This window comes from Ursus maritimus, unplaced genomic scaffold (genome assembly GCF_017311325.1).
Source record: "Ursus maritimus isolate PB19 unplaced genomic scaffold, ASM1731132v1 scaffold_26, whole genome shotgun sequence".
Classification (NCBI taxonomy): domain Eukaryota; kingdom Metazoa; phylum Chordata; class Mammalia; order Carnivora; family Ursidae; genus Ursus; species Ursus maritimus.
In genome coordinates this window covers 41,092,136-41,163,455 of record NW_024425119.1, presented here as the reverse complement: position 1 = coordinate 41,163,455, position 71,320 = coordinate 41,092,136, and the positions used below count along the sequence as shown (strand labels likewise).

At 41.2% G+C, this 71,320-nt stretch overlaps 3 protein-coding genes and 1 long non-coding RNA gene across 5 annotated transcripts in view; 1 reads left to right on the top strand and 3 right to left on the bottom strand.

The window, feature by feature from the left end:
- HIGD1C (HIG1 hypoxia inducible domain family member 1C) overlaps positions 1 to 13,504 on the bottom strand; it is a 15,724-nt gene extending 2,220 nt beyond the window's left edge. The window contains exons 1-3 of one of the 2 annotated variants that reach the window (XM_040642454.1): positions 13,456 to 13,504; positions 12,669 to 12,770; positions 8,075 to 8,209 (exon numbers count right to left, since the gene is read on the bottom strand). In XM_040642454.1, the coding sequence (XP_040498388.1) occupies positions 8,075 to 8,209; positions 12,669 to 12,762 (229 nt within the window). In that variant the 5' untranslated portion in view covers positions 12,763 to 12,770; positions 13,456 to 13,504. Of the gene's footprint in view, positions 1 to 8,074; positions 8,210 to 12,668; positions 12,913 to 13,455 lie in introns of those variants that run through there. The other variant, XM_040642453.1, reaches the window with a different exon arrangement.
- Positions 13,505 to 19,390: 5,886 nt separating this feature from the next.
- LOC103675482 lies at positions 19,391 to 26,669 on the top strand. The gene is made up of 3 exons (XR_571857.2): positions 19,391 to 21,029; positions 24,291 to 24,443; positions 25,648 to 26,669. It is a non-coding gene; the product is annotated as an uncharacterized LOC103675482 (long non-coding RNA).
- Positions 26,670 to 27,630: 961 nt separating this feature from the next.
- On the bottom strand, positions 27,631 to 35,332 carry METTL7A (methyltransferase like 7A). The gene is made up of 2 exons (XM_008704577.2): positions 34,354 to 35,332; positions 27,631 to 29,232 (listed from the first exon to the last, which is right to left on the bottom strand). Exons 1-2 carry the CDS (start codon positions 34,849 to 34,851, stop codon positions 28,996 to 28,998), a joined length of 735 nt encoding a protein of 244 aa, XP_008702799.2. The 5' UTR covers positions 34,852 to 35,332; the 3' UTR covers positions 27,631 to 28,995.
- A 9,899-nt stretch (positions 35,333 to 45,231) lies between these two features.
- TMPRSS12 (transmembrane serine protease 12) lies at positions 45,232 to 71,056 on the bottom strand. The gene is made up of 5 exons (XM_040641949.1): positions 70,858 to 71,056; positions 69,976 to 70,171; positions 62,771 to 63,039; positions 48,110 to 48,252; positions 45,232 to 45,720 (listed from the first exon to the last, which is right to left on the bottom strand). Exons 1-5 carry the CDS (start codon positions 71,054 to 71,056, stop codon positions 45,469 to 45,471), a joined length of 1,059 nt encoding a protein of 352 aa, XP_040497883.1. The 3' UTR covers positions 45,232 to 45,468.
- Positions 71,057 to 71,320: the final 264 nt, after the last annotated feature.

The window sequence follows — 71,320 nt, the reverse complement described above, 5'->3', positions numbered from 1 at the left end:
GCTGAGCGTCTGCCTCTGGCTCAGGTCATGAGTCCAGGGTCCTGGGATGGAGCCCTGCCTCAGGCTCCTTGCTCAGTGGGGAGCCTGCTTCCCTCTCTTACTCTGTCTGCCACTCCCCCTGCTTGTGTGTGTTCTTTCTTTCTCTCTGTCAAATAAATAAAATCTTAAAATTTTCCCAGATAGAGGAGTATCCCCCTTGGATTATACCGAATTTCTGTTAATGGGGTTACCCATGCTAGGCTCCTAGATAACTTCAGGATGTGGCTAGTCATGCCAGAAAGACCAACCGTATGATCAGAGGGTTCTTAGACCTCCAGGCTCTTTAGACCTCCAGGGAGGGGAGTAGGACTGGAGATTGAGCTCTGTCGTGGGGCCAGTGATTCAATCATGCCTACATAATGAAGCCACAGTAAAACCTCTGGAGGCTGAAGCTCAGTTGAGTTGCTTGGTTGGTAGACACACTGATGTGCTGGAGGGGTGGCATGCCCTGATTCCGTAGGGAAAGGGTATAGAGCTTTAGAGTTTGGGACCCTCCCAGACCTTACCCTATATGTCTCAAATTGCCCGGTCTTGACTTATATACTTTATAATAAAACTGTAGTCATACGTATAGATCTTTCCTAAGTTCATAAGTTCTAGTGAAATATCAAACCTGAGGGAGTCTTGGGAACCCCTGAATTTGTAGCCAGTTGGTCAGAAGTGCAGGTGGCCTGGGCGCCCCCTCGTGGCTGGTGTGTGCAGTAACCGCAGTCTCTGGGAACCATGTGCGTAAACCTGTGGCATCTAAGGTGAGCTGCAGACGGTTGGCATCGGTACTGAAGTGCACACCAGGTGGTGTGAAGGTGGTATTTATTAAGATTAAATCACTGTAGTGTATACCTGAAACTAACATCACACTATATGTTAACTATACTGGAATGAAAATAAAAACTTAATAATAAAGTTTACCTACCAAAAAAGATTAAATGAGATAGTGTGATATATAAAGCAGAATGGCTTGCACATCATAAACACATTAACTATTAGCTGTTACTGTTTTGTCCAATATGCACTTATCCTCGCACCAACCCTGTTCTTCTTCATTCTTTATATTAGTGAAGGCACACCTTTTATCTGGTTGCCCAAACCAGAAACCTAGGAATCATCCTTGATTCCTCCTTCCTTCCTTCTCCTAATCACTTAGTTGCTGAGTCCTGAACATTTCTAGAATCCACGTCCTCTCCATTTTCATTATTACTGCTTTAATTCAGACCTAGTTCATCATCTAATTGACTTCTCTGCCTTTGTTCTCACCCCTGCTCTATAAACCCCCACTAACCATTTTCTTTTTCCTCATAGTGAAATATAATATGCATGGGAAATGGTAGACACAACCTAAACGACCAGATTAACAGACAGGTGTAGAGTGAATTGCCTGGAATTGCAAGTCAAGAAATAGGATGGGGCAAGCATCCTGGAAGCCCCTAGGTTTCCCTCTCTGACCATATCTCCCACTCCTCTCCATAGATAACCACTGTTCTGACTTTTCCGGTTGTGACCCTCTGTTGAAACAGTTTCATATCGCCTGTGTGAAGAGGCATCTTTCTCAGCTGCCATCCTGACTACGTTAGTCCCCTGTTGAAGTCTTCCGCTGACTCGTGTCATCTTGTTGACACCTCAGCTTGCAGCTGTATACATCTACCGGGGATTGTTTTCTTTCTTTTTTTTTTTTTTAAAGATTTTATTTATTTATTTGACAGAGATAGAGACAGCCAGTGAGAGAGGGAACACAAGCAGGGGGAGTGGGAGAGGAAGAAACAGGCTCATAGCGGAGGAGCCTGATGTGGGGCTCGATCCCGTAACGCCGGGATCATGCCCTGAGCCGAAGGCAGACGCTTTAACCGCTGTGCCACCCAGGCGCCCCCCAGGGATTGTTTTCTATCAGTGTAGCTATGCTGTCACTGTTTTTTTGCAGAATTCCTGTCCCTGCGTATTTCTGGGTTAGCTTGGCTCATAAGAGACATTTTGCTTGAGATTTGAAGGTGGAAGTTGAAGCAGCAGCTGCTATGGTCTTTTTACACTTGGAAGGCTTGGTGCAAGGTGCCAGGCGCTGTTGCACTTGGGCATGTTGTTTACCTGCTGGCTCACCTCGCCATTGCTGGGCAGCAGTCAGAGCCACAGATCCCTCAGCTCCTTCTGGATCTCCCCCTTGAGCTTCTTCAGCTCCTAGGCCAGGGGATGAGCTTCATGATAGAGGGTCCAGCTTCTCCTACAGGTCACGCCATGATCAAAGTTGGAGTCAGTAAGTGACTCGAGTTTCTCACTCTTTGTGAGAAACAAAGATACAAAGTTTGGTATCCGAAGCTTCTAGAGGAACATAACCATGAAGGTAGGTTCTCTGAATTGGTTCTGGGTCATCTGGAATTGGTTCTCTGATCTGATTAGATTTAAAGATATTAATGGCTATTTTTTTTTCAGTAGTAAAGAGGATGCTAGCAGTCCATGGCATGCAGTAGTAAAACATTTCTTTAGATTGTCACCTATAGGTAACCTTAATTAGATGCCTACAGAAAACAGGCTTTGGGTGATCAGGTATTTACTGTCATAGAACATTTAGTGGAAATAAGGAGTATAATTAGGTTGGTTCCTTCCAAGTGTGCTGGAGAACTTGGGAAAACAAAATGATGGGCTCAGGGCTTTCAATTCCTTAATCCAGGTCCTGTGAGGGACCTGAAAGCCTTATGACTTTCCAGAAAGAAACTCAGCTCCCGTAGCTATGAGGCTGACATTTTTGAAAAACATACACAGGAACTAATCCTGTTAGTGGCTACCCACAACAATAATAAAATCCCCGACCTCACAAAGTCTCTTATGTCCAAGTTAGGGCATTGCTTTGGAAAGAGTGGGATCCTGAAAATTGGGATGGGGGACCTATGGGCAGGTTTCTGTGAAACAAGGTCCTTGAACCCCTGTATCTGACTGAGACTCCTTTCCACTCCTTCCTGCGAATGACTAAAACTTGGACCAAAAGGAAATCTCCACTAAATGAAGTTGAAATGCCAGAGCTTTCTTGGTGTACGTCCAGGGTACAGCAGGGATTCTGTACTGGCAGTCATTCTTTACGGGGGCAATTTTGTTCCCCAGGGAAATCTGGCAATGTCTGGAGGCATTTTTGGTTGTCACATTGGAGGTGGGTGGGTGCTATCTGCGTCTGCTGCGTAGCTGCTGGGGATGCTACTGAACGTCTGGTAAAGCACAGGACAGCCCTCCACAACAGGGAACATCCCGTCCAGAAGTCAGCAGCGCGGAGGTGGAGAGACCCTGCCGTTACGGAAGGCATCCAAAGGCTTAGGGAGATTGGAATGTTCAAGTGATTTATGCTGCTCACTCACCCCCTAAATATATCTATTTCCTTCACCAGGGCTGTGAGAAATACATTTGTGAAGGGAGTCCCTGGCATCCTCGAAGAGAGTTCCGTGGTGACTGTCTTCTGTAAGCCAGAAATGACAGTGGGAATTGCTAGGCTCCCTGAATTCAGTAGAGATGGTGGGATCCTGAGTGGCAGGGGTCAAGTGGCATCACTTAATTGACAAACATGAGGAAAGCATGATTACTGTAATGGGCAGCAAAGACTAAACAGTAATCAGGATAGTCTAAGCCACAAAGATCTTTGGCATTGGCTAATCGATTATGGTGTCCCTGGAGATAAAAGAGATGGGCAGCATACAAGCAGAAAAGCTCTAGGTTTGGTGAGTAGAAGTCTCAGCTGAATCATCACAGTAGACAGCCATGTCCTAACCAAGTCCCAGATTTGAGTCACTTCACAGACCCGAGTCCCTTGAATAAAGGAGAGGTCAGATCTCCTTAAGAAAAGACCCTGTTACACAGCCAAAAATATAAATACTGTAAATACTCCATCTAGCCTTTCCTAAAGGGATCTGTGACCGACCGTTCACCAAGGTGCCTGGGCACGAGGAAGGGCAAATAATCACATTTGTGGGAGATTATTAAATATTGGTTCTGAATTGATACCAATGCCTTGAAAATTAGGGTGGTCTACCAGTCAAGCTAGGAGTTTATGGAGGTCAGGTAGTCAGTTGGCCTGGTGGGTCCCTGAATTATTTCCCCAGTTCTGGAATGTGTAATTGGAATGGACAAACCCAGCAACTGTCAGAATCCTCACATCACTTCCCTGACCTGTGGTGTAAGGGCTGTTATGGTCGGGAAAGCCAACTGTAAGCCATTCTACTTGCTTCTATCTACCAATAGAGTAAACCAAAGCAATACTACCTTCCCAGATGGATTGTAGAGATTAGTGCCATCATCAAGGACTTTCAAGATGCTAGGGTGGTGATTCCCACCACATACGCATTCAGTTTGCCTCTTTGTCGGGAAGACATGGATTTTGGAGAATGATAGTGGATTTCTATAAACTGAATCAGGTGATCACTCTGACTGCAGCTGCCATTCAGCTGTGGTTCCATGGCTAGAGCATGTTGGTACAAACATATTTGCTATTTGGTTTGCAGCTATTAATCTGGTTGATTTGTTTGTTTGTTTGTTCCTGTATACCTTTTAATAAAGACTCTCAGAAGCAGTGTGTTTTCACCTGGTAGGGTCAAAAGTATACTTTCACTATTCAGTCTCAGGACTGCCTGAAGTCTCCAGCCTACACTGTAATCTAGTCTGCAGGGACCGTCATCATCTCTCCATTCCACAGGACATCACGTTAGTCCATTATATAGATCTGATCTATCAAGGGGAAATTAGGTCACTACTATACAAAGCTGTGTGTCTGGAATGTGTATCTTCTGGGGTATTTTTTAGTACTCCCATATCCTGTGATTAAAGACAATGGAAAACTATACCCAATACAAGCAGGATGGCTAATGACCCAGACCATTTAGGAATGAAGGTATGGGTCACCATGCCAATCAAATAACCTTTAATAGCCAAGGTGCTTACTGAAGGAAAGGGAGTATGAAATGGCTCGAACATGGTGATAACACCAACCATGACCATCTGACCAGTTGTAGAAACAGTCTGATAGCTAGGACTATTTCTTCCTTATTTTGATTTGAATACATTTGTGTATACATTAACCTTTTTTTTTCCTATTTGCCACTTCCATTTATCTACTGTCTCATGTAAGAAGTATTAATTATCCTTATATTTCAGGATTTAGCTTACAGGATATCAAAGGGAAATGTGACTCTGCTCAAAGACAAATCAACGCCACTCAAAGAAGGATAAGCGGATTTTGTATTCTCTTTTGGGAGAGAATTAACATGTTTTTGGTTATACATTTATGGTTGACTTTGCCATTGTCTTTATTTCAAAATTAAGTGTATTGAAAGAGGTGTAGATGGATGCCAGGTTGACAAGGGGTAGACAATGGTGAATTTGTATTGTGTCAGCTTAGCTAAATTATAACTACATTTTCCAGAATTCCTTTCCTTTTATTCCCTGAGTTATTGCAAAAGGGACATTTAAAAATTTTTTTTATTATATTATGTTAGTCACCATACTAACTTCCGATGTAAAGTTCGATGATTCATTAGTTGCGTATAACACCCAATGCACCATGCAATACGTGCCCTCCTTACTACCCATCACCGGTCTATCCCATTCCCCCACCCCCCCCTGAGGCCCCCAGTTTGTTTCTCAGAGTCCATAGTCTCTCATGCTTCATTCCCCCTTCTGATTACCCCCCCTTTCTTTATCCCTTTCTTCTACCAATCTTCCCAGTTCTTATGTTCCATAGATGAGAGAAATCGTATGATAATTGTCTTTCTCTGCTTATTTCACTTAGCATTATCTCCTCCAGTGCCGTCAAAAGGGACATTTTGCATAAGATTTAGAAGGCAGAAGTAAAGCAGCAGCCAAATTCATTTTATGCTTGGAAGGCACTGCTGAAACATATTTTTGCTTATCTGCTGGTCCCCTTTGTTGGCACAGGGCAACAACTAGGAGTACAACTGCTGTGGCTTCTGTCACATTTCCTCCTTCACCTTTTCTGACTCCTTGGCCAGGTCCATGTTTAGCTCCAATGAAGGGCATCATTTTTTCCCTCTGTCACTCCCATCATCGAATTTAGAGGCATATAGATGGTGAGAAATCCACAAGGGTTCCAAACGGTCCATCCTGTGTGTTCCCAGCTCATCCTTGCAGGTTCCAGATTTTTCTTGCTTCTCTCACTTTACATCTACTTTTTCATTCTAAGTGCTTGCCCGGCCCACTGCAGGCCCCAACTGCTGATACGTAGGTGAGAGCCTCACAGTTACGTAATTCCAAATGCCTATAGTAAGTCTCTTATATATTACTGCTGGTAGCTCTGCTTCTCTCATCGAACACTGACTGCTTCACTCACCACACCAAGCTACGTCGAGTTCCACAATGTGCCATGCTTCTGTGTCTTTGTTTTTTCCTCTGTCTCGAATCGCGATCTCCTTCTCTGCCTAGCTAATTCCTCCACATGCTTGGCTCACATAGTTTCCATCCTTAGAGAAGCCTCCCCTGGACTCTGGGCGCTAGTTAGAGGCCCCTCCTTTGTGCTTGTGCTCCCAGAGCAACTGTGCTATCTCTGGCATGGTATCTGCGATTTTATACTGTCTCCTTCTGTTCTTGGTCGTTCTCCCTAAGGAGACTAGCCTCTTTGAGGGTAGGGACTGAGTCTTATCTTTGTATCTCTAGACTGGCACAGGCCTTGCACATGGCAAGTGCTCAGGAGATGTTCGCTAAATGATGAAAATGAGCATTGTGATTCTGTAGTGAAGTTTCTTGTATTTTGTTCAACACCTGCATTTCACAGCTCATGGTAATAAGGTAATTACCATATAACTCCCTATACGCAAGCCCCACACCCATCATTCCGTAATCCTAGACCTCCTCTTAGGCTGACTCAACTCTGCACAGCATGAAGGAGAACTAAGAGCATTGTGACTTGTTCTCACTAATGTGCACAAAAAGAAAGTTTTAGATAACTAAGGTCCCGAAGTGGACTTCTTGTTAGAACTATCTGGTTTAGCTATTGATATAACTGAAATTAACCAGATAATTTGACACCTGTTCTTTGGATTCGACTGTGTTAAATATCGCTTAATTTATGGGCTAATTAAAAAAGGTTTGCCTATTGCTCAGACTGGGAATAAAAGGAGAACAGATGTTGAGACTTGTGGGCTCTAAGAATATATTCTTCCCAGTTAAAACTACATTAATAATTATATCTGCTGTTCACGTAGGCTGGGAGCTATGACTTAGGTGAGCGATAAAGGCTGGAATCTAGAACCACTGCTTTAGTTGGGCTCCATAGGGTACAAACCGTTCACTGCTCCTTTCACTATGCAAGATAACAGAACCCATAACCTAGTTCTCTACCTTTTTAAAATTTTTTAGGTATAATTGACCTACAACATTATATTTGTTTCAGATGTACAAAAGTGATTCATTATTTGCATATACCGTAGTGATCACCACAGTAAGTCAGTTAACGTCTGTAACCATGCATAGTTACAGAAGTTTTTTTCTTGTGATGAGAACTTTGAAGATCTACTCTCTTAGCAACTTTCAGATATACCAGACAGTATATTAAGTGTAGTCACCATGCTGTACATTATATTCACAGGACTTACTTTATTTTTCATTATTTATTTTTTTTAAAGATTCAATTTATCTGTTTGAGAGAGAGAAAGAGAGAGTGCATGCAAGAGCCGGGGTGGGAGAAGGGTGAGGGACAAGCAGACTCCCCACTGAGTGTGGAGCCCAATGCGGGGCTCGATCCCATGACCCTGAGATCATGACCTGAGCCAAAATCAAGAGTTGGACGCTCAATGGATTGAGCTACCCAGGTTCCCCAGGACTTACTTATTTTATCACTGGAAGTTTGTACCTTTCGTCTGCGGTTTTTTTCTTTCAGTGCTTAAAATACCAAGAAATTAAAGCCTCTTATGGGGAAGTAACTTCAACCAAGTGAAGTTCTCTGTCTTTCTTACCATTCCTCCTCCATTATATCACCTTGACCCAGTATTCATTTTCTAAAATAAATTAAAATATTCTTAAAGACAGCTGAACACAAGATAGGAATTAAGCAGGTTACCTAGAGTCACAGCTCCTACAACAAATCCTTGGGCAGCAACTCTCATGTGAATAAGATGGATGGACATTTTCTGATCTTTTCTGTACTTTAACTTGTAAAGACCATAGGACACCACAGTCATAAAACCTGCTATTCCTGTGAATTAAAAAAAACAGAGGTTATGTAAATAGTAGGCTAGAATCCCCAAGATTTAGAGAGCTTTACAGAAGACTGTCCAAAGGATCAGTACTTGGAAGATAAGCAGGCCAGACACCCAAGAATACTTTAAGAAGAACCCTGCTGGATTTGATTTGATTTGATTTGATTTTTTTAAGATTTTATTTATTTGACAGAGAGAGCGAGAGAGCACAAGCAGGGGGAGCAGCAGAGGGAGAAGCAGGCTCCCCACTGAGCAGGGAGCCCAATGCAGGGCTGGCTCAAACCCAGGACCCTGGGACCATGACCTGAGCCAAGTGCCCCTGATCCGCCAGATTTTAAAATAGACCCTTAACAAATGTGGATTCAATATACACGGTTTTGACTCTTCCCAGAAAAACCTGAATCATGTAGTATAGTAATTTCTAATGTTCCTGAGGCAAAATCTTCTATTGTGCATGCTGAAAGGCTTTTATTTGAGGCAAGTCACTAAGCCAGTGAGCAAACCAACCAAACATCCCAGCATCCATAGCTTTCAAATGTTTGGCTTTCCTCCTCTCTACTTGTTATCAAATAAGGAGTTAACCTAGTAAGGTGATAAAAATTTTGATCTTCTAAGAAATGAGATATTTAAGTTTTAATGAGATGAAAAGGTATGAATATTTTCACAAGAAATATGTGACTCCAGAAAGATCTGTGACTCTAGAAAACTCCAGAAGCACACACGAATATTTCTATATTCCCCACAAATGTCAAGGGGTGAATATACTGCTGTGACAACCAAGATCCTGTAATTGGCTCTAAGACAGAAAACTGACCAACTGAATAGGAAAGATTCTAGAAAGAGATTTAAAACACTGTGAGAACAAATTCATGACAAATCAAAATAACCAAATAACATAAAGGAATAGTTACTTAATAAATACCATCAGTACAATTTTTTGGTATGGTGAACTAATTTGGATTTGTATCTCACAGCAAACCGTACAAAAAAATCTGCATGGGTTAGATTTAAATGCAAACACAAAAATATCAGTAAAAACTAGAAGAAAACAGAATAGCATATTTATAACATCTAAAAGAAGGTAAAGTAGACTTTAGAGAAAATGATGAGGACAAAATGCCATATTTTGACATAAGAATAGAGAAATCCTTGCATGATAAAAGCATGGGTCTATTTTTGGGGTTCTCTCTTCTATCTTGTTGATTATGTATTTATCCCTCCAGCAACACTACACTGTCTTGATTACCATAGCCATATAGTAGGCCTCAATATCAGATACAGTGATTTCTCCCAATTTATCCTTTTTTTTTTCCTTTAAGATTATTTTAGGACTTCTGCCTTCACATGTAAATTTTAGAATAAGCATGTCTTATCTACAAAACCTTGCTGGGATTTAGATAGGAATTACATGAAACCTGTAGGTCAGTTTGGGGAGAACTGACATATATTCTTTGTATTTATATTCTTCTTTACTATATATTTGGTCTTGCAATCCTTGGACACAATACCACATGTAGTCTTTACATTTATTTGGGTCCTTTCTGATTTCTTTCATTAACATTTTGTAATTTTCAGCATACAGATTGTATACATGTTTTGTTACGCATATATCTAAGCATTTCATTTTCTTTGGAGTGATTGTGAATAGTGTTATGTTTTTAATTTCAGTTTCCATATGTTTGTTGCTAATATATAGACATGCAATTGATATTTATGTAGGATAGCAAGTTTGGATTATTTATGTTGGCACATGTGTGTCTCTGGGTGGGTGAGGATATATTCTTTCAGAATCCATTTATTTTTTTTTAAATTTTTTTTAAAGATTTTATTTATTTGACAGAGTGAGAGGCAACCAGTGAGAGAGGGAACACAAGCAGGGGGAGTGGGAGAGGAAGAAGCAGGCTCCCAGCGGAGGAGCCTGATGTGGGGCTCGGTCCCAGAACGCCGGGATCATGCCCTGAGCCGAAGGCAGACGCTTAACGACTGAGCCACCCAGGCACCCCCAGAATCCATTTAATAGATGGAAGTAAGAGAGTAATTGCATTTACACGTATATTTTATAGGCTGATTAGCAAGTGAAATAAAAATTAAAATGACAAAAACAGCAAAAAACAAATAGTAATAAAACAGTGGTAGGCACATTGACAAGCAGGTGCAATGCTGAAAGCTCTGTAAGTTTAGCCACATCTCACGAACTCTGGAAATATATAGTAAGTGGTATTAAACTGAACATCCTTCCTGCCCTGGAAATTCATATTCCAAGGAATTAAGCAAAAGAAACATCAAGAAGTTGACAGAGATATTTATGGCTACACTACGTATGAGGAAAAACTGAAAAACAGCAACAAAAACTGAACAACAAACTGAAATGGCCCAAAGAGAGGAAACACTGCCAGAGCTATGAAAAAAGTTGTGAAGTATAGGAAGTTCTAAAACACAGAAATATACATATGAAAATGTTAAGTGAAAGGAGCAAAAACAAATTATCAACAGAGTTTCAGTATATATGTAATGTATGCACAGACCTTAACAGTGATCATAAGACAATATTAAACAATATAAATAGATTATAATGATGGAAGTTGTTTAATAAATAAAAATGTTTTATAAATTTCCTGCAGCAGGAAATACATCGTAGATATTATTAAAATAACAATAGCTAAACTATTCAACAATATTCAAATTTTATCATTTATTTTCTAGCAAAAACTTGATTCTCTTCCCTTATCAAATCAAGGCTCTGTTCTTAGTTAAATTGTTTTGTTTCCTTTGGAGATTAAAGTCAGAACATTTACTGTTTTCCATATAGTGTCACTGTAGTTTGTATATAATTGAATTTAGCTAGAAACACTTTTATCTTTCTACTTTAATCACCTTAAATGTCTCTGGAAAAATAATTTGATTTATGATAGCCACACTGATTAATCTCTGTTCATGACAGTGGTCTGTCTGTACAAGTGGCGTCAAGTTCTTGAGTTTTTTTCTAGTTAAAAATGCTAAGGAAGATGAATTGAATTAATCACTATAACATTATTTGCTCCCATTTTTTATGGGTGTTATTATCAAGTTGTTGTTTTGTTTTGTTTTAAAGATTTTATTTATTTATTTGACAGAGAGAGACAGCCAGCGAGAGAGGGAACACAGGCAGGGGGAGTGGGAGAGGAAGAAGCAGGCTCCTAGTGGAGGAGCCTGATGTGGGGCTCGATCCCAGGACTCTGGGATCACGCCCTGAGCCGAAGGCAGACGCTTAACGACTGCGCCACCCAGGCGCCCCTATTATCAAGTTTTAATCAAATTAAATTAGACTTCTAAACAGCATATTACTATAAAGTAAAATTTTGATTCTTTTTGATATGCAAATAATGACATTTATGAAGTTGCTAGATTGGCAGTGACAATGAAAACCTAACGACATGCCTGTTGGGAAGGTCTTAAGGAATTAATCACTTACGTAAATTACACTTACATAATGTAAGTCTCATTTAAATAAGCTATTTTAATAGTTTCCAGACCAAATGAACACCAGGAAAGAGTCAAGGCTGCAGTATATAATAATGCTTAGATTAGCTTACGCATCCAAAAGAAGAAAGAGAAAGCTTCAGTTTTAAAACATAATATTTTGTGCTTATGTGCTTAGATTTTGTGGGGTCTTTTAAAGTCCAGATACAGAGTATTTGTTCTAAATGTAAACATATTAAGTCTGTGTTGGGAAAGGATAAAGAGGCTAAGACTCCAGGTCTAATTATAATCACACTTCTTTAATCTACAGTTTACTTAACCATCAGCCTCCACATCTGGAACACATTGGGAAACCTGCAAAAAGGGCCCCGGGACACAAGCATCACGAAGTCCGTGCTCTCCAGTGCACAGACAGGCAGGGAGGCAGGGGGCCTAGGCTTTCGTTCAGAGCTGCTTGACTCGGAAGTGACTCACAGTTCGTGAAACTTGTGTATCTAGCTTCTGGTGCCACCGAATGCTAGAGGCAGGTTTTGATTGCACTCAACAGTAATGGAAGCGACAGAAAAACCTGCAAATACCAGACACGAGAACTTAAGGGTTGGAGTGAGAGGACAGAGAGACATAACGCATCTCCGTCGCTAACAGACTTCCAGTATAATGAGCCCATGCTGCTGATGACCTTGAGTCATCACAAAAGTGTTAAAGTTCATTCACTCTATTCCAGTTAGCGTGGCTGGGAATCAGTCATTTGAGATGGACCTGGAATGAAGGGGACTTAAATAAACAAGATTTGAAGCTTCATAATATTAATAGCTAACATTTACTGGGGATTTGCCATATACTAGAAACTGTTCTGAAAGTTTAACTCACTTTAGAGGGGGTTCGCTTCACTTAACATGAAAAATTCAATGATATAAAACATCTCATTCCTCAAAGATACTGGGTAAAGCATTATTACAAAGAGTTCCCCGGTGTCCAGTCAAGGCTTGTACTTACCTACGGGGACAAAGGGGGAGTCCCTAGATTTCCTGAGCAGTCGGGAGAGTTGGCCTTCTTCCTCATCTGCTGACCACTGGTTATCTGAAGACATATTTCTCTCTAGTAACAGGAGGGAATAAATGTGGTTGCTGCAAATCATTAAAAATCCGTTTATCCTCTCCCACTATGTTGTTGGTCATGTGTTCGACTGTCTTCAATTTGCTTGATCTGCCTGTCTGCTCAATGGAAATAAACAGTCATGTTTCCTTCATCCTTTTCATTATGGAATCCTTTCATTTTGTTTGGGTTAAGGGGTAATGATAATCAGATTCCATGAATACAGAGTAAAGACAGATCGTAATTGGGTTATTCAGTCTCCTTTCACTGCTCAGCATTTGAGATCATTGGGAACCTCAGCACTGCTTCCACAAACAGAAAGAGCGTACTTTTACAAAATATCATTTGAAAGAACGATGGCAGTGCCAACATAGGCAAAATTACCTCCCAATTTACAGGTGATGGGAGAGGGATGTGCAGGGCATTATGAAGTCATTGAGAGATTTACCAAGCACCGACCACGACCCAGGTGCTATGCCAGACAGTGGAAATAATCTCCCTTGTCTACACAGGAATGAGGAAACTCGCAAGAGCAACCATAATCACACTCACCATGGTTTAGCAAGCACCTCAGTCCATTATTTGTGCAACCCACCATTTTCACCTAAAAATTCAAATACGGTGGTTTCATCCTATGAATCCGCTTTCATCAGAAAATGTAACCTGGCAAGTGGCAGAAGGAGCGTACCTTTGGCGTAGCCCACCACCTCTGTCTGTCTCCTGGTGTTCCTTCNGCAGGACGCTGTAGATCAGAAGAGGCTTTTTAAGTCCAGGACACATTTATGTGCAATTTCCTACTAATTGACAATGGGAAAGCCCAGGACCAATCCTCCCCCACCCCAGGGGGCGTGGCCAGCTGGTATTGGCCAAGGTTTCCACATCCCCAGCTTGGAAACTCGCTATTAACAGCACCTGGACCACAAACGCTAGGTTGTCAAAGACATTGAAGAAATATTAAGGCTTTGAAGAAGATGCTTTTACTTTTACTCTGCCTTCACAGGGAGCTCCCAACTTCCCTCTCTGGCTGTGAGTCCCCCTACCTGATTCCAGGACCCCAAGTTAAGAGGAAAGTGGGCCCACTGTTACAACACTGGGCGTGGGTGGCAGCGGACATTATTAGCCATCTGAGGCCAAGATTTTTGTCTTTAAAGAATATGCACTTGCGAGAGGGACACCTGGGGTGAGGTGCCACGGGCCTGCCCGGGGTCACCTGGAGGCGAGGCCCTCACACCTGTGACCGCGGCAGAGCCTCGAGCTGCACGAGCGCCCCGCTGGGAAGGGCGGGAAGTCCCTGCACCCGCGGCCGATCCGAGGGCCGGGCAGGTGGGCGGGCGCCGGGAGGTGCTGAGTCAGCGGCTGCCCTGCGCCCGTGCGGGGAGCACGAGTCTTGGACGGCTCCTGGGGCAGGCTGGTGTGGACGCCGCTTTTGCCCCCCGGCGCTTGAGGCCTGGGGAAGTCCTGGCTCACGGCCTCTTCCTGACTGCAGCCACAAAGACGGGCGCAGACGACCAGGTAGCGTTCACGGTTTTTTCCTTACAGCTTTAATTTTTTTAAATAATTTCAAATTTACAGAGAAGTTCCTAGAATACTACACAGAATTGCAAGCCCGACACCCAGATTCCCTCTTGTTAACATTTAACCACATTTGCTTTATCATTTTTCTCAAGAAAAATCTCTCCCTTTCTTCCTGAGAACCATCTGAAAGCAAGTTGTATACTGGTGCGCCCTAACCCCTAAAAACTCTTGTAGGCTTTTGGGGCATTCTTTTCTGTAGCCATAGTACCGTAGTCAAAATCAGAATAGTAGTATTGCTATAATACTATAATCGAAAGGTGTTATTCTTATTTGACCAGTTAAGGTCCCAATGAAGACCTTAATGACCATTTTTTTTCCTAGTGTAAGACTCAGTGGGAATACATACTGAGTTTGGTTGTCACGTCTCTTTATTTCCCTCTAACTTGGAACGTTTCCTTAGTGGTTGTATTAGTCAAGATTCTCTAGAGAAACAGAACCGGTAGGAGATACATATATACACACACGTATGTATGTATGAGCTCGCGTATCGCCATAGGCCTCTGTTCATGTATATATACTTAGAGATGAGGAGATTTGTTGTACGAATGGGCTCGTGATTGTGGGGGCTGCGAAGTCTCATGATCTGCCATTTGCAAGCTGGCAATGGTGTAAGTCCCTGTCCAAGGCCAAGGCCTGCGAACCAGGAGCCCTGATGTCTGAGGTCAGGAGAAGATGGACGTCCCAGCATAGGCAAGGAGCAAATTCCCCCTTCGTCTGCCTTTCTGTTCTGTTCAGGCCCTCAGTTGGTTTGATGATGTTCAGCTGCATTGGTGAGGGTGTTCTTTATTCAGTCTCCAAATTCAAGGGCTAATCTCTGTGAGAAACACCTTCACAGACACACCTAGAAATAATGTTTTACCAGCTATCTGGGCATCGCAGTCCAGTTGACATAAGGCTAATCCTCACAATCTTCTTTTGTCTCACGACCCTGATATTTTGCTAATGCAGGCCAGTTAATGTGTAGGATGGTTCTCAATTTAGCTTTTTCTGATCCTTTCTCATCATTAGGTTGAAGTTACACGTTTTTGTCAGAATACCGGAAAGGGGATGCTGTGTCCTTGGTGTACGATATCAGAGGCACGTAAGTTAGTTTGTCTGGTGGTAGTAACTTTGATCTGCTGTTCCGATAAGTGACTGACAACTGGTTATCCAGAGGAAAAAAAGCCCTGATTTGTAATATTTGCCCATTTCCATGGTGTAAATACGCCCACAGTGGCCAATTTCAAGCTTCCGTTTGTCATCACCAAACACAAATTGGCAAGAGATGTGCCACTCCTGAGTCGGTGTGAGTTTACTCTGGCACACCACAGTTTTGATCATTGGGATTGAGGTGGTATCTGCCGATTTCTGTAAAGTTACCATTTTTTCCCTTTATACTATATAAGTATTTTGTGAGGAGCTACTTTAATATGATATAAATATACTGTTATTTTTCAAACCTTTACCCATTAATTTCAGCATCCATTGATGACCCTTGCCTGAATCAATTAATATTATGTTTGCCAGATGGTAATTTTCTAAGTCCATCATTTTTATAATTTTCACTTGGCATTCTAATAAAGGCATCGCTTTCCCTTCTTTCTTACTTTCCCCGAGGGAGAGAGAATCCCAAGCAGACTCCCCACTGAGCATGGAGCCTGATGTGGGGCTCAATCCCACAACCCTGAAACCATGATCTGAGCTGAGATCAAGAGTCAGATGCTTAACTGATTGAGCTCCCAGGTGCTTCCCCCAACCCTCACATTTATTTTACTATTTTTTTCTTCTTTCCTATATAATTATTCATTTATATCTGTTTGAACTTATGAATTTCTATTTCATTCAGTGGCTCATAATCCATTGCTATCATTATTTATTTTGATGATCAAATTGTCCCAGATTTGGCTATTAGGAGCCCCTTTAAGCTGGCTTCTATGTCCTATTGACATGACCCCATCATTCTTTAAACATTCTTCTTTATATTCTGGCATAACAAGATGTTCCAGGCTAAATTTGTACTTTTTCTTCCCCAGTCCTGAAATCGGCCATTTCTCTATGGAGCCCTAACTCATTTTAGTGAAGAATGGTATTTAGAAACCAAGTTCTGGGCGTTACAGGTGTTCATCATTACTGGAGTGTCATTACTTCTAGGCCCTCTCAGCAGACAGAATTAGGATTTGTATCTGTGTCTAGTCTATTTTATTCCTATGTATCTATCTATATTAAAATCATGAGTGGGTAGTAACATCTCCAAGTTTAACCCAGTTCCACAGGGTTCATTCTGGTCTTCCCCTTTTCATATTTGTGATTCTCTCTGAGAAGACTCCCACTATCTTCAGGATATTTACTTATTTGCCTAATTCTGGAGAACACAAAAATTCATTTAAGAATTTCTGACCCATACTTCTGTGAAAGACAAACCTATTAAATATTTCTTATAGTTCTTTTTTGTCAGAGGGAAAATAGTCAAAATACTGTCTTCAAAAATCACTTGGAATGAAAACATATTTCTTTTTTTTTTTTTTTAAAGATTTTATTTGTTTATTTGACAGAGATAGAGACAGCCAGCGAGAGAGGGAACACAAGCAGGGGGAGTGGGAGAGGAAGAAGCAGGCTCATAGCGGAGGAGCCCGATGTGGGGCTCGATCCCATAATGCCAGGATCACGCCCTGAGCTGAAGGCAGATGCTTAACCGCTGTGCCACCCAGGCGCCCCTGAAAACATATTTCTACATGAAAACTTGTGTGCAGATATCCATAGCATCATTATTTTCAGGACCAATAAATGGAAACAACCCAAACATCCATCATTTGATGGAGAAAGAAAATGTGATCTATCCATACAATGGAATATTACTTGGGCATAAAAAGAAATGAAATACTGATGTGCTATACAATAGATGAATCTTGAAAACATGCTAAATGAAAGAAGCCAGGCACAAAAGACCATATAATGTGTGATTCCATTTATATGAAATGTCCAGAATAGGCAAATCTATAGAGAAAGAAAATCGATTAGTGGTTGCCTAGGGCTCTGAGAGACAGTGGGGGGAAAATAGGGAGTGACTGCTCATGGTTACAGAGCCTTTGCAGGGGTTAATGAAAAAAATTTTAAATAGATTGTGATGGGGGCACCTGGGCAGTTCAGTTGGTTAAGTGTCTGCCTTGGGCTCAGGTCATGATTCTGGGGTCCTGGGATCGAGCCCGGAGTTGAGCTCCTTGGTCAGTGGGGGAGCCTGCTTCTCCCTCTCCCTCTCCCTCTCCCTCTCCCTCTCCCTCTCCCTCTGCCTCTGCCTCTGCCTCTGCCTCTCTCTCTCTCTCTGTCAAATAAAATCTTAGATAGAGAGATAGAGAGATAGAGAGATAGAGATAGATGATGGTTGCACAACTCTGAATATAATAAAAACCAGTAGGGGCACCTGGGTGGCTCAGTTGCTTAAGCTGGCAGCTGTTGATTTAGTCTCAGGTCATGATCTCAGGGTCCTGGGATCGGGCCTGGGTTGGGCTCTGCACTCAGCACAGAATCTGCTTGAGGATTCTCTCCCCCTGCCCTCCCACCACTCATGCTCTCTCTCTCTCAAATAAATTTAAAAATCCTTCTTACAAAGCCACTTAATTGTATACTTTAGGCAAATTTTATGCTATGTGAATTATATGTTAATAAAGTTTTTTTTTTTTTAAGTTACTTGGAAAAAAAGCTGTTTGGGTTGCTTTTTCTTTCCCCCCACTCCTGCATCAATGTGGTTAGTCTTCGTTTGGAATACAGTTAGATGTTTTTTTATTTTTCCATCTTAGGGCCCCCCTCATTTTTCTTTTTTCTTTCTTTTTTTTTTTTACATAGACATTCTTTTGCATATTTTATGTATGACATTAACATGGTTGCAAAAATCAAAACTAAAATGATACATTTAAAAACGTATCACTTCTCCTCTTTATTTCTACTCTCTTCCCACCCACCCATTAAAGATAACCAATCTCATTAGTGTCTGGTTTATTCTTCTGAAGTTTCTTTCTGCAAAAATAAACACGTACCTATGTATTTTCTTATTTACCCTTCTTTTTTTGGAGAAGGTACCACACGATAGACAGTTTTACCTAACAGAGCTATTGCTTACTTAGTATTTCCTTGAAATCACACCTTATCACTTCCTGGAGCTCTGTGTCACCTGCCTTAGGAGCGTGTAGCGCTCCACTGTGCAGAAGGCCTCGTCCGTCCAGGCAGTCACATGTATGAGCACCCAGCCTGGGAACATTACAAGCGATGCCACCACGAATTATCTTGTGCATCTGGATTTTCTTATTGTTGGAAGTGTATCTTCAGGAAGAATTTCTAGAGGTAGGCTTGCTGAGCCAAAACGTAAATGCAGGCTTACTGTTGTTAGATATCGCCAAATATATTGCAGTATATGGAAATGCCTGTCTCTCCGTGGCCTGCTCAGCTGAATGTGTTGTCAGACTTTGGAAGTCTTTGCCGATCCGATATGTGAGAAATGGTACCTCAGAGTAGTTTTAACTAGCATTTCATGTATTGTGAGTGAGCTCAAACGTATTTTCATACGTTTAAGGCCAGTTTTGCATGTTAAAAATTATTTGTTAGGTTTCATAATTTTAAAGTGCCTGAAGAATGTGGGGAAGGCTGGAAGATAGCCTCAGGCTCATCAAAGGGTTCCAAGTTACGGGATTCATACGGGAAGGCTCCCGAAATAGAAATGATCGTTGTAACATGGGGAGATTTGTCAGGGACAGACACGAACTGTCTTATAAAATGCAGCCCAGTTTTCTTCTTGAGACCTAGAGTGTGCAGACAGCAGTTTGTCCCTTTGTAGCCCTCATTCAGTTCTTCCTGCAACTGTTTTGCCATTCCACACTGTGCTCCCCTTGGCTCTGTGTTAGTGCAATCTGGAGCCTCGTTACAGTTCCTGCTATCATTTACATACTGGCCTTTTCTTTCTTGTCCAGTCTAGCTGAGATGGTAGACAGAATAATGCCTCCTCTTCCCCACTCCCAGGTATGTCCGCACCCTAATCCCCACAACCTGTTGGATGTATTATGTTACATGGCAGAGGGAAATTAAGGTTGCAGATGGAATGAAGGTTGCTATCCAGTTGACCTTGGGATGGGAGGTTATTCTGGATTATCTGAGTGGGGCCGATGTAATCACAAGGGCCCTTGTAAGTGAAACTGGGAGGCAAGAAAGTCAGTTTCAGAGAGAGATTTGAAGATGGAGGAAGGAACCATGTGCCAAGGAACCAGCGTGGCCTCTAGAAGCTGGAGAAGGCAAGAGAAGAGATTTTCCCTAGGGCCTCCAGAAAAAACAACCCTGCCAACACCTTGATTTTAGCCCAGGGAGACCTGTTTTGGACTTTTGCCCTCCAGAACTGCAGGATAATAGATTTGTATTGTTTTAAACCACTAAGACTATGGCCATTTGTTGTGGCAGCTACAAGAAACAAATATGGCTGACACGGGCCTGGCATGCTATGCAGCCAGTCTGCCCCAAAGGCCAGGAGAGGGCGGGGATGGGGACTTGGACGTGACAGCCCTGTTGAATTCCACAAAGGGAAGTCTGTGGGAATAGAGAGGACTAAGGGTGGAATCCTGGGGAAGCGGGGGGCAGCCAAGGAGCTTGAAATGGAGCAGCCAGAGGGTCAAGAAGACTCACGAGAGATAGAGGAAGATCTCAAGAAGGGCAGCCAGAATCAGATATTACAGCGCTCATACGGAGGACGACGCCTTCGTATTTGGAAAGCGGTAATGACTTTGTGGAGAACAGTTTCAGATAGGCTGGAAGCCCAATGATAATGGATTGAGGAGTGGGTGGGCAGTGGGGGAAAAAAAACTGGATTTGATATTTTTAAGAGATTTGACAGGGAAGGGAGGAAAAGAGCATAGCAATTTCAGGGGAAAGCAAAGCTAAGTTTTTTGTTTGGGTTTTTTTTTTGTTGTCGTGGGGTTTTTTGTTTGTTTTTAGTGTTTTGGTTTTACTGGAGGAAGGTGGTGTGTATTTTAGGATATTTGAACACAGGGGAAGAGTAATGATGCAAAAAGGAATATGACTTGGCAGAAAAAAGACTTGAAAGAGATGACTCAAGAGCTCAGGGCTGGCCTTGCTGCTGTGGTCAGGAGAGGGCACCCATGAGGTTCTTAAATCTCCCAGGCCGGCTCAGCGGCTCTCTTTTTGTTTTTCCTTCTGCGCAGTGAGTAGTAAAGTCATCTGCTGAGAGCAGAAGTGTGGAAATGAGCGTCGTCAGGGTGTGGCCTCTGTGGCAGCTGAGGGTAAATTGTGAGATTTCTGAGCAGCCCTGGCATGTCTACCTCAGGCTTCCTACTCTCTCCTGACAGCCCCAGCAGAGGAGGCAAATGGCTGGAGTCGGTTGTGCGTTTCACAGAGCCTGGGTGCTGCAGATCGAAAGCTGAGTTAAGACCCGCGCCCTGTCCCCAGGAAGCTTGGGGACAGGCAGAGAGCAGACAGCCAGACAGCACAGGGTGGAGAGCCAGCGATGGGCGTGGCCTATAGAGGACCGAGCTTCGTCGCCAGGGGGACCGGATCACAAGAGCCTTGCATTTTAGGTGAAGGATTTTGAGGTTTCATCTGAAAACCGTGAGAAGCCATCAAAGGATTTGAGGCAGGAAGTGATATTTTAATTTCGGTTCCAGGGAGCGGCACTGAGACAGATTGGAGGGGTCAGGCTGAGGCCAGTTAATCCAAGTAAGGAGGGATGTGAGCAGACGTGATGGGGGAAGAAAGGAAGGGACAGTGTCTGACTGGCTGTGGGAGGTGAGGAAGAGAGAAAGCCAGGATGATGTCCTGGTTTCCAGCTTGAGTGAGAGTGACAAAAATAGTTTTGCCATTTTACTAAGATAAAAAAAAAAAAATAGAAGAAGCAGATTAGGGTAAAGGAGACCCTGCAGTCAGAAATTGGCAGGTTTGTATGGCAAGAGGAAAAGGAGGCGTGAGTAGGAACGTGAGGATGGACTGGTTTTGACTGCTGTCCAGTCTGGTTAGAAAAGGGACGCCATGTGGGCTGGCAGCCAGGGACAGCCCGAGGCGGAGTGGTGGGGTTAGAGGTCTCTAAGCTGAAGAATAAGTTTAGTGGGGGAGGTAAAAGGCTAAAGGCTACTTCAAGAATAGGATTTCAGAGTTTGAATATTCATATGTGGCAATTTGGAAATGATGACAGTATACTCAGGCACTTGACATGTCTGTTTCCTTCTAGAAATGGTAGGTTTATTTGTAGCAGCATTTTTCCAGGGAGAGGATCTAGACCTTTCATCAGAGTCTCAAGAAGTTCCTTAGGACCCTATAAAAATGAAGAATTGATACCAGGTGGCACCATTTTTACCTAATCTTCACATTTTCAGACATATCTGTCATCCAGGTATAGGTGGTATGCACTGGCTGTGTGAGCAAAAGGCAAATGTTTTTTTATAAAATTTTACACAAGGTCCCAGAAGGCCTCCTTCCCAGAATATGAAGGGAAGAAAATAAAAGCACAAGAGCAAAAATGCGGGCTGACAGGTTAATGATTTATTAGTTGTGTCCACTTTCTCCAGTGTTTTCTCCCAGTTTCAGCATTGGGGCAGAAGGGGTTGTATGGATTGGTAAGCAGTGTAATATATGGCAACATTTATATTTATAAATAAATATTAGATATTTATTTTTATATTGCAGCTTTTGCTTTTAAAAAAGGGTTTTTAGATTTCTTTCTTCCTAAGCTTCGGTAGACAAAATCGAAAAGAAACTCTTCCTCTGGGATCAGAGTAAATGATCTGTTCCCATAACCTGAGAGGTGAGATAGAATTTGAACTGAGTGCTGCTGCTTTCATGGTCCTAATACTGCCTGCTTAGCCTGACAGGTAACATGTGAGCCAAGATCGAAAGGATTTGGGAGATGATATCTGCATCTTTAGCATTTCTGTGTAGAAGTTCTTTGCGGCATCTCGCGTAGGTGCCAAACTTTTTATTGTTAGATGCAAAAACTGGAGCTTTGCCAAGTTATTTTTTGAAAAAAATTTTAAAGATTTTATTAATTTGACAGAGAGAGAGAGAGCAGGAGCAGGCAGAGCAGCTGGCAGAGGGAGAAGCAGGTTCTCCGCTGAGCAGGGAGCCCCACGTGGGGCTCGATCCCGGGATCATGACCTGAGCAGAAACCAGATGCCAACTGACTGAGCCACCCAGGCGCCCCCATCCCAAGTTATTTTTTATGGGAGATTTCTTTAAAAGTGTACCAAGTCTCCAGAGGGGCTTCTGGGTGGCACAGTCGGTTAGGTGTCCAACTCTTGGTTTTGGCTCAGGTCATGACCCTCAGGGTTGTAGGGTCAAGCCCTGAGTGAGCCCTGAGTCGGGCTCTGCACTCAGCAGGAAGTTTGCTTAAGATTTCCTCTCTCCTGGGGCGCCTGGGTGGCACAGCGGTTAAGCGTCTGCCTTCGGCTCAGGGCGTGATCCCGGCGTTACGGGATCGAGCCCCATATCAGGCTCCTCCGCTATGATCCTGCTTCTTCCTCTCCCACTCCCCCTGCTTGTGTTCCCTCTCTCGCTGGCTGTCTCTATCTCTGTCGAATAAATAAATAAATCTTAAAAAAAAAAAAAGATTTCCTCTCTCCCTCTGCCCCTCCCCTCGCTTGTACTCACAGATGGGAGCGCGCGCTCTCAAATAAATAAATAAAATCTTAAAGAAAAAGTGTACTGAGTCCCCAGAAAGCGTTATGGTGTATAGCAATCCAGTCGATTGGAATTACAGGACCCCATTTATAGGAGTAAAGTATCTTTGCCTACACAGAAAGTTAAAGTCCGTTCTGTTCCTCTCTCAAGTGCTTACGGAGGCCGGGCCCTGCCCCGTGTGGAGAGGCTCCAGCCCCCACGGCAGTTCGGTAGCTGACCAACTCCTTTTGCATTTATGTCCTTCATCGTCACAAGAACCGTAGGAGATGTAGGTGGTGGTATCTTCTTATACTAAGTGAACAAAATATTAGTAAGGTGCAGTGATGAGATTTGGATTCAAATGTTGTGACCCCAAATGCCATGTTTTCGCCATGGGCCCACAAAGCTGAGAGAAGTGTTGAGGTGTCTACTGACAGATTCTCCTAACTGCAGAGCCGAGAAACTTCCATTCAACTTCATGCTGAGGAGCTTCCTTTATCGTTTTGAGCTGCAGGAATGGCTGAAGTGTTCTGGAAATTATGGGCATGAAGACAGAGGTGGTGAAGGCATGGAGACCCGTTTGAAGCATTTTCTAGCACGAGAGATTGTGACTTGGATCAGACACTCGTGCCTTCCTAGGAAACCATGTCTTTGTGCCCCAGGAAAGTTATTTGCTGAGGTTCTGTTTCTCCATCCTAGGTTAGTGGGGTGAATTGGGTGGAGGAAGGCAAAGAAGGTTGAGTCTGTTGCAAGAGGAGTGTTTTCCAACTACTGTATCCACATGTAGTATCTTCCCCTCACCTTAGAGCTACTTTTCTGCCATGTCCCTGAATCATGCACTACGTAGCAAGTTCCAGTGTAAATGCTTTGTCATTCCAGCTGTCCACACTCAGTCTGTATGTGCAGCCATCCAGGGCTTAGTTCCCAGATGAAGATGGCAGCTGTGACCATGCAGTAGAAGGGACCAGCTGAGAGGTGTGTAGAAGAGGCAGGACTTGATGATGAATTAATCGGTAAATACTTTTGGAGCACCTGCTATCTCCTAAGTACTGTGTCTGGCATGTAGAAGAAAGGAAGAAGAGATTGGTGGTGTGAAATCACACCCGTGAGTATGCTAAGAGATTTCTCTAGGAGGAAGCTTCTTGAAACAGCCAGCAAATGCTTTCTAGAAGGGCATCTCTTTATCTGGTCTTGGGAAATAATTATAGGTGTTGAAGAAATTGGAAAGTGTTGCTTATTTAGGGAAGGACCCAGTCAATTTTGTTTTTGACATGTTCAGTTCTCAGAGAAATGGCAAAAGTGTGAGGTTTAAGAATCTTTTTCAAATAGGTGATGGCTCACAACCTAGGAGTATAAGCAAGGCTCAAGGGATTGAACACAGACCGAAAGAGTCTTGGGGGACCATTCACCACAGGGCCTTGTGTTCGAGAAGACCTCAAGAAACACTGTAACATTGTGGAGAGGCCTGGGCTCTGGAATCAGGTAAGCTATGTAGGCATCCTGCTGTGACCACTCACCATGTGGCTTTGGGCAAATGATAGAGCATCCACTGGTCTGCTTTCTCACTTGTCAGTTGTAGTAACTTACCTGCCTTGTAGAGTTATGAGTATTATATAAAATAATTGTGTAGGGACGCCTGGGTGGCTCAGTCGGTTCACTGTCTGCCTTCGGCTCGGGTCATGATCTCAGGGTCCTGGGATCGAGCCCCGCATCAGGTTCCCTGCTCAGCGAGGAGTCTGCTTCTCCCTCTCCCTCTGCCCCTTACCCCTGCTCGTGCTCTTGCTTTCTCTCACTCTGCTTGCTCTCCCTCAAATAAATAAAATCTTAAAAAAAATAATTGTGTAAAAAGTTGGTGCCTGGCATAAAGAAGGCACATAATAAATGGACATTTATATTGTTAGCTATTCGAGTCATGGAATAAAAGATCATTCCAAGGAAAAGGTTGACATCAGTGTCAGACACATTTTAAAGATTGAGAAAGACACAGCCTGAATTAAGGCTGTTGGACATGAGAAATGTTTACTTTTAGAGTGGTAAATTCTGAATGGCCGTTTTCCTTGTTTCTATGTAATTCTTTACAGGTTCCCAAGTACTTTCCTTTGGGAATAAAATAAATACCTTTCTTGGTCGGCAAATTACTATGGTTTTTTTTGTTGTTGTTGTTATGTTTGTGAACTAGAAATTGGGAACATTGGCACTCTACATTCATTTCCTGTGCCCTCAATTAACATGACCTCTGTTCTTGGTTCTGGTGGTTCCATGGGTCAGGGGATTCTGATTATTCTTTAATGTTGCCTGAATGCTTTTGGTTTTCGGTATTGAAATCATGAAGTGATGCTTACTGAACAGTTCTCTTTTTTGCTTTTGCTGACATTAGGCGGCTGTGATTCAGTCCACTCTGATGGCCTTTAGTAGATTAACAAGAATTGAATTTCAGTTGTGTTAAGTTCTGGGTTTTTTAAAGCAATGCCAAAGGGAAAGTCTTCTGTTAAGGATCAAGAGTACAAAAGGAACTGTTACACAATGTTTGCTTCACTTGTTAGTCAAGTCTGAAGTGTGTAGGAACTCAAAAGAAACAAGTACAATGTTAGAAAACTTAGGAACAGAATGTTTTATAATATAAGTATAAGCAATTTCAGTGGTGTTTTGTTTTGCTAGCCATTAATATTAAGTATCGCACTCACAGATCCAGGGGCTTAACAAGATAAGAAGCTGGTGTAAGCCGTCAGCCCCACTCCTCCCCTTGGGCTCTGGTGCCCGGCCCTGCCGGCCTTCAGCTCCTCCAACGGATTGTGTTTCCTCCTTTTATTTGTCTATGGCTCAAGCTGTCCTCTTACACCAAAACACTAACGTCCTCTGGAATTCAGGTCGGATGTCACTTCCTCAAGGAAGCCTGTGACCCTCCTCCCCGGCTGGGTCAGATTCCATTCGCAGGGCACCTGGCACTTCTCGCAGCTCGATCTTTCCCTGCTGTGGGCTCCGTGAGGCCAAGGAGCAGGTCGAGCTGAGTCAGGGCCCCGCGCCGAGCCCCGAGCCAAGTACACAGAAACTATTTGTTAAATAAAGTTCAACGTTTATTAAGTACCAAGCGCTTCACGTCCTTCATTCCTCACATTAACCCTTTAGGTGGATATTCTCATCGAGAGATGAGGAAACCGACACCAGAGACATAACTTGCCTGAGGTCACATGGTCAACAAATGACACAGCCAGGACTTTGGTCACTTTGAGGCCAAAGCCAGTGTTGTTTTGTCTTTCATTTTCCTCGTTGCCGGCGTTCTCAGCCTGGTGCTACGTGGTCTATCACAGGAAAGCAGGCAGAGGGTCTGACGGAACTGCAGCCCTGTGCTTCTAGGGGGCGTATGTGGTGGGCCTTCTCGGAGGGCAGCCCTGCTCCTCCCGGTCACAGGCCCTGTTTTCATTTGGAGGATGACAGCTCTCCCTGTCCCAGTGCATGTGGTCTGGGCGCGCTCAGCCCCAGGAATGAGGCACTGTCACCTGTTCTCGAGCCAGGCAGCACGTAATCCATCGGATCCAAACAGTACCATTGGTTCAGCCATGGGCTTGTGACTCAGTATTGCCAGTAGGAGCCAACTGAGACCCAATCCAGAACTTTGGTTGGAGTTTTTGCAAAAACAGTCGATCTCTCCAACTGGTCTTGGCCTGTGAAAGCATGAAGATCGGCGCTACTTCCTCAGACTCCGCACCTGGTAGGACAGACAGGAGGGCAGAGGGGACATCTGAGAATATCAGCGGAGCCCCGCTCAAGCCGTGCCTGAGGCTCTCTGTCCCTGTGCTTTCCACTAACTTGAGTCATAAAAGTCCTTTTTCTACAAAAGCCTTGTTTCAGTTCAGAGTTGTGCCACTCGCAATCCAAGGAATCCTAACCAGCACGGTGAATGTGTTTGCCTTTCTCTGTTCCCATTTTGCATGGGCTTAGGTCACTTCCACAGGCTGTTGGAAAGACCATACGTGTGTGTCTTCTGGCCCGTGGAGGAAAGCCGTGAGGAGGTAACATGGCAGCGATGATATCGAAACGGGTTTTGTGGTTTGGGGAATTGGGGCTTCTAGGACCTGCTCGGTAACTTGTAGAATGTAAGAAACCTCATTTATTTATTTCTCTGCATCTTCGTTTTGTACAGAATGTGAGGGTAATATTTGCCATGCCACTTAGACAAGAAGGAATTGATAAGAATGTGTGTATACTTCGTACTCGGGCATTACTTCTCTCCAGCGTGCTGGTAACATTTCAGCCTGTCAACCCGTGGTTTTTCGTATTTCTCAGTCACTAGACTAACCTAACCAATAGTGAGGTGGGTAGTTAAGGAGGGTCCTGCTTTGGGGAGACTGTAGAGGGAGGAGATTCCTGTTGTAGACCTCAGGAGGCCTTCAACGACTGTCCCAACCTCATCATAACAATAACTGTCTGCATGTTCAAGAGAGTTAGAATAGTAAGTGTCCTTTCTTTCTATGCTGTGGATTTTACAAGTGGGGGTCTTTGGACTTGAACTTTTCAAAACTCATTCTGATCCTTCCAAAATTGCTTTCTCTAAAATCCACTAGCTGCGTTTATAGTTATCTGGTAGTAGAAAGAAAAATCTGTATGTTCAAAGAGCTTAATTTTCCCCTCCCAGAGACATTAAAAAAAAAAAAAATGAAGCCAAGCCAGCAAAGATATAAACCATTTATTTCCATTTCTAAAATCTATGTGAATTGATTGATTGATTTCATATTTAAAACCATCCCTTTGTAGAGTCATTATACTTTACAGAAAATATGCTAAATTTATTAAAATACACATAAACTATTGCCGAAAATGCTATTCTTAATCCCTCTGACTGACCAACCCAACACTTGTTTTCAAAGCACTTACGATTTTCAGAGGTTTCCATGGGGGCAAGGAACGAAGAAATCATCTTGGGACAGGAGTGGAAATTTGGTCAGAATAATCCCCCAACTACGTGTCTACTTCTTTTTCTTTTATTCTTTTCTTTTTAAAGATTTTATTTATTCATTTGACAGAGATAGAGACAGCCAGCGAGAGAGGGAACACAGCAGGGGGAGTGGGAGAGGAAGAAGCAGGCTCCCAGCGGAGGAGCCTGATGTGGGGCTCGATCCCACAACGCCGGGATCACGCCCTGAGCCGAAGGCAGACGCTTAATGACTGAGCCACCCAGGCGCCCCATACGTGTCTACGTGACAGAGTGCCTAGGTTTTAGGGGCCCTTACAAAGCGTACCTAATTATACAAGGTTTTCCTTGTTACAGTGGGCCTTTTCCTTACCTACAATTTAAGACATGCAGCAAAGTATATGCTACATCATAAGGAAAATGTACTCAAGAAACCGAAGTGCCTCGGCTGTTTTTCTGGGTATACTAATGTGTCAGGTACCATCGTCATCTTAAGAACTGAAGACTGGGATGCAGGGAAACAAACGTCAGTGGAATCCGGGAGTAAAAACAACAACGCTGGGCGGAGCTGGGTGTGGCTTAATTTAGAAAACCAGCCCCCTGATACTAAGAACGACAAATAGATTCCTATTTCTCTTTCAAAAAGACCTGGGCTATTTCGATTTGGGTTTTCAGCGAGTTAGTATTTCTTGGTTCAGTTTGTGAAGTATTAAGATCTTGTCACTTCTCCCTTTTCAAGTCCTCTTTTGGGTGATTTCACTGGTTCTTAGCACCAAGCCCTCGAAGAAGGGGTGAAAGGAACATCTGCCAGGTAGCAATTGAAATAAGACAATTGGAAGGATTTGGAAGTTATCGCATAAACTAAAGTTTGGGGATAATGGTAAACTTCAATTATGAAGCCCAGCGTTTCCTTTTAAGGGAGAGCCCTGTGTTGCTTTGGTTTGGTCTTGACCCTCTTGGGAGACGACAGAAAATGGCCAAAGAGGTTATAACATAAATTCTTAGGGATGAAATGCAACTTTACCTTAAAAAAAACCCAAAGATTTCCTTTGTTCCAATTAGGATTTTAAGTGTACAAGTGTAGCCTGAAGCTATGAGCCATTGGCTCTCTGCTCCCCACTCGGGTTACTTCACAGCATACCCACAGACGTGGGGGCGCACCAGCTCCCAGGACAGAGGAGCCTGGAAGTGCTGCAGCTTGAGCTCGGAGAAGCGTGCGCGCTCCAGCGCCTTCCAGCTCTCTCTGGTCAGGTGGCACCCGTCAAACAGCATGTACCAGCAAGGATGCAGGATCTGCTGCCAGAAGTAATTCCAACTTGAGCTCTTAGCTACGACATGCTCCAGGAAATAGAAAGCCCCTCCCTGAGAAAGGAAAAAAAAACAACAAAAAACAGGATTCTAGTTTTGGAAGAACAGGTTTATAAGATGATGGAAGCTTCGATTTCAGGGGCCCTAAAGGCTAACTTCATGAGAAGGCGTGGATACATTAGCACTTACTAAGACACCATTTCTTTTCTTTTTTTTTAAGATTTTGTTTATTTATTTGACAGAGAGACAGCCAGCGAGAGAGGGAACACAAGCAGGGGGAGTGGAAGAGGAAGAAGCAGGCTCATAGCGGGGGAGCCTGATGTGGGGCTCGATCCCAGAACGCCGGGATCACGCCCTGAGCCGAAGGCAGATGCTTATCGACTGAGCCACCCAGGCACCCCTAAGAGGCTGTTTCTTAGTTTCTGTCAAATTTAATCCAGAGCTGCCAATCTAACGCAATTAACACATACTTTCTGATCATAAAAGCAATATGTCATGATAGCTAAAACTTGTGGCAGCTCCTGCCTGCAAGGTCCTACCCTTAATGCCGATCACGTATCCACTGCTTTAATCCTTATGACACACTTCTTCGGTAAGTATTATCATTCCTATTTTTACCGATGAGGAAAATGAGTCACACAAGAAAGAGCAACTTGCCCAAGGTCACACAGCTTATAAATGTCAGATCAGGTTTGGTTTGAACCTGGACAGTCTGGCTCCGGAGGCTGGTAATACTGCCTCGCCCATATGTGGATCTTAGGGAATGTAAAAAGTCTAAACAGAAAAACAAGGACTATTCTTCCTCTCAAGGGAACTGCTGTTAAGATTTTGTGTGTACATCGTGTGATTATGCCTCTTTTCCCTAAAACTGGGACTAGAATGTCCCTTCTGTTTTGTAACCGGCTTTATTTTATTTATGCATTTGAATATTGTTCTAAAACATTATTTAAAAGCTCTTTACACAGTATTTCACGCCACTGAGGGCACCATCTCTTAATCCTTCTCATTGAAGTTATTTCTAATTTTTCATTATTGTAAATACTATTATAGTGTCTATCTTTATCCATATACATCTTGGTGCCCATCTCTATTTCCAAATAAGTAACTTGCTAAAAAGTGGAACTGCTGAGTCAAAAGTCTGTGCCACCTTGAAGATTTAATTAATTAGTTTATTTATTCTTTATTTTTAAAATATTTTTACTTATTTGAGAGAGAGAGCATGGCGGGGAGGGTCAGAGGGCGAAACAGATTCCCCACTGAGCAGGGAGCCCGACATGACTGGCAGGCCTGGATCCCAGGACCCCAGGGTCATGCCCTGAGCCGAAGGCAGATGCTTGACCAACTGAGCCACCCAGGCGCCCAGGTCTGTGCCTTCTTAAAGCTGTCGGTGCAGGTTGTCAGACTGCCCTTTGGAAGAGTCATCGCAAGTTTACATTCATACGAGCAATGGGTGCGAGTGCCCATTTCCAACAGACTCATCAGTCCTTTTTCCTCTATCCTGTCAGTTTGATGGGTGAAATGGTATTTCATTTTCAATAATATGCATATCTTTAATTTCTTAATATATATAACTTTTTTTTTTGCTAAACCTTATTGGTGATTTGGACTTCTGTTTCGTCTGTTGATGTCCTTTACCAGTTTTCTAATAGGGTGTTGGGTTTTTCTTACTGCTTAGTGAGGGCATTTAGTATAATAAGACTACGTACAAACGTTTCCCCCAGTTTGTTGTTTGCCTTTTCTTTTTTTTAACATTTTATTTTTAAGGAATCTCTACACCCAACATGGGGCTTAAACTCACAACCTCGAGATCAAGAGTCCCACCTGGGTGGCTCAGTCTGTTAAGCAGCTGCCTTCCGCTCAGGTCGTGATCCCAGGGTCCGGGGATCCAGCCCCCTGTTGGGCTCCCTGCAGTGGGGAGTCTGCTTCTCCCTCTGCCCCTCCTCTGCTTGTGCTCGCGCGCTCGCTCGCTCTCTCTCAAATAAGTAAATAAAATCTTAAAAAAAAAAAAAAGTCACATGCTTTGACCGAGCCAACCAGGCACCCAAGTTGTTTGCCTTTTAACAATTTTTTTTAACTTCTTCTTCTTAAAAACTTTTTTTTTTTTAACTTCATCTGAACATTGTTCTTGGGTTCTGCTTCGCAAACCTGTGAGAGAGTCTGAGTCCACCCCCAGCACTGCCTGAGGCTAAACAGTCACATCTTATACTTCCCTACCGTTGTCACAAGGATGTAAATACTGTGATGAATGAAAATACCGAAGCATCTAGAAGCATTACTGAAGTCACTGTACCACCGTATCGTCAGGGATTTTATTCAGTGGATATAATGTGTAAATCACTGTCCCGTAGGAATTAGCAACCGCTGTTTTCATCTAGAACAGTCCTATAAATGTGGGTGACATACAGACAAGATAGACGTTATACGTTCTCAGAAGGACTTCGGAAGGCTTCTCCCCTTCTACCTCGATGGGGAGTAAGGGGAGAGGGACCTCCAAATCCCCTCTAAAACCCGTAGTGATGGTCACACTCTTCTTAGCCTCCTCTGGCTACTCGAGCCTTGCGTGTCCCAGACAGAGAGCGGGGAGGTGGCAGTTTCCCAGTTCTGTGGTTAGGTGTAAGACCTGTGTTCAGGATTGGAAAACCTGGAATTTCCTGAGTGGGTTAAAAAAAAAAAATTTTCCGTAGATGAGAACAGGAGGAGGCCCAGGTCTGGGGAGGCGGATGTAGCCCTTGGGGTAACACAAGTTAAGCAAGAGATGCCTGTCACCCATTCAGGTGACCGTTGCATAGAGAGCTGGATATGCAGGTTTGGGGTTAGAAGAAAGATCTGGGCTAGGTATTTAGATTTGGAAACTACCTGGGTACGCAGGGTCATTGACAACTTTGGCAGGGGTGGGGGTGGGGGGGGAGGTCCATGAGATTGCCTTGGGGCTGTATTTAAGTGAAATGAGAGCCAAAAAAGAAAGTCCAGTATTTAGAGATGGGCAGAGGGAGAGCAGCCAGCAAAAGTGGTAGAAATATTGAAGTCGGAGAGATGATAAGGCCCTGATGACAAGCACTGTGATGCAGCAGTAAGAGTATTTGCATTCGAGAAAGTCAGAGCCACTAGCTGTGTAACCTTGAGGAAGTTTCTCAACCAACCTCTGTTTCCTCAACACACCATGAAGACAGTCTCTGCTTTAAAGGACTGTTGTGAGGGTTAAATGACACTGTGATAAAGCTCCTGGTTACGTTCAGCAGAGGGCGGGTGCCTCACCGGAGCTAAGGGAGATGACCAAGAATGAGATCTCATTAGGATTGCTAGAAAATGCAGGTAAGCATTACTTCCTTTGTAGGGGTAACACTGTCAACAAAACACTTACTAGCCTTGCCCACTCACTGCCCTGTCTTAGGACATAAGAACCCAGCATTTGGATGTAAAAATCAGAACATCTCAGGGCACCTGAGTGGCTCAGTTGGTTAAGCATCTGACTCTTGATTTCGGCTCACGTCATGACCTCAGGGTCGTGGGATTGAGCCCCATGTCAGCTCTGGCTCAGCATGGAGTCTGCTTGAGACTCTCTCTCTCCCTCTGCCTGTCCCCCATGTGCTCTCTCTCTCTCTCTGAAACAGGTGGATAAGGGACACCTGGGTGGCTCAGTGGGTTAAGTGTCTGCCTTCAGCTCAGGTCATGATCCCAGGGTCCTGGGATCGAGTCCTGCATTGGGCTCCTTGCTCGGTGGGGAGCCTGCTTCTCCCTCTCCCTCTGCTGCTGCTCCCCCTGCTTGTGCTCTGACAAATAAATAAAAATGTTTTTAAAAAAAGTTTCTTGTCTATCATTCCCATGAACATACAGACATACGTATATGTACGTATGTGTGTGGGTATAAGCCCTCACACAATGGGCTTATACTCTAATAGTCTATGTTTTTATTGCTTTTTGTCATTTAACATTATCTCGGGGAGTTTTTCATATTAACATAGATAACTCTTCCTTGTTCTTTTTAACAGATGCACAGAATTTTTTTATACTATGTGGCAGACAATTTACTTGAACAGCCTCCTACTGATGGACATTTAGGATAATTCCAATTTGTGCTGTTACAAATACTCCAGTGAATGTCTTTGCATATAGACAAGTTTTTGCGTATTTCTGCTGTATAGCTATAGGATAAATTACTACTGGCTAAAAGACTATGTACACTTTAAGTTTTGAATATTATCAAGTTACCCTCCAAAGAGGGCACTTCCTCCAGTGCTATGGGGGTATTCTGCCTCTCAAACAAACCCCAATACCATATTGACCTTAAAAGCCTCTGACAGTATAATAGGTAAAAATGTATCTTGCTTTAGTTTCTTTGTGTGTAAGGTTGAGCATTTTTATCAAATAATTGGCTTTTTTTTTTTAAGAGAGCGAGGGAGGAAGTGGGGGAGGGGCAGAGAGAGAGGGAGAGAGAGAGAATCCCAAGCAGGCTCCATGCCCAGCTCCAGCCGGAGGCGAGGCGTGATCCCACTACCCTGAGATTAGAACCCCAGCGGAAATCAAGAGTTCCTCCTTAACCCACTGAGTCACCCAGGCATTCCTGTAACTGACTATTTTTATTTATATTTCTGTTCCTGCTGTTTGCCTATTTTTCTCTTCTGTTTTTCTTATTTGTAAAAAATCCTATTGATCCCTTGCAGTGTCTTTTAAAATGAAGGAGGGGCGCCTGGGTGGCTCAGTCGGTTGAGCATCTGCCTTTGGTCATGATCTCAGGGCCCTGGAGTGGAGTCCCACATTGGGCTCCTTGCTCAGTGGGGAGCCTGCTTCTCCTTCTGCCTGCTGCTCGCCCTGCTTGTGCTCTCTCTCTCTCTCAGACAAATAAATAAAATCTTTAAAAATAAATAAATGAAATTAAGGCAGTTAACCTTTTTGTCTATCCTCCCGGGCAAATACTACTTCTATGTTTTGCTACATCATTTACGGTACTTTTTTTTTTCTCTCTCTCTCTCTGTAGAAGTTTTTAAATTTTATGTACTCAGAATCAGTCTTTCCCTTTATGGCTTCTTTCTGACTCTAAGATTTTTAAAAATTCAACAGTGCCATCTCCAGTAGCCTTACTTTTTGTGTTTGAGTGTTTGATCCGCCTGAAACTGACCGAACTGCCTAGGTGATAGGGCTGCCACCACCCAGTCCTCCTCACAACCCCTCACTCACCGGCCTCAGCACCCTGCGCACCTCCTGGAGCATCTGCTCCTGGCTCTTCACCGAGCACAGGACCAGGGTACAGACCACCACGTCCACGGAGCCATCGGCCACCTGCGACATGTTCTCTCCCGCAGCCACCACAAAGCGCTCGAACTGCAGGTGTTGGTTCTCCGCAACACTCTTGATCAAGAACTTCTCGAAGTTGGGGTTGGGGTCAATACAAGTCACCCTGCATCCCGGCGGGTAGAACTTGAAGTTGGCCCCGGTGCCGCAGCCTACCTCCAGCAGGGAGAGTGTCCCGGAGGGGCCCACAAAGTCCTGCAGGTTGCCGAAGAGCTCGCGCTTCTTGCTTGCCATCTGCTCATTGTATATCACGGTGAACCTCTGCATGAAGTGGGGGAACCATTTTTTGCATATCTGGCTCCACAAGCCCAGAAAGTTCAGCAGGAACATGGGAGATGCCAGGATGTAGACGAAGAGCCTGAGGATGAAGATGGTGAGAGCCATCACTCAGGAGACAGCGAGCGACCAGTTACCCTGGACTTCTTTACTGCGAGAGGAAGAGCTCTGGCCACACTCCAGAGCCAATCAACTGCAGAGGAAAGAACCGGCTGGGAGAGAGAGAGAGACGCCGTGGAAGTCAAATCAGGGGCGAGAGGCCCGTTTCACCTAATTTATAGGCGTTTGGCAAAAGATTCAGCTTAGTTTTCATGAAGCAAAAGGAGAAGGTTCCCAGCTTCCTTTAGAAGGAAAATTGATCACAGTCCCTTATTCCAACGCAGCGCTCGCTTCTCCTTGGCTGGGTTAGGGCTGCTGCGAGTTTCCAGCCGCAGTTTTATAAGCACAGCGCACTTACGCCCTCTCCGGGTGCTCCAATGACATCTGCAAAGAAAACAGAATCTGTGGGTGGAGCCTGGTGAAACCCTACCGGAGGGCGGCTGCCAAGTGCCCCCCTCCTACTAACCCTTTGGTCCCTCTCGTTCCCCGACGCCGTTTTTTTAAAAAGAGGAAGTGACTAGACACGCTTGCTTGGCCACAGTCAATAAGAATGTCCCCCTTTTGCATTCTGGGCTGAGGCTCTCAGACATTCATAACTCAACAGGGTTATTTTTAAGTCATTGTTTTGGCCCGCCCGTTTTTTAAAGGGGAAGTTTCATCTTCAAATTGTGCAGGACTGCTACGTTACTCAGCTAATTTAGATAAAAATCGTCCGCAGAATACTCATCTTTGGGAAACTAAAAACCTAAAGTGTACAGAAAATAGTTTCAAGCATTCATCTGTTTTTAACAAGAAAGCCTTGGCTTTAGAGTGGGTCAGGGAACACAGAAATTTTCAAAAATAATAGTAACCTTTTTTTCTTTTTAAAAGATTTTATTTAGAGAGCGTGAGGGGGGGGGGGGGGGGGGGGGGGGAGGAGGGGCAGAGGGAGAGAAAATCTTAAGCAGACTCCTGGGAGTGGGGAGCCCTGGGCTGGGCTGGATCCCACAACCCTGAGATCATGACCGGAACTGAAATCAAGAGTCAGAGGCTTATCCACCGAGCCCCCCAGGTGGCCCTGGTGACATTTACTTTTTTAAACTGGGTGATGGATACAGGAGTGTTCTGTTGTTTCATTATTGTTATATCCTATACATATTTTATAAATACTATCTCGTTTCCATTTTTAACAGCTTTTTTGAGGTGGAATTGATATAATAAACTACATAAAGTGTACAGTGCAATATATTTTGGCCTATGTACAGACTTGTGATGCCATCACTTCAAAGTAATGAACGTATCCATCACCCCCAAAAGTTTCCCATTGCCCTTTTGTAATCTCTTCTTCCTGCCCTCCTCATTCCAAGGCAAGCACTGATCTGTTTTCTGTCACTAGAGATGGATACACATTTCCTAGAATTTTAAGTAAATGGAATCCGGCATTACCATGGAATCATGTGCGTTTTTGGTCTGACTCCTTTCACTCAGCATAATTATTTGGAAGGTCAGCAACATTGTTGCATGAATCCATTGATTTTATTGCTAAGTAGCATTCCCTTGTATGGATGGATAACAGTTTGTTTATCCGTTCACCTGTTGATGGACATGTGGGTTGTTTCTTTGTTTTTGGCTTGTACAGATTGAGCTAACGTGAACGTTAGTGTACAGGTCTTTGTGGGGACATAGGCCTTCATTTCTCTTGGATAAATTCTTACGAATAGAATGTATGGGTTACATGGTAGGCAAATATTTAACTTTTTAAGAAACTGCCAAACTGTTTTCCAAAGCAGGTATAACATTTTATATTCCCACTGTAAAGGTAGGAGAGATTTAGCTGCTTACACCCTCAGCAATACTTGGTGTGGTTGTCTTTTTAAATTTTAGCCATTTTAAAAGGCATGTAGTAGTCTCTCATTGTACTTTTAATTTGCATTTCCCTGATGATTAATGATGTTGAGCACCTTTAATGGGCTTATTTGCCATTTGTGTGTATTGTTTGATAAGGTGTCTGTTCAAATATTTTGCCCATTTTTAAATTGGGTTCATATTGAAGATTGAGAATTCTTTGTACATTCTCAGTATAAGTCATTTACCAAATGCGTGATTTTTTCCCTAGTCTGTGGCTTGTGTTTTTATTCTCTTAGCACTGTCCCCATCTTGTCCTCTCTTCCTCTGCCTCTGGCAACCACCAATCTGTTCAATAATGAATTTGTTTTTTTTTTTCTTCTTTTTTGTGGGGTTGGTTTTCCCTTCCTTCCTTCCTTCCTTGCTTCCTTCCGTCCTTCCTCCTTCCTTCCTTCCTTTTCTTACATGTAAGTGAAATCATATGGCATTTGTCTTTCTCTTATCTCACCTAGAATACCGTTAAGGGGTGACTGGGTGGCTCGGTCAGTTGAGCATCCGTCTGACTCTTGGTTTCAGCTCAGGTCACGATGTTGGGGTTGTGGGATCAAGCCCCGAGTCGGGCTCTGCACTCAGCAGGGAGTCAGCTTGGGATTCTCTCTCCCCCTCTCCATCTGCCCCTCTCCCGCTCTCTCTCTCTCTTTTTCTCTCAAATAAATAAGTCTTTAAATATGAATCAATCTTAAAAAAAAACGCCGTTAAAGTCCATCCATGTTGTCATTATCTTAGCTGTGTCTTATTTTGATAAAGTCCAATTTGTACATTTTCTTCTTATGGCCCATGACTTTTCCCCCTAAAAACCCTTGCCTATTTTATGGTTGTAAAAAGTTTCTCTTATATTTTCTTTCTACATGTTTTATAGTTTTAGATTTTGTATTTAGGTTAGGTCTGATTCAATTGAAGTTTTTTTTTTTCTTTTTTTAATATATGGGATATGCGGTAAAGGACAAGGTTGATTTTTTTTCTGGTTTTATTGAGATATAATTGACAGAAAGCACTTTATAAGTTTAAAGTATATAGCCTAAATGTTAGTATTTTTTCTGTATGGATACGTAGTTACTCCAGCATAATTTGTCAAAAGGACCATCCCGTCCTCCATTGACTTATCTTGGCAACTTTGTTGAGAATCAGTCGCCCATATACGCGTGGGTCTACTGCTGGGAATTCTGTTCTCCTTTATTGTCTGTTTGTCCATCCATATGCCAGGAACACACTGTTTTGATTACTGTGGTTTTATAGAAAATCTTGAAATCAGGTAGTCTAAGTTCTTTGACTTTGTTCTTCATCCGCAGAATTGTTTTGACAATTCTAAGTAATTTGCATTTTAAAATAAAATTTTGAAATTTTAAAAATTATATAAATATACATATCGTTTATTTTTCATTGCAAATTTAATTTCCTTAGTAAATACAGGAATATTAAGATTTTCTAGTTCTTCTTGTGTCTATTTTGGTAACGTGTCTTTCAGAAGTTTGCCACCGTAACAAGTCTAAATTGTTGAATATATTGGTACAGAGTTGTTCACAGTATTCTCTTCTAATCCTTTTAATATCTGTAGGATCTATAGACATGCTTTCTTTTCCATACTGATACTGATATTTTGTGTCTTTTTTTTTTTTTGGTCAATTTAGCTAGAGGTTTTTGTTTTTCCAAATTTTTATTTAAATTCTAGTTAGTTAACATACAGTAATATTGGTTTCAGGAGTAGAATTTAGTGATTCATCACTTACATTTAACACCCAGTGCTCATCATAACAAGTGCCCTCCTTAATCCCCATCACCTATTTCACCCATCCCCTGCCCACCTCCCCTCCAGCAACCCTCGGTTTGTTCCCTATAGTTAAGAGTCTCTTGTGGTTTGCCTCCCTCTTTTTTTTTCTTTCCCTTATATTCATCTGTTTTGTTTCCTAAATTCCGTATATGAGTGATATCATATGGTATTTGTCTTTCTCTAACTTATTTTATTTAGCATAATATACTCTAGCTCCATCCATGTTGTTGCAAATGGCAAGATCTCATTCTTTTTGATGGCTGAGTAATATTCCATTGTAGATATATACCACATCTTCTTTGTCCATTCATCAGTCAATGGACATTTGGGCTCTTACTATAATTTGACTATTGTTAATGGTACTTCTATAAACATAATGGTGCATGTGCCCCTTTGAATCAGTATTTTTGTATCCTTTGGGGTAGATCCCTAGAAGTATAATTGCTGGATCATAGGGTAGCTCTATTTAACTTTTTGAGGAACCGCCATACTGTTTTCCACAGTGCCTGCACCAATTTGCATTCCTACCCACAGTGTAAGAGGGTTCCCCTTTCTCCACATCCTCGCCATCATCTATTGTTTCCCGTGTTATCAATTTTAGCCATTCTGGCAGGTGTGAGATAATATGGTTTTTTTTTTTTTTTTAAGATTTTATTTATTTATTTGACAGAGATAGAGACAGCCAGTGAGAGAGGGAACACAAGCAGGGGGAGTGGGAGAGGAAGAAGCAGGCTCACAGCAGTGGAGCCTGATGTGGGGCTCGATCCCATAACACCTGGATCACGCCCTGAGCCGAAGGCAGACGCTTAACCGCTGTGCCACCCAGGCGCCCCTCTCATCATGGTTTTGATCTGCATTTCCCTGATGATGAGTCATGTTGAGCATCTTTTCATGTGTCTGTTGGCCATCTGGATGTCGTCTTTGGAAAGAAGTCTATACATATATTCTATTTCTTAACTGGATTATTTGTGTTTTTTGGGGTGTTCTTTATAGATTTTGAATACTAACCCTTTATCAGGTACGTCATTTGCAAATATCTTCTCTCATTCGTAGGGTGCCTTTTAGTTTTGTTGATTGTTTCCTTTGCTGTGCAGAAGCTTTTTATCTTGATGATGTCCCAGTAGTTCATTTTTGCTTTTGTTTCCCTTGCCTCTGGAGACTTACCTTGTAAGAAGTTGCTGTGGCTGAGGTCAAAGAGGTTGCTGACTGTGTTCTCTTGTAGGATTTTGATGGTTTCCTGTCTCACATTTAGGTCTTTCGTCCATTTTGAATTTATTTTTGTGTATGGTGTAAGAAAGCGGTCCAGTTTCATTCTTCCCCATATTGCTGTCCAATTTTCCCAACACCATTTGCTAGAGAGACTTTTTTCCATTGGACATTCTTTCCTGTTTTGTCGAAGAGTTTTGTTTTGTTTGATTGGGAGGGGGAGAGCGAGAGTGAGAGAGAGCGGGGTGGGGGGGTGCAGAAGGGCAGGGGGAGAGGGAAGTCTTAAGCAGGCTCCATACCCAGTGTGGAACCCGATGTGGGGCTCAGTCTCACGACCCTGAGATCATGACTTGAACCAAAATCCATAGTCAGACACTAACCCACTGAGCCACCCAGGTGTCCTGGTTGTTTGTTGTTGTTGTGTTTTTTTTTTTTTAATTGAAGGACAGTTGACATACATAATACAATATTATATTACTTTCAGGTGTACAACATACTCATTCAACATTTATATGCATTACAAAATGCTCACCACCATAAATGTTGTTATCTTCTATTACAAAGTTATTACAATAATGGAGACGCCTGGGGGGCTCAGTTGATAGAGTGTGTGACTCGATCTCGGAGTCATGAGTTCAAACCCCAACTTGGGTATAGAGATTACTTTAAAAAAAATCATGTGAAACTTGGACTAATTTAAGAATTTTTCTTTGTACTGCTTAATTCATTTATAAATATTTCACATATGACTAGCTTTCCTGTATGTTTGAAGATGATGGCTTAAATTCTGAATAATAAATAAAAGAGGGGATGCAAATGTTACTGGGAAAAAAAGAAAAGAAAAAAGACAATAAAATTAACCCCCTACCCTCTCAGAGACCCTCAGTTCAGATTGGTCCTCATTAAGTAATGAGCAAAAGAAGCAAGGTACAAGCTTGTGTGAATGGAGAAGTGGAAAGGTCTTTGCTGTTGTAAAAGTGCTGATATTTGCTATTTGACTTTCTGATTGTGAAAATGAGAAATGTCACATTAAAGAAACAAAGTTATTACAATATTATTTACTACATTCCCTATGCTATACTCTATTTCACTGTATACTCTATATCCTTATTTATTTTATTGCAATTAAGTTTGTACCTCTTAATCCCCTTCACCTGTTTTGCCCATTCCCCTATGGCAACCACCACTTTGTTCTCTGTATTTCCGAGTCTCTGTTTTGTTTGTTCATTTGTTTCGTTTTTAAGAGTCCACATATAAGTGAAATCATACGTATTTGTCTTTTTCTGTCTGACTTATTTCACTTAACATAATACCCTTCAGGTCCATCCATGTTGTTGCAAATGGCGAGGTTTCACTCTTTTTATGGCTGAGGAGCACCCCACACTAAACTTCCTTACCCATTCATGTGTTGGTGGGCGCTTAGGTCGATTCCATATCTTGGCTATTGCATATAGTGCTGCAAGGAACACAGGGGTGTATATATCTTTTCAAATTGATGTTTTCATTTTCTTTGGGTAAATACCTAATAGTGGAATTGCTGGATTGTATGGTATTTCTATTTTTAATTTTTTGAGGAATCTCCACAGGGTTTTCCATAGTGATTACACCAATTTACACTCCCACCATTAGTGCATGAGGGTTTGATACTAGCCATTCTGACAGGTGTGAGGTGATATTGTGGTTTTGATTTGCGTTTCCCTGATGATGAGTGATGTTGAGCATCTTTTCTTGTGTCTGTTGACCATCTGTGTGTCTTCTTGGGAAAATGTCTATTCAGGTCCTCTGCCTATTTTTTAAAAAGATTTTATTTATTTGAGAGAGAGAAAGAGTGAGTGCGGGGGGCAGAGAGGGAGAAAGAATCTGAAGCACACTCTGTGCTGAGCGCAGAGACTGACATGGGGCTCGATCCCACGACCGCAAGATCATGACGTGAGCTGAAACCAAGAGTTGGATGCTTAACCGACTGAGCCACTCAGGTGCCCCTGTCTTCTGCTCATTTTTAAATCACATTGTGGTTATTTGGTGTTGCATTGCATGAGTTCTTTATATATTTTGGATATTTACCCCTTATTGAATATATACTTCACAAATATCTTCTCCTATTCAGTGGGTTGCTTTTTCATTTTGCTGAAGGTTTCCTTTACTTTGCAGAATCTTTTTAATTTGATGTAGTCCCAACTGTTTATTTTTGGTTTTGTTGCCCTTGCCTGAGGAGGCAGATCCAAAAAAAGATTGCTAAAACCAATGTCCAGGGACGTCTGGGTGGCTCAGTTGGTTAAGTATCTGCCTTCTGCTCAGGTCATGATCCCAGGGGCCTGGGATCAGAGTCCCACATCGGGCTCCTTGCTTAGTGGGGAGCCCCCTTTTCCCTCTGCCTGCCGCTTCCCCTGCTTGTGCTCACTCGCTCTTTCTCTCTCTGATAAATAAACAAATAAAATCTTAAATAAAACCAATGTCCAGGAAATTACTGCCTATGTTTTTAGGATTTTTATGGTTTCAGGCCTTTCATGTAAGTCTTTAATTGACTTTTGAATTTGTTTTTCTATATGGTGTAAGAAAGTGGTCCAGTATCATTTTTTTTTTGCATATATGCTTTCTTTTGCATATGTTTTTCTAACACCATTTACTGAAGAGACTGTCTTGTCCCCCATAGTATGTTTGTGCCTCTTTTTAAGTAACTATATAAACATGGGTTTATTTCTGGGCTTTCTATTCTGTTCTATTGATTTATGTCTCTATTTTTGTTCCATGACCATAGTATTTTTCCTACTAGAGCTTTGTAGTACAGTTTGAAGTCTGGGAGTGTGATACCTTCATTTTTGTTCTTAAGATTGATTTGGCTAGTCAGGATGTTTTTTAGTTCCATACAAATTTTAGGGTTATTTGTTCTAGTTCTGTGAAAAATGCTATTGGTATTTTGACAGGGATTATGTTGGATCTAATTGCTTTGGGTACTAAGGACATTTTAACAAAATTAACTAGTGCGTGCTAACCATAGTGTGGTATATCTTTCCATTTATTTGATTTGTCTTCAATTTCTTTCATCAGTGTTTTATGATTTTCAGAGCACAGTTGGTGAAGTTATTCCTAGGTAGTTTATTGTTTTTGGGCAGTTGTAAGTGTGATGATTTTCTTAATTTCCCTTTCTGCTATTTCATTATAAGTATATAGCAATGCAGCAAATTTCTACATATTAATTTTATATTTTGCAGCTTTATTGAGTTCAGTTATTAGTTCTAGTAGTTTTTTGGTGGAGACTTTAGGGCTTTTTTTTATATGATGCCATGTCATCTACAAATAGTGACAGTCTTACTTCTTCCTTACCAAGTTGAATGCCTTTTACTCCTTTTTCTTGTCTGATTGCTGTGGCTGGGACTTTCAGTACCATAGTGAATAAAAGTGGCAAGAGTAGACATCTTTGTCTTGTTCCCAATCTAAGAGAAAAAGCTCAGTTTTTCAGTATTGAGTATGGTGTTAGCTGTAGCTTTGTTATATATGGCCTTTATTATGTTGAAGCATACCTCTAAATCCACTTTGTTGAGAGTTTTTCAGCATGAATGGATATTGTATTTTGTCAAACACTCTGGCATTTGTCGAGATGATAATATGGCTTTTATCCTTTCTCTTGTTAATGTGATGTATCATGCTGATTGATTTGCAAACATTGAACATCCTTGCATCCCTGGAATAAATCCTACTTGATTGTGGTAAATGATTCTTTTTAATGTATTGTTGAATTCAGTTTGCTGATATTTTGTGGAGGGTTTTTGCATCCACGGTCTTTGTTTTAAAGTCTATTTTGTTTGTTATAAGTATTGCTACCCTGGCCCTTTTTTTTCTTCTTCCATTTGCATGGTATATGTTTTTCTAGGCTTTCACTTTTCAGTCTGCATGTGTCTTTAGTCTGAAACGAGTCTCTTGTGGGTACCATATAGGTGGGTCTTTTCTTTTTTTTAATCCATTCAGTGACCCGATGTCTTTTTATTGAAGAATTAAGTCCATTTACACTTAAAGTAATTACTGATAAGTATGTACTTATTGCCATTTTGTTACTGTGTGTCAACTAGACTCAAAAAATTAAACATAAAATTGCAGTCTGTATTCTAATCGTCTCTTTTGGTGGAGGGAAATGTTATATAACTGAATTCCAGTTGCCTGACGTAAGTGATCTAAGCTGGGCAAAAGATAAGCAGTTGCTGGTAGCAGCTCCTGCCTGATTAGAAATACATACCTAAAGGGTGATTAAGACATTGCTTTGAAGTGAAAAACAAGAGCTTGCTGTCAATGTATTTTAGAAGAGTTCCTTAATATTAACATTCGGGGCTATCAAGTGAATCTGAATGGTACTCAGATAGTATAAATAGGAAAAGACTAATACATTATGCTGATTGCTATGCAAGCATTACCAACGAATTCCTTATAAGACCTTGTTAATGGGTAACGTAGGGTCTCTTTTAAGAAAGAACAGTCAGTATCCCGGCAGTGTTGCTTATAAGCTTATAAAAATCACAATCTTCTACTTCTTGAGCATTAAACCAGTAATGATCCCTAAGAGAATTTTTTTTGAGAGAGAGAGAGAGAGGGCGAGAGAGTGCATGAACGTACCTGTGTGTGTGCACGCACGCACTTGAGCACGACTAGGGAGGGGAGGGGCAGAGGGAGAGAGAGTGAGAGACCCTCAAGCAGGCTCCCCATTCAGCATGGAGCCCAATGCTGGGCTCAATGAGATTATGACCTCAGCCAAAAATCAAGAGTTGGATGCTTAACCAACTGAACCACCCAGGCGCCCCCCCTGCCAAGAGAATTAGTAAATGGAAACTCATGTTTACTTTCAGTTAAACCCTGAAATTAGGTTAAAGCAAAACAAAATGACAACAACAAAAACAAAATGCTTGGTTTTAGCTAGTTGAATATAAAAACAAGGATGAGAAAATTATTTCTCCTTTACTACATGGGTTCCCAAAGTTCAAAAGAGATGTGAATTTATTAATAGTAGATACTAATTCAATCAACTTGTTCTTTTGTTTTAAATAACTTAATTTATAGATTAGTCACCATAAAGTTTATCTCAAGTTGGATTCCCTCTTTACCTAGCGAGCATTTTAGCCACCTCTCCTCACAGTTAATTCAGAGAGCCCAAAGAATACAAAATTCAAGCATGGGATTCTAGAAACTACGTTTAAAAAGTAGGTAAAAGCTGTAAGAAAGTCACATTATAAATTTTTAAATAAGAAGTAAATTATTTGGGGGTGTCTGAACCATCATTCTTTTTTGGCATAAATTGTTTCAATTAGAGTTTTAAAAATAGCAAATACTCTTTCTCCAAGTATACTTTGGAACCAGAAAGAAGATAATTAAAAAATATATATCAAATAAATGGCTTTAAATAAAATCTAACTTAAAAGGACATGGTTTTGATTAACTTAACAGAAGAACAGCTTTCATTTTAATTATAAACTCTTTATTATTTGGCATTTATATGTAAGGTATATATTTAATAACTGAATATTCTATACAAACTCTAGGAAGATATTCCAAATGTGAAATTATGATTATAACATAAAAAATCATCAAAATATATCAAAGAAGCATGTGATTCAGTGCCAAATTTATAACCACATATTTAATATGTCACAATCCTTTTGTTCCAAAAAACGTTCACATGAGGACTGTAAAGTGGGCAATTACTTGCCCAAAGGATAAACGATATTCATTATATAGAACATGGAGAGGGACACAATGCAAAACAAAGATTCTTCAGAATTTCATTATGGAATTGCTAGTAAGACAACAGAACCCGAGGCTACAAGGACCTGTCCGAGTAGAATATTTATGTTAAATATGCCGGTATTGCTTGCCCGGTAGAGGTGATCCGTCAGCCACTGTTGGTAGAAGGATGGCCCACAATAGACACCAGGAAAATTTTTTCGACCACAGCCATATCCGTAACTGGTAATTCCCATTACAAAAAATCGTTTATGTTCTGGTAAGTAGCACATTAATGGTCCACCACTATCGCCCTATTAAAAAAGTCCCCAAATAGGGTTAGTTGCTTCTAGCAATCTTTAAACAACAGTAAAGCTGGAATAAATTAATCACATTAATCATACATTTATATAAATACACATTTTTAATATACCTTCAAGTTATAAAGATCCATAGATTTTCAGTTTTATATTCCAACTCAGACAGGAGGCATTCAGTCTGGCCTGATATTTAGAGGAGCCATAAAGCTGGTGAATAAACTATCTGCATGGTTTTGAACCAGAATTGTATAAATCACATTGTTTGGATTTTTTAGTACAATTACTCAGGAGAAATATAATTTAGGAAATAATGTGCAAAATACTGTAAACACCAGTAGGATACTTCTGTTGCTTAATGTTTTATATGAAAAGCGTAGCTTTAAGATGGATAAAGGATTCTTTAAGGCGTGTGCGTGGTTTGCGAACTAGAGGAGAGGAGTAAACCAGCATCTCGCAACGGGTGGCGTCTTTCTAAGTGTTAACGTCGGCTGGCGCGGGGTAGCAGGAATAAATGGCTAGGGCTCTCAATTCTATTACAAATCACAGATGTCCATCCTGGTTTATGCAAGATGGTCAGTGCACCAAAACACTATTACTAAGGACTGTTACTCACTGAAAACAAGGACTTTGAGATAACAGTTTCAGCACCTGAAGATTAAGGACTGCATTTCTAAGGTGTTTTCAGTTTCTCTATATAAGGTAGGCATTGCATAGTTTTTTGTTTTTTTTTTTAAGATTTTTTATGTATTTATTTGACAGAGACAGCCAGCGAGAGAGGGAACACAGGCAGGGGGAATGGGAGAGGAAGAAGCAGGCTCCTAGCGCAGAAGCCTGATGTGGGGCTCGATCCCAGAACTCCAGGATCACGCCCTGAGCCAAAGGCAGCCGCTTAACGACTGCGCCACCCAGGTGCCCCGCATAGTTATTTTTTTGATAACGACGATGTTTTGCTTATGAATGCAACTCAATTAGATTCTCTACTGTTTTACTCAGCAGAATTTTTAAGGAAAAGGACACCGGGAAGATAAACCCTGGATTACAGAAACCAGAATGAGTAGGACAAGGTTAGAGTATGGGGTACTGCTCGCGAGTGAAGTGCTGATATATTCAGAAGTAGTGAGGAAAAGAGAAATATAGATTCAAAAAGCACAAGAGACAAAACCAAAAGATAAATTGACTTCACAAAAATAAAACAACTTCTGTGCTACAAATGGTAACATCAGGGAAATGAAAAGAGAGACCACAGAATGGGAGAAAATATTTGCTAACCATATATCTGGTAAAGGACTGGTATCTAGAATCTATAAAAAAATGCTAATACTCAACAATAAGAAGATAAATAACTCAATTTAAAAATGGGCAAAGGGTCTGAATAGACATTTCTCCAAAGATCTACAAATGGCTGGCCAATAATTACATGAAAAAAGGCTCCACATCATTAGTCACCGGGGAACACAAATTAAAACCACAATGAAATACCACGTCATACCCACAAGGATGGCTCAGATTAAAAAGACAAGTGCAAACCAGGATGTGGGGAAATTGGAGCCTTCATATTGCTGGTGGGAATGTAAAATACTGCAGCCACTCTGGGATGGAGTTTGGCAGTTCTTCAAAATGTTAAACATCGACCCAGCAATTCCAGTCCTAGGTGGAATTTCCAAGAGAACCAAAAACCTGCCTACACATAAAAAAATGTATACTCAACATTCATAATGGTTAAAAAGTGGAACTAGCTCAAATATCCATCAGCTAATGAATAGATATAAAATGAGGCACATCCATACAATGGAATATTACTGTCAATAACATGAATAAAGTAGTAATCCATGCTACAATATGGATGAACCTTGGAAACATTATGCTAAGTGAAAGGAGCCAATCACAAAAGACTACATATTGAATGATTCTATTCACATGAAATTTCCAGACTAGGCAAATCTATAGGGATTAGTGGTTGCCTAGGTCTAGGGGCAGGTGGGAGGAGAATGGGGAGTGATTCATGGGTAGAGGCTTCTTTTTGGGTTGACAAAAGTGTTCTAAAATTAGATTACGATGATGGTCCCACTGCTCTGTCAATACACTAAAAATCCATTGAGTTGTACACTTTAAATGGGTGAATTGCATATATGTAAATTATACCTCAATAAAGGTAGTAATAAAAAAAAGAAGAATCCAAGGCAAATTTGTCTCAAGTTAACCACGAAACCAGGGTATCAGGAAAGCAAGAGGATTTGGATTGTTAGAATGTAGTTAAAAAGGAGGGGAAAAAGTGCAATACTTGTAAACTTGATAATTAAGACTTCTGAAAGTGATCAAAGGCCTTGTTGAAGTTTCTTTCTAGCTTTAGAAAATATTTCAAAGGAAAATTATTTGGTCTTACCCGGCAAGTATCAAAAATCCCATCTTCATCACCTGCACAAAATGAAGTATTAGGAATCATGTTCCCATAACTCTGCTCAGAATCACACATCTTTCGAGAGATATAATGCACTTTTGCTTCCTGTAACACATCCGTAACATTACCTGTGAACAACAACAAAAACGCCAGTGAACGATGTCAGAGAGCAGCCATTTTGACAGTCATAGCAAATGTTCGCGTGGAATAGATTTTCTTCCCCAGGTGGCTCAACAATTACATAAAACCGTATCCATCGGTGCACGTATGCCTAGGAAGACTGGAAGAATGGTTGTCAAATGTTAATGACCATTATCTCTAGATAGTCGGGATTTCAGGTAATGTTGGTTATCTTTGCTTTCCTCTATTCCTTGAAGGTCTTTCAAAAGGATCTATACTTTTTTGAGATTTATTCCTTTACTCGTGGGGTGGGAGGGGCAGAGGGAGAGAGCGTCTCAGGCACACGCCCCGCTGAGCGCAGAGCCCTCGCAGGGCTCCCTCCCACCGCCTTGGGATCACCACCCCAGTGGAAACCAAGAGTTGGACGCCCAACCAACTGTACTGCCCAGGCGCCCCAAGGACCTATACTTTTTACAAAATAAAGCTGTAAAAAAATTGTCAAGGGCCAAGGAGGTAAGTGCTGAGATCCGTCTTCGGTTCTACGTTGTGAATAATTTTTATTAAATTTCTTAAGAATGCTAAGTTTTGAAGCATGGTCTACGTGAAAACAAAACGGGTTTTTAAATCATACACTCCCTTCACTTCTCTGTTAATTCCTGAACGTAAGTGGCTCTTTGTTACTGCAAAGAGGAAAATACAGGGCAATTCTTCAGGGACTATTAAAGGACAGATCATTTTAAGATTTGTCTGTAGAAAAGCTTCTGTAACGGCAGCCTCTGATAGTATCAGCCCCAGAGCTGCTGTCCTCACATGCGGTGCCCCAGTATTCTGTGTGCCCTGCATCCTTCCCCATTGTCCCCTTGGCCGTAGGTGGGCCAGTGATCTAACTGTTCCATTCTGAGAATTCCATTCTCCTAGGACACCGGTTGGTCTAGGAGTACCTGTTGTGTTGTGTTGTGTTGTATTTTGTTAAGTGTGAGTCTAGCCACTCGGAATGCTTCCCTAGCACTGCTTTAACTGGAGCTGCCGGAGGAAAACCTTTTTTCACTGTCGTCACGTGACTGCTTAGTTCTAAGTTCAAAGCAGCTGCAGCCAAATTTGAACTTTCTGATGACAGGCAGCCCGAGAAAATAGTCTATATGCAGAAAGAATAGGCACAGGAAATAGAAATGAAATGTCCCGATGACATTCAGATCCCTAGATAGAGGCTTCTTTGAGGCCAGCCACATTTCTACGCTTTATTTAAAAGTAATTGAAGTAACACTGGCTGCATATAACAGAATATTTGTCACATGTAAGTTACAGAATATAATAACGCCTGTGAACCTACCACCCAATTTATGAGTCTAAGCAATACTAATACTAGCAGGCATTGGTGCAAGACTATTAAAAATAACTAGAGATTTTCAAAGTGAATAAGACAGCCGAGAAACAGATGTCTGGTCTTCTATTCTGTTCACCTGGTGACTTAGAATATCCTTGCACAAATATAACAGAGACTAATTACTACAGCTTTAAAATAAACTTTGATTTCTGGATGGCAACTCCTCTAACATATTTTTCTTCTCGAGGAGTGTCTGGCTGTTTTTGGGTCTTTTAGAATGAGCTTTTTAATTGCCTCAAAACACATGTTAGGGTCTATCATTCCCTGTTTTGTTGTTGTTTTGTTTTGTTTTCAGTTTTTCAGGTAGAATTGCCATCTTTATGACAGTGAGTTGCCCTATTCAAGCATGACGTATGCCGTTCCATTCCTTAGGTGCTCTTTAATGTCTTAAAAATGTTGTAGGATCTTGCCCATAAAAGGCCTGCGATCTCTTGTTAGATAGTGCTTAGCTACCTAAGCAGTTTGGTATTATTGTACATTTAATTTGTTAACTTTCTTCTCCAACATTTTATTATGAAAAATTTCAAACAAAAGCAAAGATAAAAGAATTTCTCAGTAAACAACCATATGCCCACTTCCTATAGATTCTTTAGTATTTTTGTTTCATCTGTTAACTGTTTCTTAAAAAGATTTATTTATGTATGTATTTTAGAGGGGGCGGGGGGAGAGGGAGAGGCAGAGGGAGAATTTCGAGCAGACTCCCTGCTGAGCGTGGAGCCTGACGTGGGGCACAGTCTCATGACCCTGAGATCATACCTGAGCCGGAATCAAGAGTCAGATACTTCGGGGCGCCTGGGTGGCACAGCAGTTAAGCGTCTGCCTTCGGCTCAGGGCGTGATCCCGACGTTATGGGATCGAGCCCCACATCAGGCTCTTCAGCTTTGAGCCTGCTTCTTCCTCTCCCACTCCCCCTGCTTGTGTTCCCTCTCTCGCTGGCTGTCTCTATCTCTGTCAAATAAATAAATAAAATCTTTAAAAAAAATTTTTTTCTGAATCATTTGAGAGTAAATGGCAGACATTGCACTCCTATATCAGTAAATACTTTAGTGTATATTTCTTAAGAACAAGGACGTTTTCTTACATAACCACAGTACATTTATCAAGATCAGGAAATTTAACATTGGTACAATACTATTAACTAATTCATGTTTAATCTCCACGTATTATTGGATTTTCCAACTATCTTTCTGTTATTGTTTTATAGTTTAATTTCATTGTCTATAGTTTAATTCCTTTAAGTCACTTTCTGTCTCTATGATTTGCCCATTCTGGACATTTCATCATATAAATGTGATCAGACAATATGGCGGCTGTTAGGTCGAGCTTATTTCACTTAGCCTCATATTGTAGCACGTATTAGTACTTCATTCCTTTTAACAGCTAGGTAATACTCCATTGTATGAATATACTACATTTTGTTTATCCATTTATCAGTTGATGGATCTTTGGTTTTATTTTTTGTTTTTGCTATTTCGAATAATGCTCCTATGAGCATCTGAGTACAGGTTTTTGTGTGGACATGTGTTTTCATTTCTCTTGGGTGTACACCTAAGCGTGGAATTTCTGAATCGTACGGTAACTATATGTTTCATTTTTAAGGAGCTACCAAACTGTATTCCAAAACAGCCGTGCCATTTTACATTCCCACCAGCCATGCGTAAGTGCTCCAATTTCCCCACACCCTTGTCAACACTTGTTCCTAACTTTTGGTTATAGACATCCTCGTGGGCGTGACATCTGTTAACTTTGAAAGTTACATTTCCTAACTATGGATAGTGTATAAAAATGAAATAGATTTTGGTTTATATCTGGACATTTTACTAGACTCTCTTCATTCCAATGTGTTATAGATTGTTTATTGCAGATAGTCACATCACCTGTGAATAACGGGTGTTTTCTTATTACCTGAGTGTTTTTTTTTTTTAAAGATTTTATTTATTTATTGGACAGAGAGAGAGACAGCCAGCGAGAGAGGGACCACAAGCAGGGGGAGTGGGAGAGGAAGAAGCAGGCTCATAGCGGAGGAGCCTGATGCGGGGCTTGATCCCATCACGCTGGGATCACGCCCTGAGCCGAAGGCAGACGCTTAACCGCTGTGCCACCCAGGCGCCCCTGTTATTACCTGAGTCTTAACATGTTTTTGCATCTTTTTCTAGTGTTACTGCACTTGCTAGAACCTCTCCTACAATACTGATAAAAGTAGTGATGGTGGGGGAAATTGTTCCTGATTTTAAGAGAAATGTTTTTCTGTAATAATGATGTTTACTGTAGCCTGGAGGTGGATAACCTTAATCAGGTTCAGGAAGTTCACTTCCATGTCTCGACTGTTATGTTTTTAACAGGGCTGCTTCTGCGCCTATTGAGATAATTTTTAAAAAAATCCTTTGATCAGTTAATGAGGTAAACTACATTAAGAGACTTTGAACATTAAGCCACCCTTAAATTCCTTAGATAACTCATCTCGATTATGTTGAATTCTATTTACACTACTCTTGATAGATGTGGTGTGCTAATGTGTGTGGAATGTCTGCATTTATGATATTGGCCTTTCTTGTACTATACTCGACTTGGGAATCATACGCCGAGTTGGGGTGTGTTCCCTCTTTTTGGATTCTTTGGAAGTATTCATATAAGATTTAAACTATCTGTGGTAATTAAGGTAGGGTTCAGTTGTTCTGAATTCTGATGTTTTATTTTTGAAAACAATAATTACTAATTCAGGGGTGCCTGGGTGGTTTAGTTGGTTAAGCATCTGAATCTTGATTTTGGCTCAGGTCATGATCTCAGGGTCATGAGATGAGCCCCACATCAGGCTCTGTGCTGGACATGGAGCCTGCTTAGGATTCTCTCTCTCCCTCTGCCCCTCCTTCTCTCTTGCTCGCTCTCTCTCAGAAAAAAAAGAAAAAAAAAAAAAGACTGATGGTTTCTGTCACTATAGGTTTGCCTTTTCTAGAAATTTTGTATTAATCAGTTGACCATAAGTATAAGGTAGGTTCTTCTTCTTTTGATTCTATTGTGTTCTATTGATCTCTGTGCTCTCATTAAACAAACCAATACCATACTGTCTTGAGGCTATAGTTTTATAGTATATTTTGAAATTAGAGTAACTCCCTCAACTTTGTTGTTTTCTAAAACAATTTTGGCTACTTTAGGTCCTTTGCCTTTTCATATAAGCTTGTCAATTTGTATAAAAAAATCTTGCTGGGATCCTGATAGGGATTGCATTGAACATATAGGTCAATCAAGGTAACTGTCTGATTAACAATACCGAATCTCACAATACACAAATGTACTACGGCATTCATCTTTTAGGTGGTCTTTAATTTCTTTATGTGATATTTTGCAGTCTCCAGTGTATAGACCTTGCACAACTTTTGTTGACTACAATAAGTATAGGTATGGATCACTCTCATTTTTCTAAAAGATTTTATTATTTGAGAGAGAGAGCCAGAGCACAAGCAGGGAGAGAGGCAGAGGGAGAGGGAGGAGCAGACTCCCCGCTAAGCTGGGAGCCTGACACAGGGCTCGATCCCAGGACCCCAGGCTCATGACCTTGAGTTGAAGGCAGACGCTCAACTGACTGAGCCACCCAGGCATCCCCTTTTTTAAAAACCTTAATTGGGTATTTATTGAGCTCTTAAAAATTGATTTTTATGAAATTTAGGGAGTTTGGAGCCATATTTTCTTTGAATATTTTTTCTTACCCGTTTTCTTTCTTCCCCCTTCCAGAAATCCCATTACACACACGTTGGTACACTTGATGTTGTGCCACAGGACTCTGTGTGCGTTCGTTTCACTTCAGTATTTTTTTCTATGTTCTTCAGATTAGGCCACTTCTATTGCTGTTTTAGTTCACTGATTCTTTCTCGTGCCACTTCGAATATCTAGAATTTCTATTCAGTTCTTTTTAAAATTGACTATTTCTCCGCACATATTCCCTATTGGATAAATCCTTTTTATCACATTTTCCTTTAATTATTTGAACAATAGTTTCTTTATTATGCATATTTAAAGAGCTTCTTTGAAGTCTTTATCTGCTAAATTCAACATTTGAGTCTATTCAGAGTCAGTTTCTAATGACCAGCCCCCCCACCCCCAGTATAAGTGACGGTTTGGGGGGGAGTTTTTGCACGTCTTATATTTTTGTTGAAAATGGAGCAGTTTAGATAGGTTTGGATTCCGTCCTCAACAATGTTGTCATTCTTGAAAGTAACTCGCCTGGACTTAAATTATACAGTCTGTGTCCCCTAGGGTATGTGACTGTTGACGTCTCTGCTCAGCGTTTTAATTTAACAGTGATTTTTACCTTCAGCGCAGCTTCGTAGGGCTTACCTGGGTACCTGCGCAGTTTAGTGGTCAGCCAATGATTTGGACTGTTGGTGAATGAATGTGTGTGGGGGTTGGAGAATGCATTTAACAAGTTCAGTCAGTTTTTTGTTTTAATTTTTAGAGGTGGGGGAGGGGCAGAGGAGAGGGAGAGAGAGAATCTCAAGCGGGCTCCACGCCCAGGACAGAGCCTGACTCAGGGCTTGATCTCCCAACCCTGAGATGACCACCTGAGCTGAAATCAAAAGTGGGATGCTTAACCGACTGAGCCATGCAGGGCCCTTCAGTCAGTGTTCAAATCAACCTTAACTTTCACCTTTTTGTGAGTTCTCTTGGGTTTTCCCCATACATGTGTGGTTTCCAGTAAGCCAAGAATGTCTGGGGATCTTGTTGAGCCATTCTGCAGCTCTCTCATTTGGGGGATTTTTCTGTCAAATTTCTGGCTGTCTTACTGCCGGCTCTTTCTAGGACTATAATCCCAGGCCAGCAGCGCTGTGGATTTTCCCCATTTGTCTCTTGCTGCTGAGTCCACTACTTTTACTGACAGTGCTGCTAGCCTGGATTTTCAACTGCTCTTCCAACCAGAGTTCACCTCCTCTGGCAACAACGCTCTGCTCTTCATGGCCTTGGGAGAACTACGTACTGACTGATGGGACAGGGGAGTTGGGAGCACCCACGAGCAAGAAAGCTGCAGAGTCATCTTTTTACCCAAATTTATAGCTGTGTATGATCAATGTTCCTCAAGTTGTTGTATACTTTGGTTGATTTCCAGGACCCTGAAATGGTCGCTTTTGATGATTTTGTCCAGCTTATATTTATTTGGGGAAGAGGATGTGCCAGCCTCCCCATGCTGTTGTAGCCAAAATTCCCACCCCTTTTATTATTTGTAAATGAATCATAATCAGAGTTCACAGTTTGTACATTACCTATCTTTGAACTTGGAGTTTTGTTTTATGGCCTAATAAGCAGTCGATTTTTTTTAAGATTGATTTATTTGAGAGAGAGCGTGTAGCTGTGCAAGTGGGGGGAGGGGCAGAGGGGGAGAATCTTCAAGCAGACTCCCCAGTGAGTGAGGAGCTTGACTTGGGGCTTGATCTCATAACCCATGGGATTATGACCTGAGCCAAAAACCAAGGGTTGGACGCTTAACCAACTGAGCCACCCGGGTACCCCGAGTGGTCAATTTTTAAAAGATTCCACCTGCACTTCAAAAGAGAAAAGCCTCTGAATATTTTAATGTACTCATTTGGCTGTTAAATCAAGCTGGCTAATTTTGTTGTTCAAATATTCCAAATCTTTACTAAGTTTTTATCTGATATGCTAACAATAAAAAGGGAGTTGTATTAAATTCTCTATTATCAAGGAGGAGTTATAATAATTGCTGTACAATTATATTTTTCTTTAATATTATCTGGGTCCTACTTATTAGGCTCAGAAGTCTAGAATTATTCTATCTTCTTGGTGAGTTGAAACTTTTCTAAATAGAAATGATCTTTTTTATCCTTTTGTCTTAAAGTCTGTTTTGTCTTACAGTCTATTTTGTCTGCAATTTGCATAGTGGTACTAGCTTTCTTTTCATTTTAATTTACTTGATATATTTTGTCTTACAGTCTATTTTGTCTGCAATTTGCATGGTGATACTAGCTTTCTCTTAATTTACTTGATATGTTTCTTTACTATTGTTGTACTTCAGTCCTTCTATATCCTTACATTTTAGGTATCTCTCTAGGTAAGCTGGATTTCCTACTCCCTAATCTGATTTTCTGTCTTTTAACTAGTGGTTTAGTCCATTAACATTTATTGGGATTATGGGTATATGTGGGTTTGTTTCTATGGTCTTATTTTATACTTTCTATTTTTCTCACTTTTCCTAAGCTTATTTCTCCTTTCTTGATTTTTTAATTAAGATTTTTTCTTTAATACAGACGTAGTGAAGAGAAGGGCCATATGCACCCCAATGTTCATAGCAGCAATGTCCACAATAGCTAAATCGTGGAAGGAGCCGAGATGCCCTTCAACAGATGACTGGATTAAGAAGTTGTGGTCCATATATACAATGGAATATTACTCAGCTATCAGAAAGAACGAATTCTCAACATTTGCTGCAACATGGACGGCACTGGAGGAGATAATGGTAAGTGAAATAAGTCAAGCAGAGAAAGACAACTATCATATGATTTCTCTCATCTATGGAAAATAAGAACTAGGATGATCAGTAGGGGAAGAAAGGGATAAAGAAAGGGGGTAATCAGAAGGGGGAATGAAGCATGAGAGACTATGGACTATGAGAAACAAACTGAGGGCCTCATAGGGGAGGGGGGTGGGGGAATGGGATAGACCGGTGATGGGTAGTAAGGAGGGCACGTATTGCATGGTGCACTGGGTGTTATACACAACTAATGAATCATCGAGCCTTACATCGGAAACCAGGGATGTACTGTATGGTGACTAACATAATATAATAAAAAATCATTAAAAAAAAATAAGTCTGACATGTGACCTCAGCTCCTGGGAGGTTATCTCTAAGCCCTTGGGAAAAAAAAAAGATTTTTTTCTTTATTTTCTTATTCCATATGTTTCTTATTCCATTCCAAGTTATATCCCCTATGTCTATTATTCAAATTTGACCATTCATGCTTCAATCTAATGTTAATCAGTATCTTAACACTTCTGAATAATACACAGACCTGAGACCACTTTAACTCTGATCACCATTCTGAAATACAGCTTCTCCCCAATATTTAAGTATCTATTTTTTTAAATTCCATGAATTATACATTATTTTTATTGTGTTCTGAGGTTTCCCAATCTCAGCGCTATTGACCTTGTAGGCCAATAATTCTTCGTTGTGGAGGGTGAGAGCACTCCCCCTGTGCACTGAGGACGATGAGCAGTATTCCTGGCTTCTGCCTGCGAAGATGCCAGTGGCATACGTACACCCCGCCTAGTAGGGACAAACACAGTTTTCTCCAGACAGGACCACATGTCGCCTGGGGACAAAACTGTCCTTAGCTGAGAACCACTGCTGTGTACGATATTTACCTATATGGTTAGTTATTTGCTCACTTCTGCATTACGTACCTCCCTTTTGGCGTCGTTCTCTTTCTTTCTGATACATTTCCTCTTTCCTTTGGTGAAAGATTATTGGTGGTAAAGTCAGTTCTAGTTCACTCTTACTCTCCAGTGATAGCTTAGCTGGGTACACAGTTGAAGGTTCATTTATTTTCTCAGTATTTTGACCGGGATAGTTCATTGTATTTTGACTGTCATTATTGCGATTGAGAAGTTTTCTGAAAGCCAATCTGTAGTTATTTTGTAAGGATTTTAGTTTTGTTTCTGGCTGTATTCACACCACTTTTTTCTTTCTACAACTTCATTACAGTGTGTGTAAAGGAATTACGTTTTGTTTTGGATATCCATTTGTATGGGAATATCCATTTTGCTCATGGATATCTGGGTTCATGTTTTCTCTCAGTTACAGAAAAATTTCAACCCCAAATCCAGTGAAGATTGCCTGTCCTCATTCTCTCCATCTGTTCTTGCTAGCACTCTCATTACATGTATATTTGACTCTCTTATTCCATCCTTCTTCTACTTTGCTTTCTGTCATAACCTCTCCTTTTATTCCTCTGTGCCACAGTCTAGGCAGTTTGTTGAGACACAGCTTCTGGCTCACAAATTTTCTCTTCAGCTGAGTCTAGTATGACACTGAATTCACCTAGTGAGTTACAAACTTGAGCAGTTACGTTTTTTCATTTTTAAAGATCCTATTTGGTTCTCTCTCTCTCTCTCTCTCTTTTTTTTTGGGGGGGGGAGGACCAGAAGGAGAGGGAGAGAGAGGATCCCAAGTAGGCTTCATAACCAGCATGGACCCCGACACAGGGCTTGATCTCACAACCCTGAGATCATGAAATCAAGAGTCAGACGCTTATGCACCGAGCCACCCAGGCACCCCTGGTTCTCTTTTAAGTCGGCCTGGTCATTCTAGATAGTCTATTGCTTATTTCTAATTCTACTTTTTAATTTCCTCAAACAATTTACATATAATTATTTTGTATTCTATACCTAAAATATTAGTATTGGAGATCCTTGGGGGATCTGTTGTTTTATTTCTGTTGACTTTCATTATTATGGTTTTTCTCCTAATATGTTTGGTGATCTTTGATTGTGAGCTGATATTTGGTTGATTTCAATCTGTGGGAATCCTAAGTATTTTCTGGCTTGGTACTAATTTAGTCCATTGAGTTTATTTCAATTATCATATTTTTATTAACTTTTTTTTTTTTGTTTTTAGAGAGAGAGCACACACACACGAGCTGAGGGGGAGGGGCAGAGGGAGAGAGAGAATCTTAAAGAGGTTCCACATCCAGTGTGGATCCTGACATGGGGCTCGATCTCACAACCCTGAGATCATGACCTGAGCTGAAATCAAGAGTCAGACACTTAACTGACTGAGCCACCCAGGTGCCCCTCAATTATTATATTTTTTAATTATTATCATTGTTTGGTTCTTTTTCATAGCTCCTTTTTATTCATATTTTTAAGCACATCTTTTATTTCTTATAATATATTAAATACCTTTTTGCAGGTCTTTTTTGGATGTTTATTGTTTCCGCTGGCTCTTACTCCTAATGCCTTATTTGCTTTGGTGTTTAGTGGTTTTTAAAATTATAATCCATTCTCATTGAAACTTTATCAGGTGGAATTCTTTTGAGGTCTTAGGTGAAATTCAGTTTCTATACAAATGATGTGCATTTGATTCTCTCAGCCACCTGGAGACCTTAACAGTCCATGACCTATTTCAACTAAATCCTAAGCTTGAGTCTTTCTATTCAGAGCGATTTGGGGCAGCAACTCCATATGAGTGGTATTTGTAATTACATGTTTTCTGGGAAATTTTCTGCCTTTTCCCCCTTCAATTAAGCAGTTTTCCTAGAAATCCTGGAGGTGAGGGTGGGTGTTGAGGATGCTTTGGTTATATCTTGTTCTTTTAAAAAAAATAAACTTCATTTCAAAATAATCATAGTCACAGGAAGTTGCAAAGGTAGGACAGTGAGGTCCAGCGGACTCTTTGTCCTGTTTCCTGCAATGGTTACATCTGTGTAACTAAAGGACAGTATCAAAATCCAGAAACTGACATTGGTACAACGTGTGTTTGTGTAGTTCGGGCCACTGTGTTGTATGGCTATATTCTTATAATTACCTCCACAATTAAGATAGGGAACTATTTCACCATCACAAAGATCTTCAGGCTATCTAGCCTTCTTACACCTAGCAACCAGTAATTCGTTCTCCATCTCTATAATTTTGTCATTTTGAGAATGGTATATAAATGGAATCGTATGTGTCTTTTGAAAATGGCTTTTTTTTTTTTTCACTCAGCATAATGTACGTTGATGCACGTATCAATAGTTAATTCCTGTTAACTGGTAAGTATCATTCTGGGTTAAGGATATACTACCATCTGTTTAATCATTCACCTAATGAAGGACATTTAGTTTTTCCCAGTTTTTGGACGCTGCAAATAAAGCTTTTATGAACATTTGCAAATTGGTTTTTGTGCGGAAATATGTTTTCATTTCTCTGGGATAAATGCCCAGGAGTGTGATTGCCGGGTCATATCATAAATGTATGTACATGTGTGTGTTTTTAAGAAACGATATCTCGGGGCGCCTGGGTGGCACAGCTGGTTAAGCGTCCAACTCTTGGTTTCGGCTCAGGTCATGATCTCAGGGTCCTGGGACTGAGTCCTGTGTCAGGCTTGGAGCTCCGCACAAAGTCGGCTTAGGAGTCTCTCTCTCTGCCCCACCCCCACTCACGTGTGTGCAAAATAAATCTTAAAAAAAAAAAGCGAGAGAAACTGTATTCTGGTGTTTAGTGCGTGCAGATTTAGGACCGCCATGTCTCTTTGTGGGTTTACATTTATATCGTTGTTCTGTTCCTCACTGTCCCTAGTAGTTTTATTTGCTCTTAAATCTACTTTATCTGATATTACGTAGCCATTCCAGTTTTCTTTTGATTAATTTGGCCGTGATGTACCTTTACCCACCCTTTTATTTTTCACCTTCCTATATCATATTTTAAGTGAACTATGTATAGATGAACTCTATGCTGGGTCATGAGTCTGACTCAGGTCAGCGCTCTGGCTCCAGCTTTGAGAATCTTCCCCCACACTCGAGCAGGCTTTGTTCTTCGACCCTCTCAAGGCCCATGGGACCACAGAAATTCACATTCAGTGTTACCACTGGCAAATACCCTCATGATAAAAGACAACTTCAGTGCTTCCGTTATCTAAGTTCCCATCTTCACATTCAGCCCTTGACCTATGTGTTTTCTCTCTTAATTGTTTTCACTGGGGGGCGCCTGGGGGGCTCAGTTGGTTAAGTGTCTGCCTTCGGCTCAGGGCATGATCCCAGAGTCCTGGAATCAAGTCCCGCATGGGGCTCCTTGCTCAGCGGGAAGCCTGCTTCTCCCTCTGTCTGCCACTCCCTTTGCTTGTATGTGCCCTCTCTCTGACAAATAAAATCTTTAGGGGCACCTGGGTGGCTAAGTCGTTAAGCATCTGCTTTCGGCTCAGGGCGTGATCCCGGCGTTCTGGGATCGAGGCCCGCATGGGGCTCCTCCGCTGGGAGCCTGCTTCTTCCTCTCCCACTCCCCCTGCTTGTGTTCCCTCTCTCGCTGGCTGTCTCTCTCTCTCTCTCAAATAAAGAAGTAAAATCTTTTTAAAAAATAAATAAATTAATTAAATAAAATCTTTTAAAAAAATTTTAAAAATAGTTTTCACTGGGAAGGTAGGTGTGTGCATGTAATCTACCAAGTTGCTGGGGAGCCAACTTAATCCTTAAAACAGCTCTCTGACAGGTATTACCGCTCTCATCTTACAGATCATGATAATGTAGGACAGTGTGAAAGATGATATGGTGGAAACATGAGTTTTGAGGCAGGCCAATCTGGAATTGAATTTTTACTCCTCACTTAGCTGTGTGACTTTGGGTGGCTTACTTAATCTCTTTATTGTATTTATTTTTTTACTTACATACATACGTACTTATTTATATATTTATTTATTTAGATTTATTTGTCAGAAAGAGAGAGAGAGCACAAGCAGGGGAACAGCAGGCAGAGGGAGAAGCTGGCTCCCTGTGGAGCAGGGAGCCTGATGCAAGACTTGATTCCAGGACCCTGGGTTCATGACCTGAGCTGAAGGCAGATGCTTAACCGATTGAGCCACCCAGGCGTCCCTCACTCAGCCTGTTTAAATCTGTTTATTTATCCATGTCATAGTACTTCTCATGGTGTTAGTGGAGGCATTAAATGAGAAATGCATTAAGGGTGCTTAGCATTACGTACCTAGCCCTGAATAAATGCAAGCTACTCTGATCATTGTTGTTCTAATTGTTGTTAAGGGGTCAATAACTTGCCCACGTCATTCTGCTAGTATGTTGCAGGGCTGAGATCCACACTCAGGTCTGTGATTCTAAAGCCCATACTCTTTTCCCTACACATGTTGCTTTCTTAACTTGTTTAAACAGTATTCATAGAGGAAAAAAAGAAAAATAATAATTCACAGATCTTTCATACATTTATCTGTATCATATCTAAATAATCTACATTTATTTAATTATTTAAAAGTTGGGTTGTTGTTTTTTTTAAGTTAATGTATGTGTGTATGTGTGTAATCTCTACACCCAACATGGGTCTCGAATTCACAACCCCAAGATCAAGAGTTGCATGTTTTTCAGACTGAGCCAGCCAGGTGCCCCTAATCTACACCTATTTTTCTTTTTAAGATTTATTCATCCATCCTAGAGACAGGAGGGGGAAGGTCAGAGGGAGAGAGAGACAGAGAGAGAGAGAAAGAGAGAGAGAGAGAATCCCAAGCAGACTTCCTACTCAGTGGGGAGACGGATGCAGGGCTCCATCGGGGACCCTGAGATCATGACCCAAACCAAAATCAAGAGTTGGATCCCCAATCAGCTGAGTCACCCAGGCGCCCCTCTACATATATTTAAATGGCTAATTTCTCTAGTCTCAGCACTTGATCTCACAGATCACTAACTAAATTTTGATTCCGTCAAGAACAGTTCATACTTAATGCAGTACTTAGATATTCAGGCTGTGGAACAAAGAAGACCTGGATTTGTGTCCTAGCTTCTCAGCCTCTAAGATCCACAATTCCTGGTCTGTTAAATGGGAATAATGACATAAACTTCCAATTAGGAATATTTTGAAGATAAGATAAAATAATATATTTAGAAAATGACCTAAAACATGGTAAATGCTCCCAAAAGGTAACTGTTTTTAGTACCAAGGCAGAGACTATTTTCTACATTTATTTGTTCATAATTCATAATAGTTCAACCAATCAGTAATTAGTGCTCATTTGTGCACTAAAGAAAATAGCACTCAACCTGTTTGATAGTAAACAGGGTATTAAATTAAAAGGACACTTAATTTGATTCCTTACAGCCAGAAGCTTATTATTTATGATAAGCAATCCTCTTACAGAGCTGGCTCTATCATCTATGAGTCTCAGAAACTACAAAGACACTTAGAACCATCATCCTCTCTGAGAATGTTTACAGGTTCAAGTATCTTAGCATGCATAACTAGAGAAAGTCTCTATTTCTGCTTTGGAAGATAATTTTCTCTTTCCTACAAGGAAGAAAAAATACAAGAAAAAAAGACATTTCCTTTTCAATGGTTTATAAAGACCTATTGCTCAAATTCATGATATAAAGTGATGAAGACATAAAAGCGTTCACCCTCTCCAATAATTAGGGAAAATGTATAAATAAAATTCAGACTATAATTACCTCCCTCTTCTGTTCTTCCCCAGCCGCTTATAAAACACTTTGTGTTTTGGTCCAGTTTTTGGAAAACATCAAAAGGCAGACAAATAGGCTGAATATAGTCATTATACTTCACTGCTTTTCTTAAATGAAACAGGGCAATATCGTTTACATAGGTTTCCAAGTTGAAGTCTGGATGGATAATGATTGCTTTAACTTTTATCTTCTTGGACTGTGGATGACGCCTTTTTATACTATTAGTTCCAATCACAGCTCTCCACATTAAAGGGTCTCTGAAAGAGAATAAATGTTGTTATAAACGTGTTATTTAACTAAGTAAATATTCTTAATCTCCTAGTTTTTGTTGTTCTCATGTTAGATTAATAACAAATTTAATCCTACTTTCATGTACATGAAGTCACGTCAAATAAAAACCAAAAGATGATGGAGGAAGGAGAAAACTATCAGTGGGACAGAGGGTCTGAAACAGATGTGAGTACATGAGATTTTAATATACGATGAAGGTAGCACTTCTTACCAGTGGGCCTGAAGAATGAATGATTTGATAAATGGTATTGGGACACCTAGCTAACTAACTAGTTTGAGAAGTGAAATAAAATTAAATCTCTGAAAAACATTGAACAGTAAAATAAACTTGATAAACGTTTAAATGTAAAATATTTTTTAACATAAAAATCTTTAAAGTCTTTTTTTAAAGATACATAAAGTGGTATATCTGAGATTTGCTTCAAAAAATTGGAGGAGTTGGTGAAGATTAAGATGAAATAAGGTCAGGCATGAGTTGACAACTTGAAGCTGGGTGATAGCATATGGGAGGTCACTAAACTATTCCTTCTACTTTTGTAAATTTTGAAGTTTTAGAATGAAACATTTAGATATTAAATTAACATGCGAATCATAAAAATTAAGCCAGAAAGAAAATGTAGATGAATATATAGCAATGATATCATTAATATAAAACAGGAAGCAACTAATGGATCTTGACAATCTTAAAAAAACAAAGAACAAGTAAAAAACCAAACTAAAAAATCTTTTGTAGGTCAAAATCAACAATTAAAACCTTAAGTATTTAATAGTTGTTACATTTGGAATTGGATTAGGAAGGAGGACCTTTTACTTTATACATTGTTGTTTACAAATGCTGAAATTCCTTTTCATCCTTCAAATTGGCAAAGTTTATGAGTGAGTGTGTGTGTGTGTGTGTGTGTATGTGTGTGTGTGTTTGATGATAATACTCAGGACAAACAACAGTCACAAAAACAAAGGAACTCTCAACTCATGTGGCAAGTGTAAACAGATGGGTATGTTAGCAGCGTGTATCAATAGTCTATAAAAGTTGCATTGTATTTTTTTAAAGATTTATTTATCTGGGGTGGGCAGAGGGAGAGAGAGAATCGCTAGCAGACTCCCTGCTGAGTGCAGAGCCCAACTCAGGACTTGATCTCAGGACCCCGAGATCATGACCCAAGCCAAAACCAAGAGTTGGACGCTCAACTGACTGAGCCACCTAGGTGCCCCAAGTTGCACTGTATTTTACTTGGCAATTCTGCTTCCTAGAATTTCTCCTAAGGAAATAGAAGACATTTAGCTATCTTAAAACGGGATTAGGTGACCTCTAGAAAGTTTACAAAAAAAATTTAAAGCTGCAGTTCTATTTTGTATAAAAAGAAATCACTGCCTTAAGCTACTTTGAAATAATGATCTTTCTTTTCTTTTCCAAACTTAGTCTACTTATATTCCTTATTTACTTTAATTTATATCAGGCCATAAGATTAAAAGACAGGCTGTATACACTGAACACTGCAAAACATTGCTGAAATTAAAGAAGACATGAATAAATGGAAAGACATCCCATGTTCATGGATTGGAAGGCTTAGTATTGTTAAGATGACAATACTACCCAAGGCGATCTACAGATTCAATTCAATCCCTATAAAAATCCCAATGATATCTTTTGGAGAAATAGGAAAATCCATCCTAAATTCATACAGAATGTCAAGGGACACCAAATAGCCAAAATAATCTTGAAAAATAAGAATGTAGTTGGAGGACTCAAATTTCCAAACTTCAAAACTACAGCAAATTTATAGTAATCAAAACAGTGTAGTACTGGCAGATACACCCCCCACCCCAAAGGAAAAGGATAGAGAGCCCAGAAATACAACCTTGTATATGGGCTCAAGTGATTTTCAACAAAAGTGTCAAGACAATTCAGTGGGGAAAGGACAGGCTTTTTCAACAAATTGTGCCGGCAAAATTGTATATGTGCATGCAAAAGAATGAAGTTGAACACTTACCTTACACCATATGCAAAAATTAACTCAAAATAGATAAAGGCCTAAATATAAAAGTAAGACAAGGGATGCCTGGGTAGCTCAGTTGGTTAAACATCAGCCTTTGGCTCAGGTCATGATCCCAGGGTCCTGGGATCAAGTCCCACATCAGGCTCCTTGCTCAGCAGAGAGCCTGATTCTCCCTCTACCTGCCACTCCCCCTGCTTGTGCTCTGTCTCTGATAAATAAATAAATAAATAAATAAATAAATAAATAAATAAAATCTTAAAAAAATAATAAAATAAAAAACACTTAGAGGGAAACACTGGAGAAAACCTTTATGATATTGGATTTGGCAATGATTTTTTGGATATGACACCAAAAACACAGGTAATCATAAATAAATAAATAAATAGATAGATAGATAGGACTTCTTCAAAATTAAAAACTCTGTGAATCAAAGGACATTACCAAGAGAATGAAAAGACAACCCACAGAATGAAAAAAAAAATCAGATTATATATTTGATAAGGGGTTGATATCAAGAATATAAAAAGCATTCCTACATCTCAACAAAAATCCCAATTCAAAATGGGCAAAGGATTTGAATCCCAATTAAAAATGGGCAAAGGATTCAGAGAAGTTATACAAATGGCCAATAAGCACATGGAAAGATGCTTAACATCTCTAGTCATTAGAGAATTGCAAATCAAAACCACAGTGAGATACCACTTTACACTCATTAGGATAGTTATAATAGTAGTAGTGTAAGAATAAGTAGTGTAAGTGTAATAGTGTAAGTTTTTCTAATCGTGTGGAGCCCTGGGAGACAGAGGAAACAAATTTAAGAGCTACTGCACAGAGAGAACTAATTCCCTAGGTGAAGGAGCTGTTGGTGATGCCATTATCTGGAAGAATAGAGAAGGAACAGGATTAGAGGAAAGATTTTTAAATTGATTTTCCAACTTGTGGAGACTGTGACTCCAGTATAAATGTAGGGAGCTGGAAATATGACTCAGCTGGAGAGACTTGGCAGTTTCCAGCACATGGTGATTGCTGAAACAGAAGTAGATGAGACATCCCTAGGAGAGAGTACAGATGATAAGGCAAGAGGATAAGAGTGGAAAAGGTTGCCATTTAGATGATGACAAAGACTCATCAAGGAAAAGGAGAAAATTAGAGAGAGGTGACTTAGAAATCAAGAAGAGAGATAGTTTCAAGAACAGTGGTCGACTCTGCCACATGTTATAAAGATCAAATAGGATGGGAACTGAGAAGCGGTCATTGGGTTTGGCATGGACGTGGATCTTGAATAGTGTGTTCTGAGCACAGAAATCAGACTGCAATTGGCATTTTATAAGTCAATGCAGATGAAGCAAAAGGGAGTCTCTCAAAGAGAAGGGAAGAAAAGAAATGGTAGGGTTTGTTGATCGGTTGCTTGGGTTTTTAAATAACGATGGAGTGACCAAAACATGTTTGAAGGTTGTAGGGAAGAAACCAGAGAGAAGATTGAAAAAAACTAGAGACAATGAGGCATAATGCAACAGCACAGGTTGAGGAACCAGGTTTAGGTCAGGGGGCTGCTATTTAACAGCAGTGCGATCTTGGGCAAGCGACCACATCTCCCTCATCTCTGGATTCCTCAAGTGTAAAACAAATGGTAATAGCTATCTCAGGGAGTTACTGGGAGGGCTTGTTTTCTTTTTAAGATTTTATTTATTATTTATTTATTTATTTATTTATTTGAGAGAGAGAAAGAGAGAGTGAGCACAAGCAGGTGGAGGGGCAGAAGGAGAGGGAGAAACAGACTCACTGCTGAGCAGGGAGCCCAATGCGGGGCTCAACCCCAAGACCCTGGAATCATGACCTGAGCCGAAGGCAGATGCTTAACTGACTGAGCTGCCCAGGCGCCCAGGGCTTTTTTTTTTTTTTTTATACACAGAATTATATGTAACATCCTTAGTACCTAATCTCAGAACAAGTCTTTGATAAATGGTTGTTCTAAGAAGGAAAAAGGTATAGGTGATGGTGCAAGGTTTAGGAAATGAGGGGGACTGCAGCAGAATGTGGCAAAGTTAGTCCTCTGACAGGAGGACGCTCCTGAAAAGTAGAGAATATGCCTCAGTAATGTCTACTGCTTCAGCACCTAGACCGGTCCCTAGCATATAACGTACACTCAGTAAATGTTGAGTAAAGGAGTGAAAATATCAATAAGATTTAGTCTTGAGAAATGTTAAGTGGAATATGACATTATCTTCAAATGCTTGGAAGAGGAATTGGGTTACATATATATGGCTTCAGAAAGCAAGAGACCAAAGACCAAGACCAAAAAACCAAGACACTTATTTCAACATAAGAAAAACTTCCTAAGAACTAAAGCTGTCTGAAAATGAAATGAGATTCTTCCCAAGGTAGCAGTCCGTCATCACAAGAGTTGCTTCAAGTAGAGAGCCATATGGTATAGCTTTGGTTATATGTGTGGGTTTGCATTCTGGCAAACCTGGATTTGATCCCTGATTTTGCTCCTCTCCAGCCAGGAGCAAGGTACTTAAGAATGCTTGAGTCTGGGACGCCTGGGTGGCTCAGTCAGTTACGTGTCTGCCTTCAGCTCAGGTCATGATCCCAGAGTCCTGGGATTGAGTCCCACATCGGGCTCCTTGCTCAGTGGGGAGCCTGCTTCTGCCTCTGCCCCTCCCCCTGCTTGTGCTCTCTCTCCCTTTCTGACCAATAAACGAAATCTTAAAAAAAAAAAAAAAAGAATGCTTTAATCTCAGGGTCTACCTATAGCAAAGAGTGGTTGTGAAGATTAGTGGAAATTATGTATGAAAAAAATGCCTGGCTTAGTAAATTGAAGCAGTATTATTTTAGACTAGACAACCCCTTACTTCAATATTGTAAGAAGGATTCGTATACAGGACAGAGGATTGAACCAGACCTTTAAAATGCCTCTTTGAATGCTAAGATTCTATGACAATATAACAACGATATGTTATTTGACCAAGGTCCTACATCTTGTAGGTTTTGGAATCTTCCTTAAAGCCACAGCACCAGAGTGTCGGGGGAAGACTAGGATACAGGTCTCCTCAAACTCATAGTTCTTCCTATTGTGTCAAAGGACTTGACCAGTTAAAGCACAACATCAGGACTTAATAGGCAAGAAGAGCTTTCCCAAGAATCTTCAAACCATACCAAGCAGGCCTTTCCTCCCTCAATTTAAGGTTTGAAAGCTATTGAAAAGCAGTTTTTAAAGATCGCATGTTGGGAGGCCTGGCTGGCTCAGTCGGTTAAGCATCTGCCTTTGGCTTAGGTCATGATCGCAGGGTCCTGGGATCAAGCTCTCTGCTCAGCAGGGAGTCTGCTTCTCCCTCTGTGCGTTCTCTTTCTCTCTCTCTCAAATAAATAAAATCTTAAAATAAAATGAAGATAGCATGTTAAGGGTATCTGGCTGGCTCAGTCAGTAGAGTGTGGGCTCTTGATCTTGGGGTCATGAGTTCAAACCCTATGCTGGATATGGACTCTGCCTAAAAAAATAATAGCATGCTATACAAGTGTCATAAAACACCCCTGAAAGAACATAATTTATTTCTAACTCTGAAACTTTTCTTCTACCTCTCTTTTGGTACCCTTGGTACCTTAGTATCTTATTATTTTTCTACTTCTGTTTCTCAGAAGGTCAGTTTATGGAACTGAAATGCATGTTTGAAAAATGTAGTGTACAGGGGCCCTTGGCTCTCACAGTTGGTAGATCATGAAGCTCTTGGTCTCAGGGTCATGAGTTCAAGCCCCATGTCGGATGTAGAGCTTACTTAAAAAAATGTAGTATGCAGACTAAAACCATATTATGTACCCCATCAGGCCAGTTGCCCTCAATTGAATTTTGAAGTTGTTAGTTCCTCTTAAAGACTTTTCATTCTTCTCCAAGAGAGCTGTTCTCTTCAAAATTAAAGACTAAAGGGAAATTGTATGACAGGTACCATGGTTTCCCAAGGATTTTCTTAGAGCTTTGTATTAAATGGTTAGGAGGGTCATAAAGTTCTATTCTAACTGTGGCAAATCCTATTTTTCTAAGACTGACATCATCCATAGAATCAATAAACATTTATTATGTTTTCTATTAAGTAGGCCAAGTCCTATATTAGTCCGAGCAAAACAAAATAAAACATGGAGCCCTAGTTTTTAAAAACTAGTGATCCAGGGGCACCTGGGTGGCTCAGTAAGTTAAGCATCTGCCTTCAGCTCAGGTCATGAGCTTGGGATCCTGGGATCAAGCCCCTCATCCAGCTCCCTACTCAGTGTCTTGTCTGCCTCTCCCTCTCCCCCTGCTCGTGCGCACACACACGCACGCTCTCTCTCCAATAAATAAATAAAATCTTTCAAAAAAACCCCAAAAAACTCATGATCCAATGATGAGAAAGAAAAACACATGGTTACAATATAGTAATTTTAAAAGCTAAAGACAATCGTCATTATTTAAACCACAGTCTGACAAATCCTAACCCATAGGCCAAATCTGACCTCTTTCCTCTTTTTGTATAGCCCATGAGCAGGGGAAAAAAAAAAAAGTTTTTTATATTCCTAGATGTCTGGGGAAAAAAACCAAAAAAATAGTATTTTGTTCGAATTTCAGTGTTCATAAAAAAAGTTTTATTGGGTCACAGCACACTTATTCAATTGTATTGTCTATGGCCACTTTGGTTTTATAGTGGCAGGGCTGAGTCATTGTGACCGAGTCCTTAAAATTTTTACTATCTTTACAGAAAGTGTGTTGACCTCTGATTTATAGGATTCATTTCAACAAATAGTGTGCGAGTGTGAAGCATTATGGCTACTAGTAAACACACAGCTTAACTGAACATGGCTGAAATCAAACGGTCCTCTACTACTTCAAAATATCCCCCAAGAGAATAAAATAGGAGTTGTGTTCTGAATACATACCTAGTGTCCTTAGTGCAGTGGGCAGCTGTGAGGACCCACTTATTCTTCACTAAGCTTCCCCCACATATATGAGCAAGAATTTTGCCTGATTGAATCTGCAGGCTAACTACCCATGGCCATGCGCCAGTTTGAGCTGTTGTGCCCCCTATTATCCGAGACCCTTCCAGTGCATCTGCAAGTGGTGCTGTCCCACAATCTAAAAATAAAAATCATATATTATTTGTACTGAACATCTAATGATATGTATTCCTAATCTTAACAAACTAATAAAATCTTTTAGATTCCTATTTAAAAAACATAAAGCAATCTGGATACCTAAGGCATGCCATATTTTGAGAAAAAAAAAATCTTAAAGGAGAGTTAAGACAAGCATGCCTTAAATGGTTACTATAAATAGAAAGGCATTAAATCAACACAGTTTGTTAAATTTAAAACTCAATTCCCCCAAAATATAAAAATGAGATCAGTTTCTCTGACCAGGTATCACATTGTTCCCTGTGCAAAATGGTAATTAAGAGCCTGGGACTGGTGAATGAAGAGCTGCAAGTTCTAATATTCGCCATCTGACTTGTTGGGTGAATTTTTCTCAAGTGTAGTAGGACAAGGTCACCTACCAGCCTTTTCAACTCTGAATTCCACTTAACTATTAATCTTTAAAACGGGAATGACAAACCTCTGAATGTTTTGAGCACACAGAGCTGCGCTCCACGAGCGTATGGCATTTTTGCTACGACGACTACACTGTCATAATTAATCGGACTGCGTAGGTCTGAACATTTTCAAGGCAGTTGGGGCAGCAGAAAAGGAGGGACCCAAATTCAAACACTACAGAAGTGGGGAGCACGCACGGGAGGCTGTTCAAAGAAGGGAATGAACGGATACTGCCCTCTGTGGCCTTCGCTCCCTCCTCCAGGGCCTGGAGCGCCTTCCACCTGCCGCGCGCGGCCGCCCGCCACCCGAGTACACCGGCCTGCTCCCGCCAGGAGCCGCGCCCAGTCCTTCCGGGCAGCGAGGCGCGTCCGGAGTCGGGGAGAGCGCTCCCCACGAGCAGCAGCGCGGCGCTCAGGAGCCGCAGCCCCATTTGGGAACTCCTGGAGGGCAAGATGGCGGCGGGCATTGGCCGCCCCTGGGCCGCGAGTCGCGGCCTAGGCGACGAGATGTGAGGCCCGGCGCGTGGGCCGGGAGGGCCAAGCACGCAGAGGAGCCAGGGGCGTGGGGGCGGGGGCCCCGGAGGCCGGCTGCGTGGCCCGGATGCGTGTGGCCTGTCTCCATATTCGCGTTGGCGTCCACTCATTGGACAGATGCGCCGGCCAGCGTCTGAGTGCTCCTTAATGGGCCAGATCCA

What these genes read in the sequence shown, in the direction of transcription:
- TMPRSS12 (XM_040641949.1), bottom strand. Translation starts at nt 71,056, where the DNA reads ATGGGGCTGCGGCTCCTGAGCGCCGCGCTGCTGCTCGTGGGGAGCGCT. An exon ending in AGCGAAGGCCACAGAGGGCA is followed by an intron (nt 70,172 to 70,857) that starts GTATCCGTTCAT and finishes TTTTATTTTTAG; the next exon opens with ATTGTGGGACAGCACCACTT. An exon ending in GGGAAGAACAGAAGAGGGAG is followed by an intron (nt 48,253 to 62,770) that starts GTAATTATAGTC and finishes TGTTGTTCACAG; the next exon opens with GTAATGTTACGGATGTGTTA.
- METTL7A (XM_008704577.2), bottom strand. Translation starts at nt 34,851, where the DNA reads ATGGCTCTCACCATCTTCATCCTCAGGCTCTTCGTCTACATCCTGGCA. An exon ending in TGCGCAGGGTGCTGAGGCCG is followed by an intron (nt 29,233 to 34,353) that starts GTGAGTGAGGGG and finishes TTCCTTTCTCAG; the next exon opens with GGAGGGGCTTTCTATTTCCT.